Raw genomic sequence first — 71,218 nt, forward strand, 5'->3', positions numbered from 1 at the left:
CCAATTATGTCAGCTCTGTGTGTTTGGCAGTGCTCCGTGTTTGTGTCCAGGGAGGAAGAACGTTTACTTTGTGTGTGTCTATGAATGAAGTACAGTGATTAGTAGATTTAGGAAAAAAACAATGTAGCAAGCAAAAGAAAAACAAAATGGGGTGCAGAGGGAATTCAATCACAACAACAATAAAAACTACAGGAATAAACCCACTGAGGAAATGGGTGGGTTCTTTAGGGAGAAAACCATAATGTGGGGCTGAAGGCAGACAAGATGATCAGAGTTTGTACAGGGCTCTACACGTCCATGGAAAGACTCAGTATTGTACTGATGTCAATTTTCCCCAAAATAATCTCTCCCTTTTTCTTTTCTTTTCTTTTTAGGGCCGCACTTGTAGCATATGGAAGTTCCCAGGCTAGGGGCCTAATTGGAGCTACAGCTGCTGGCCTACGCCACAGCCACAGCAACATGGGATCCGAGCCGCATCTGTGACCTACGCCACAGCTCATGGCAACTCTGGATCTTTAACCCACTGACCGAAGCCAGGGATCAAACCCGTAACCTCATGGTTACTAGTCAGATTTGTTTCTGCTGTGCCACGACGGGAACCCTCCAAAACAATTTTTAAATTCACAGAACTTGACAAGCAGGTGGAGGAGTTGATGTACACTAATAGTTAGCTTAGATAATTGAAAAGGAAGCACAATGAACTGGAGCATTTTACTTACTAGATATCAAAAGATGGCATAAAGCAATAGCCGGTAAAATAGTCTGACACAGAGAGAAATACGCAGATTGGTAAAACAGAACAAGGGCCTCAGACCCACCTAGACACTGTAATTCATTATATGAGGGAGTCTGATTTCAGATCAGCAGAGAAAGAACAAATTCGTGTTGCAATTATCAGTGATACATGTTTGGAGAAATGTTAGATAATATCTCATTTCAATCATAAACATACATTCCAGCTGCATAAAGACCCATATAAAAACAAAACTACTAGAAAGGAATTCAGAATGTATTTAAACCTTAGTAGTAAGAAAAGCCTAAACATGATGTATAAATAAAAAGAACAAAGGAACAGATAAATTTGATTATGTCAAAATTGATAACTTCTGTCTAACAAAAGCTCCTACAAAATTTGAAGGCAATAGACCAGCTGGAAGAAAACATTTGCCACACACACACACACACACACACACACACACACACACACACACACGCTGGAAGAAAACATTTGCCACACACACACACACACACACACACACACACACACACACACACACGATTGATATCTAGGTTATATTAGGAAACTCATAAATCATTAAGATAGACAAACAACCTAATTTTTAAATGAGCAAAAATAAACAGATTATTCAGAAAATAAAAAACACAAATGCCTAATACACATATGAAAATCTCACTAGCAAACAAGTATGCATAAATTTTTTTAAACGATTCAATTTTTCATCCATCAGATTGGCAAACATTTAAAATAACTGCTTATGGTGTGGGGACTGCAGTCCCCGCACACCCTCTGGCTAGAAGTTTAAATGGTACAGAAATCATGGAGAACACTTTGGTAATGTCTAAAACCAAAAACGTGGAACTTGTGAGAGCCAAAATTCTACTTATCGATGCAGGGGAGGGCACACTCTCGGCATGTGGAAGTTCCTGGAAGCAGCAACTTGAGCCACTACAATGATAATGCCAGATCCTTAACCTGCTCAGCCACATGGGAACTCCCCCAATTCCACTTTTTAAACACTATTCTAAAGAAACATTACAGAGGAGGCATGTATAAGGCTTTTCTGCAGCCTGCTTATGAGGGAGGAAAGAAAAGGATGCAACAAACTATCTATGGATCTTAGGGAAGAAAAAAATGTGGCACATGCATGGGAGTGATTATAACACAGCTATTAAAAGGAACTGGTGAGAACTATTGTATCAATATGAGTATATCTTAGCAATCGAAGACAGTGAAAAAAAAAAACACAGCTTACAGTAAAATCTCTATAAGACGGGAGGAGTCATTCAAAGTATCTACATCGATACATTTCTATGGAAGGAGACACATAAAACTGTGGGGAGGGGAGGCGAGCTAGAACTTCAGAGGATGGCCAAAGGAAACTTTAGTTACATTCATATTGTTCTACTTTTAAAAGGAAAATGTATTCATGCTTTACTTGTTTAATTAAAGTATAATCTGAAAAGATTCTAATTTGTTTTCAGCCAATTATGCCAGCTCTGAGTGTTTGGCTGTGCTCACGTGCGTGAGCCCAGGGAGGAAGAACGTTTACTTTGCGTGTGTGTCCGCAAGTCAAGCTGATCAGTGAACAGGTTGAAACGAAGGATGGAAAAACAAAGGGCACGATATTTGGTGATAATCTATAGGAGAAAAGAATCTGAAAAAGAATGGATGTGTGTATATGTATAACTGAATCACTCTGTCGTACTGCAGAAATTATCACAACATTGTGAATCAACTATACTTCAATGAAACTTAAAAAACAAACCAAACAAAAGCCCCAAGGGTCAAATAAACAAATAAGGGGAGAGGAGATCCTATTCACAACTGGCAACAAAACCTGTAATAAAACGAGGAATAAATTTATCAAGAAATATGCAAGACTTTTAACGAGAGAAAACCACACACCTTCCCTGAAAGACGTGAAAGATGACCGCAACTGAGAGATACAGCAAAGAGCACTGGTTGGCAGATGCAAACATGATAAAGGGGCCAATTTTCCTCAGACTTATCCATAAACTCAATGTGACCCCAATTAAAATCCTAGCAGAATTTTTCTTGAAAGTTGACTGGCTATTTTAAAATTCATGTGGTGGGACAAATACGCAAGGATGACCAAGGCAATTTTACAAAAACAACAAAGAGGGTGGGATTTGTCCCGGCAGTTAGCAAAGCATATTATCCAGCTCAGGAGTAGACAAATAGATCAGTGGACCAGAAAGAGCTCTGACATAGACCCACATTGGAATTTAGTGTCAGGCAGAGGCAGCGATTTTAAATCAGTGGAGAAAGGACAGATTACCCAATAAATGGTACTGAAAATATTGGTTATCAATTTTGAAGTTTACTAAAATTAAGCATCCATAACACACTAAAAATTAGCTTCATATGCAGTAAAGGCTTAAATGTGAGAATAGTAAAATAACATAAAATACATATGCAAGAAAGAAAATCATGAAAGCTTCAGGAAAAATACAGGAAAAATGGTTGTGATCTTAACATAAGCAGGGCCTTCTTATGGCAAGATAATTCTAAATTTGACATAAAAATTAAGAGCTCTGTAATAAAAAGATAATACAGTTAAATGACAAGGGTCAGAATGGTAGATTACATGCAATGCATAGAGTAGACAGGGAATTCATATGAAAAATACGTAAATAAATCCTATAAGTCAAAAATAAAAAGACAACACAGAAGAGAGGGGGACAAAGGAGATGCATGGATGATTCCAATGGGAGGAAATATAAATGGCCAGGAGACCCAGGAGGAGACCACAATGTGACCGGGAAAACACAAACGAAATCAAGAAACCACTTTTTTCATTCATCAGATCCATAAACTTTAAAAGCTGGCAATGGTTTGGAAAAAGGAAGATTTACAGTTCCTTGTGAAAGGAGTTTAAATTGCACAGCAACTTCAGAAGCCAACTTGGACTGCGACTACTAAAACTGGAACGGTGGACACCACAGGGGCCAGAGTTCCACTCTCACTGCCAACCCTATAGAAACATTTCCAGAGCAGGTGCCAAGATGTCCCTGGCAGCATTCTTCATTACAAGGGGTTAAGGGGAGGAACCCCTCAGACTATGGATGTTAGAGAAGGGGAATCTTGGTACAGTCAGGTGAAGAAGTACTACCCTATACAGCTGCTAAAAAGCATGAACAAGAGCTGCTATATCACTAACATGAGTGTAACTCAAAAGCAAAGATTAAGTGAAAAAATACAGGATATAGTATAATACCTATGACATGGTGACATTTATTCAAAATACTTCCATCCATACTATCTATATATTTACTATGGAAGGCAATATATCAAATTCTTTTTTTTTTTTTTTTTTTTATGGCTGCACCTGTGGCATATGGAAATTCCTGGACGAGGGATTGAACCTGAGTCTCCAAAGTGACCTGAGCCACTGCAGTCAGATTGTTAACTTACTGCACCACAGCAGGAACTCTTAATACATCAAACTCTGAACAGTGGCCACCTCTGCGGAGGGTTGAGGAACCAGGACCTCAAGTGACCAAAGGAAACTTTAATTTCATACTGCTCTCCTTTTAAAAGGAAAATGTATTCGTGCTTTACTTGTTTAATTAAAGTATAATCTGAAAAGATTCTAATTTGTTTTCAGCCAATTATGCCAGCTCTGAGTGTTTGGCTGTGCTCACGTGCGTGAGCCCAGGGAGGAAGAACGTTTACTTTGCGTGTGTGTCCGCAAGTCAAGCTGATCAGTGAACAGGTTGAAACGAAGGATGGAAAAACAAGGGCCAAACATAAGGGGAGAGGAGATCCTATTCACAACTGGCAACAAAACCTGTAATAAAACGAGGAATAAATTTATCAAGAAATATGCAAGACTTTTAACGAGAGAAAACCACACACCTTCCCTGAAAGACGTGAAAGATGACCGCAACTGAGAGATACAGCAAAGAGCACTGGTTGGCAGATGCAAACATGATAAAGGGGCCAATTTTCCTCAGACTTATCCATAAACTCAATGTGACCCCAATTAAAATCCTAGCAGAATTTTTCTTGAAAGTTGACTGGCTATTTTAAAATTCATGTGGTGGGACAAATACGCAAGGATGACCAAGGCAATTTTACAAAAACAACAAAGAGGGTGGGATTTGTCCCGGCAGTTAGCAAAGCATATTATCCAGCTCAGGAGTAGACAAATAGATCAGTGGACCAGAAAGAGCTCTGACATAGACCCACATTGGAATTTAGTGTCAGGCAGAGGCAGCGATTTTAAATCAGTGGAGAAATGATATATTATTCCATAAGTGGTATTGGGACAATTACCTACCCATTTGTGGGAAACAGAGAGGGATTAAAGTTAGTTCCTAAGATTCAGGCATTTGGAATTTGTTCTTTGTATATAGTATAAAGGCTTAAATATGTATTTATACAGAAACTATAAATTTTAGAGAAGGAAATATAGAAAATACTTATGATCTTGATCTAGAAAAGACTTTTTTTTTTTTTTTTTTGCTATTTCTTGGGCCACTCCCTCGGCATATGGAGGTTCCCAGGCTAGGGGTTGAATCGGAGCTGCAGCCACCAGCCTACACCAGAGCCACAGCAACGCTGGATCCGAGCCGAGCTCATGGCAACGCCGGATCGTTAACCCACTGAGCAAGGGCAGGGACCGAACCCGCAACCTCAGGTTCCTCGTCGGATTCGTTAACCACTGCGCCACGACGGGAACTCCTAGAAAAGACTTTTTAAAATAAGACTATAAAAATAGCATAAAAGTGAGATTGACAAATTTGTATCAAAATTAAAATTTCTCTAAGACAAACCCCCCCAAATTAAATGACACAAATCACAGTGTAGAAAACATTAATATACATGACAAAGTATTTATAGTCAAATACATGAAGAAATCCTAAAAATCAATAACAAAAAGACAAAAAAATCACCTTAAAAAAAAAAAAAGAAAAGAAACAGGCAAAGGATATGCACAAGCAATCCAAAGGAGGACATAAAAATGGACAGTAAACACATGAAGACTTCAGTTGTGTAAGCAATTCAGAAAAATGTGAAATGAAGCAACATACTATTTTTCACTCATCAGACTGGTTAAGAATGGAAAACTTGGACGTGGTCTGGGGAAATGGATGCTCTCACACACTGCTGGCAGGTGATTCATCAGATGGGAATTTGGAGAACATTTTAGAAGTTTCTATTAGAATTAAAGCTAGGTATACCCTATGACCCACAAATTGGATATCTGTCCCAAAGAAATACTTGAACACATGCAAAAAGGGCAATTTTAGGAAGCTCTTACAGGTTTGTCTTAATGGAATGACACTGGAAACATTTTAATAGTCAATCAATAGGAAACATGCAAAAGCAGCTACAGCCGCCAGTCGCCAGCTGCAAGGAACACTGTGGCAGGGCACGTCGGCTACACCAGGAGTCCCGTAGGGCGTACTAAACTGAGAGCAACACCTCCAGCGGGTACACACCATGTCTGTGCAAACAAATACACAAAAAGAGAACAGAAGACGTGTTTCAATAGGCACTGGAAAACATTTTGGATAAACAGCAAAAGCCTAAGAGCAGCTACCTCTGCAGGGGGAGAGGGATCGAAGGTGGAGGAGGGGGAGTTCAGTAGAGACTTCTTTATCTGTAACAGCCTAATTTTATTTAAAGGAAAATACATCCATGTATTACTTGTATAATTAAATTTTAATTCAAAAATTCAAATTCATTTCCAGCCAATTAGTTTTACTTTATATGTGTGCTGTGTTCTCATCTGTGTGCCCAGGGACAAAGCACATTTACTCCGAGTGTGTGTCTGTGAATGAAGCATTGTGATTAGTAAACTGATTAAAATTTGGGAAGCAAAAAGAAACAAAGGAAAACCTTTCTCACTCACAAAAGGAACAAAACCGATAAGGTACTCAGGAACAAACCTAATAAGAAATATGAAAAACCTTTATGACAAAAGCGACCAACCTTTATTAAAAGGCATTAAAAATCAAACCAAACAAATAAGACTTCGATTAAACGGAGACAGATACCATGTCTCACAGATGGGAAGAACTGATATCCTAAGGATGTTATTTCTCTCTTCAATGAAATCCCACTCAAAATTCCCACAGGATTTTTTTCATGGAACTTTGACAAGCTGATTGTAAAATATATGTGAAAAAGTAAACATGCAATAGGACGAAGGCAATTTAAAAAAAAAAAAAGAATAAAGCCTCAGGAAGGGAGGGGTGCTTACCTTACTGGAAAGTAAGATAAAGCTTTTTGCTCATTAAAATCTGGTATTGGCCCAGAAGTAGACAAATAGACCAATAGACCTGAACAGAGTGAACGGGGAGAAAAGATGGTGTTGGGACAATACACGGTGCTTCGCAAACTGGTTATCCATTTGGAAAATGATCAAATTAGATCTCTGTGTCACATCATATATTTCAGATATATATGTTAAAGAAAACGGTTTTTAAAAATACCAAAGTCTTCGATGTAAATACAGAATGTACATATCACTCCTGTGGTGGGGAGGTTTCTTAAGAGCGCTACCTGCTGTAGTGCTGGCACTGCAGACGTTGTCACTGCAGTCTGATGTGACGCTTAAATATCCGGTCTGGTCTCCGGTCGGACCTCGGACCGCACCGCCAGCCTCCCGCACGTGCCATGGAGCTTCTCCACCTGCATCTCACACATCTCTCATCCTCTTCCTCGCAGATCAACTTGGTCCTGGGAAGGACTTTGATCCTGGATGGACTGAGGTCTGAATCCAGCTCCTGCCATTCGTGCTCTATATCAGCAAGGCACCTCTCTGTTTTCTGTTGCCTCCTCCATGACACGGGGTGATGCTCTGTGGCTTGGGACTGGAGGGGGTGGGGAGGTGAAGTTCACATGAGATAATGAATGTGAACACGCATAAATGGCACAGAGCTGAAAAGGACAAGGGGCCAACTCCTCTACTTTTTCTCCACCCACTCAAACCCCCGCCACCATGACTTGATGCCCCAATTCCTTCCTGCATCGTACTTGTGGAGAATTGTCAGATTCTTTCTGGTCAGAAAGTTTGAAATGCTGACTTTAGATTTTTCATTCTGAGGCAGGTAATATTGATTCGGCACCCAAAGAACTTGCTGCCTGTTGCTAGGTGCTGAGAAACACAAAAAATAGTAAGACTCGATCCTAGACATGAGACGGGATAAACACAGTGCTAATTAGAACCACGGTTGGTACACAGGTCAGATAAAAGGTCCCCAAAGAACATGGAGATCAAGTTACTCTCTAAAAGGTAAATAATTAAATTTTGCCCCATTCAGTCAAATATACCTTATTGCCCCAAACTAATTTATCCACCACCACTTGATCCCAAACCCTGTGGGAACTCATTCCACTAATTGTCTCCATCCTTAATCACTCCATTACTCAGGCTCCCTTCCCGCAGAACAGTCATAGGGCGGCATTGCTCTTTCCTTGAAGACTAAGATTTAATTTAAAGGCCCTAGACTTTGCTCCCTCTCTCCTTAATCACTTGCCACACAAGCTGCCTCTGTTAAGGTCCCCAGAGGGTCCCCCATGGGCCCTGGGGAGTGTCAGTCGGCAGGAACACCAGGCTGCCCAATTCCAGGGGCTATGGTGATTGCGCAGTTGCACACTGGAGGGGCTTATGCACCTGCCCTTGGCCCCCAACCTTTCTGCACATACCTACTGCTGACCACTTCATCGTCCTACTGAAAGACCTCTCTGGCCCTTTCTTTTTTGGCTCTCCCAGTATCCTATGAGGATTCTTCTTTCTTTTCACGGGCTTCAAAAGGTGGTGCCTGCCCTCTTCTTCCTCAGCCTCCCTCATACTCTCGGAATGCTCCACTCCAGAAACCTGATACCACTTCAATTCATATTTCCACTCAGGCTCCCTCAGGAGTTCTGAATGGGTCTCTAATTTCTCACAGGTCCATACATTCAACCATCTCCTCCCTATCTCCCAGCTTGGATGTCTCAGCCATCTCCCGCCAGACTTGGGGTCGGCCTCACAGAACCTAGTTTCTTTCTAGGGCTCCCCAGTTCTGAGAACAGCACTGCTGTGCCACCAATAAGGCAAGAAAGAACTGGGGGGGTCATCTTGACTACCCCCTCTTCCCCCTGCCCTTCCTCATTCCATTCAGCACCGAAATGGACCTTAATGTATCGTGTCCAAATCCTGGCTGCCATGACAGCAGGGGCTCCCTAGCTGGGCCCCCTAAGTCTACCCGTGCTTCCTCTAGTGATTTCTCCATATACAGCCAGAGTCTCAGATCACAGGAAATACCAGGGCAGTCTCATGCACACTTTCCTTGCTCTCAGCATGCACACAGGAGCCCAGCCCTGACTTCCAAAGCTCTGCCCAGCCAGCACAGGCTGCCTCTCTGGTCTCCCCTCCCCTCCCTCTGCACAGGCTGTCTCCCCCACTACCCCCGGCACAGAAGGCTTTGTTCCAATTTGTTTTGTCTAGTTAACTCTGTCCCCTTCTTAACCACTTGGTTCCAGTGTCACCTCCTGAGGGAAGCTTCCCGGAGCTGGCCTATGGCAGGTTCCCTATTGTACACCCTCTAGCACTTGGTACCTTTCGTTCAGGCTGCCTATCAGTGTTGGAAATTACACATTACGTGTGTGACTATCTGATTCATGTCTTTCTCCCCTACTGCCATACAAGCTCCATATGGAACAGGAAACCTGCCTATTTTAACTCATTCACCACAGAATCCACAGTGCTAGGCACACTGCCAGGCACAAAATAGGACCTAAACTAGAATATGAAGAATGAATAAACTTTTGTCACTAAACAACACTTACCACATTTGGGAGCTGATGTCTGCTTATGAACTTGCTCCTGTCTTTCCTACGCTCAGCCCTCCACCCCTGTCCTTCAGATGTCCAAGCCTTCCTTCCAGACTCCTCAAAGGACTCTTAGTGATGGATTCGCCTCCCCCTCACATCTCAACATTATTCAAGCTTATGCCCCATCACTCCTCCAAAATGCTCTTATTAAGGTCATCAAAAGCTTACTAATCATCAAATCAAAAAAAAAATCCTGTTTTTATCTTATCGGAATTCTCTGCTGCGTTTGACAGTGTTGATTACTTTCTCCTTGAAACTCTTCACCACCTTGGTTGCCATGGCAACCCACTCTTCTGGTTGTTTGTGGAAAGTCTCAGACCTTTCCTCCTTTGTCGCCTTCCCACACCTTGATTGTTCCTCAGATGTCACTGTGACTCACGATTCTGCCCTGGGCCCTGTCCTGTTCTCCCTTGGTGATCTCACTAACTCTTGGGGCTCCCATTACTTGCATGGCCATAGCCCTGCACCAGTACTTCCAGTCGACTCTCTCCCTGAGCCCCAGACCCTTGATCCCAGTGCCTGTTGGGCTGCACGTGGCAATAACCCGAAGCCTTGCCTGTATCCGAGACCACTGTCTTGCCCCTCAAACTGGCTCCCCATGTGGTGCTGCCCATCCCAGGGACCTCCCCAAAGGCTACCCAAGCAGCCTCTGTCTTCGCCCTCTCTCTTCTGCAAGAGGTCATCATTCACCATTTCTGGTTTTTCTCTCCTACAAGTTTTGGATCGACCTCTCTCCATTTCCACCAGTCTAGCACAGGCCTCTGCCTCTCTATTCTGGACCATGGCCTCCCAACAGGTCTCCCTGCCTCTGCCTGGTTAGTTCTTATAATGGTGGTCTGGGCTCCCTAGCATCCCTTCTTCCTCCCTAACACCCCACATTACTTTAGGGACGTTTCCTGTGTCCTATATCATGTGGCTGCAATGGAACATGGATGCGCTCTCAAAGAGAAGCCACAGAGGCCCCTCTGTCAGGTGCCACCACTCACTATCAGGTCCTGTCAGGGGGCCATCAGGCCATCTAACTGGCTGAGCTAGGGCCCCATGTCATGAGGCCCTAGCTCAGCCAGTCAGACCTGCTCCCTCTTGACTCTGACTTCTATCTAAATACAGAAGAAACAGAATTTCTCAACGTCTAGGAGACACCACCCGGTAGTGGTGGTAAGGACCCTGAATGCAGCATTCTGGACTGTGCTAGTCCCCCTTGACTTTCTTTCCCATCATTCTTCTCCTCTATCCTGCCTCTCTAGGTCTCAGTTTCCTAACCTGTGAAATGGGGCTAACAGTAGCTGTCTGCCTCACTCGGGGCAGCAGGGTGGGTCTGTGATGACCAGATGAGACAGCAGTCGTGACCTCACCATACAAACTCTAAAGAAGAGCTATGCCTGCTCTGGAGGGCAGAGTGCATTTCCTGAGACCCTAGGCAACCTCACATGCAGACAGCTTCAACTTTGACTTTTATTTCCTTGTTTGGTGATTTCTTGGGAATTGCCACAAAATCTACTTGGTATAAAAAGAAAAAAATTCTGAACCTTCATTTCAGACATTCAATTTCAAGCAGAAAATCATTATTCTGCCTCTACCTCGCTTGCTGCCTGTTGCTAGGTACCGAAAGGTACAAAAATGAATAAGACACAGCCCCAGACACGAGGCAGGATGAAACCACTGCTAATTAGGGCTGTAGTCAGTACTCAGAGGGCAGAGAAACAACTTCCAGAAAAACACGGAGATCAGGTTACTTGGTAAAATGTACATGATTTAATTTGCCCCTTTCCATGAACACAACTAATCCCTTCACCTATACACTTAATCCCACCACTCTGGGGCCCCTTCCGCTACCTGTCCCTGCTCTTCTGTCCTCACATAGCCCTCCTCTCTCCAAATGTCAATGTGTAAGAAACAGCACCTTCTAGAAACTTCTGTCCCCCCCAGGTCCCCCTTTTCCCTCCTGCTTTCTCAACCACATCCTCATCCACCCAGTTGGGCTCTGTCCCCCTGCCAGTTGCTATGGCAGGGGTCCTCCAGGAGGCTCTGTGCACCTCCCCTGACTTCTGTGCACCTGGCTCATTAATGGCCACTGACTTCTGGAAACTCTCCTCCTGGGATTCTAGGACCCCTGCTTTCCCAGTCCTCTCCTCTGGCTCCTCCTGCCGTCTCCTCAGTAGGACCCCCTTCCTGCAGCCACCGCTAGCGTGTCGGTCACGGCTCAGTGTCTGACCCTGCTTCATGAGGCATGTGTACCCTCCTCTAGTTCTCCATCTCTCCCCCTTGGGAGACGCCCACAGTTCCTCTGTCAGCTCCAAACTGACATGTATACTTGTGCTTGACAACAGCTCCAGTCAAGGTCATCAATGGCCATTTTTCCTTCTGACCACATATGCCCTTTGGTCTTGCCTCTGATTTATACAGACAAGACCACTTTAGGGGACGCCCTTTCAACCTCTTTTCTATCGTGTCTATACTCATTTCCTCTCAGCCCAGCTCAGAAATTCTCCCTGACCCAAATCATAATGCTAACAGCTTCTCCCCCACATTCCAACTCCCCAGGACAGGTGCCACATTGTCTGCTTTTCTTTCCCCTTTCATTGTGCTCTGCCCACTTTGTGAGGGCTTCTGTCCCATCTCTCACAGTAAGTGCTCCGGTGAGGACCTAGGAAGTCCCTAATTGCTCCATCCAGTGGGCGCTCAATCCCTAACTGGCTTTTCTCTTCTGTCTGCTGATTATTCTCTCTTGAAAATGCTCCACATTTTCATGCCAACACAGGCTCCAGGTGCTCATTCCATCTCTTTTGCCTTGGTGGGCTCTTCCTTCTCTCTGCCCACCCTTAAATGGGGGAGAGGTTCTCTGTCCTAGACCCCCTTTCCCTTCTCAGCTGCCACATTTTCCTAGGGACAGCTCACCAAAGCCTTTAGCTACAATCGCCCTCAGTCACAATCCAAATCTTGTTCAAATCTCTGCTGGAATCCAAGCTCTCTCCTAGCTCTTCACAGGCCATTTCCACCTGGCTGCCTACCTTTCATTTAACTTGTCCAAGACTGAGCTCCACGATCCTCTTCTAGCCCCCAAGCCTGCTCTCCCTCCAGGGTATTCTCCTATCTACCCCGTCACCGAGACAAACACGGAGGCTTCCTTGACTCTGACCCCAGTAACCACTCAGTCAGCGGCTTCTCCTAATTTCACACTCTCTCCATCCTCCTGGCCCCCACCCTAATTCAGGCCTTGCCCTCTCCACCTGGACCAAGGCAATCATCTCCTCACTGGCCCTTGCACCTCCGAACATCTGCAATTAATTGGAGTCACCACCTTGCAACAAAATTCTCACCATGTACCTGCCTTCTCAAAATGCTTCCGTGACTCCCTGTTGAGAAGAAAAAGACCAAATTCTTCAATTAGACAGTCATGGCACTGGGAGATCTGGGCCTACTCTCCATGCCCTGCCTCTTACTTCATACTTTGGCAAACTGTCTCTGGGTTCATCTGTGATGCTTCTCACTTCTGTCTCTGCCCTCTCCCTGAATAACTCCTGCTCATCCGGGCACCTCTTCTGGAACCTCCATGGATACTCCCATAAAGCTTCACACTTGTACCACACACCCCAGCTGCTCCATGCTTTATCTGTGTCCCTAACATCTCTGGCCTTCTTCTTACTACCTATCACTTTAGAATCAGTGTCTTTCTACCCCTTTGACTGTATGCCCAAGAGCAGACAATATATCTCATTTATCTTCACATTTTAACACCTAGCACCACGCCTGACACAAAGGAGACATTCCATAAATGTATAAATATATAGGCCATTTGCCCTTTCTTAAAACTTTCATCTCTCTCCTTCTCTTCGACTATCATGCTGCCTTCCAAAAGTTTACACCAATTCACATGCCCCTGAGCACTGAACGGTAGTGCCTATTCCACTGCAGCCTCTTTAACACTGAGTATTCTTTAACTTATCTTTTCTTTCCTAATTTGTGGTGAACAGTAGAGTTTCTTTGTTTTTTTATTAATGATGTTCTGTTATTAGTGAAATTGAATATTTCTTTCAAAAAAATTTTAGTCAATTCTATTTTTTCTTCTGTAAACTGTTTAGGTGAACTGTATACCTATCTGTTACATTTTTACTTTTAAAATTATGTGTGTGATCTTTTACACATTATGATCTGCCAACTGTTTACCTACTCTGCTTTTTGGTTCTGTTTGTGATATTATTTGACTTTGGAAATACTTCGTTTGGATGTAGTCAGATTGGTTGGCCTTTGTCTTCCTGATGCTATTTTGTCGCTTTTTAGCTTAGAGCGGCCTCCCCCTTTCAGGCACTTGTTAAATATTCGCCCTGGTTTTTAATGGATTTTATGTCTCCTTTCTTTCTTTCTTTCTCTTTTCAGGGTTGCACATGCAGCATATGGGAGTTCCCAGAGCTGAACTGGATCTGCAGCTGCAGGCCTACACTACAGCCACGGCACAACCAGACACGCCTTTTCCTTTGTAGCTCTGGCTGATTATGGCATTAGGACCACAACATCTGCAGAGAACATGCTACCTGGACAGGGAACCAAAAGGCTATGGCAAGGAATGATTCCAGGCACAGTGACAATGAAACACAGGGAAGCAAAAAGCCTTTCTGGAAGCCCTGCCAGCACAGTGTGCAGAAAGATGGTCCACCTACTTTGTCAATGTGAATGGCTGATTCTAGCTGGCACCCAACAAAAACAGTCCTGGAAGCTTCTGATTCTACAAGGAAACACTGCTTGGGGACCACAAGGGAGAGCCCAACCCCTCACCTACCTCAACCTACCTGTATAAATTGCCAGGACGTTTCACCATCAGCAGAAAAATCTCTCGGCCAGTTCCTGCCATGTTCATCTTCCAGGGGGCCACAACCATCATCACGACTCTTTCAAGCTCCAAGACGTGGACTTGACCCAGATCCCGGAGTCATCATGCCCCCTGTCCCGTTACTGCTGTAGGTACCAGGACATCTGAGGGCGATGCTAGAGCTAGAAATGAACTCAAGGATTATCTAATCCAACTGCCTCATTTTACGAATGGGGAAACTGAGGGCCAGTAAGGGGCGGTGTCTCATAGCCACCTGTTGCCACGGTTAGGATGCTTGCCTGAAGTGCCTCTTAGGAGGTTCTTCTCATATATCTTTTCTGACATATTAGTGTCTGTGATATCTGTGTGTAAAATATTGGTCTGGAGGCTGGAAAATATTGTCATTTCAGAGTTGTCAAGAGGAGACTTGAGAGGCAAACTGAATTCCTTTACTTCTAGGCAAGACTGGGCCACATAATTCCTTAGGGAGTCTTGAGATTGACTGATTGAGCCACCCATCCTTACATCCACCCCCCTGGTCAGCCAACCAGTAGCTTCTATGCCAGGCCTGATCGGGCAGGAACTGTGCCTGGTCAAGGGACAAAGATCAAGCCCCCACGCTCAAGGACTGTGCAGGTCCTCGATGGCCAATCTAAGGAGTTAGGGCCACAGGGAACCACTGAAGGGCTGAGTTTGTCTTTCTCCTCCAGAGACCCTTCCAAGACCGCTTTGACTCTTAAGCTAAGAGTCTTAACATTTCTGCACCCAAGAGATGTAATGTCTATTCTTTCATACAAAAAAATCCTTTAATTAAATGCTTGCTTCACACACTCTGTTTCAACCAACATCTCTGAGACTGAAGTAACAAGGATAAAGTTCACTGATATTTCACAGAAGATGGCTTTGAAAATGTTAAAGACTGCTTGGTCCAGCCCCTCCTTGGTATATAGATGGGGAAAGGGGCCCGGAGAAGAGTGAGCAGAGAGCAAGGTCACATGGGAAGTGGGTGGAGATCAGCCCTAGAGGGCGGTCACTACCAGTGTGTGGTGGGGATTGGCAGTTTAGCTTTGGAAGAAGTGGTGAGGTGTCCAAGGGTAGACTCTCCACAAACTGCCAGGAAAAGAGGTGAGAGGCCAGAACCACCCAGAGGCTTAGTCTTTGGAGAAGGTTCATGTTCACCCGAGTCTGACCAAGCACTCTCAAACCCATGCCCACACTGGCTCTACACGAGGCGGTGGCTTGAACAGGCAGTGCCTTCTCTCTGATGGTGAAAGATCCATGGATGGTTCTGGGCAAGCTGGTGGCCAAGCAGGGAAGCAAAGCCAGGACCCTGGCCCCTCAGGAAAGAGCTACATCTTAGTGTTCCTCTCCTTTTTAGGGGATTGTCATTTCAGGGCTTGTAAGAAATAATTAAGGGAATTCATGCTGAGGTGCTGACATATGGCCTCCCAAATGATGCTCCCTAACTCAGTGCAGCCCTGAAAACATAGCCCTGTAATTACCTGCCTGCAGGACTGCCTCGCTGCCTTCCCTCCTGCCCCGCGGAGCTACACAAGGAGGGCATGGTCTTACCCTGCATCAGGTTCTTGGGGCTTGGCACAGGGCCCGGCCAAGGCTCCTCACAGGAATGAGTGGGAGAGCTGGATGATCAGATGGCCCCTAAGAGGCCTGAGCCCATTAAGGTGGGCACAGAAGAGAAGACGAACATTTGAGAAAACTTGGCCTTAAGCCAGGCTCCAGTGGGTGTTATGATTTCCATTTTACCGGTGAGGAAACTGAGGCTCGGGGAGGTGTGATCAAAGGTGGGAGCACAGAGCTAAGGCTCCCTGAAACCTTGCCTCTCAAGGTTTGTGGATCCTAAACTGTTCCTGAAGTCCACTCCCACCACCGAGTCCTGACACCTCAAAGGGAGACCCTTCTTCAGCTGCTGCTCCTCCTCCCCTTGAGCCGCTCGAGTATCAAAGTTTCCCTCAGGAAATGCAATGCCCTCCTGGAAGCCTGGCAGACCCAACTCTGCCCCCCTCCCAGCTTTCAGTCAGGATCCCTTCCCTCGTGTGTGGAGGAGGGCACTTCTTAGTTCTGGGTGAGGTCCAGACCCTTTCACCCAGTATTGGGGAGTGAGGGCATTGGGGATGAGGGGTGAGCTCCACACTAGATGCCAGGAGACTGGGTTCCCGCTGGGGCAGCCAAATGAACACAAGGAGTGACCCTTCCCCGCCCTGACTTCCTACAGCTATTCCAGGGGAGTTGGCTGGCCGTGTCTCCCCTTTCTCTGTCCTCCCTCCCCAGCCTTTCTCCTGCCTTCTCCTCCTCAGCCACCACGGCTCCTTGGATTTACGCTTCTCCATGCTGATGACCTAGGCAGGGCGATGACCTTCTCGACAGCCATGCTCTTTCTCTGCTCACATGCTCCTGTTCCGAACTGAAAATATCCCACCTTAAATTAAGCGCTCTTTGGATTGTGTCACTCCTTAGTCCCATCAGGCTCTTGTTTGCAATGGTTCCAGTCAGCTGGAAACTGAAGATTTCTCACTCTGGACTGAGTTTGGGGGCCTGCCACCAAGATGTCAACCTTAGATTCCCTCACTATCACCAGATACTAGTGGTCCTTTATTTCTTCCAGCCCAGTCTCTTTAGCTGTAAGCAGAGAGATGCTTGAGTAGATGGTGAGAAATAACATCCCATTTACTATTTCACTGCTCACACAGTTATACTTGTCCTCAGGTCTCAGCCTGAACATCAATCCTCCCTGGCCCACACCAGCTCCCCTCCTAGACTCCTTTAGGGCATGTGCCACAGCCCAGAGTCCTGTGTATCTGTGGGATTATCTGCCCAATCTCATCCCTTTTCCCATGAGCTTGGATGTCAGAGACTGTCCACCCTGTCCATCGTGTCGCCCCAATCCTGAGCAGGATTCTGACAAGTACCTTTGATTTAAATGACAATGCAGGCCCCCTAGGGAGGTGAGGGGTAGCCCAGTCACAGCGGAAGAGGAAATCTGCACTAGCGCTAGCACTCAATAGAGGGCGGAGTGCAGTGATCTAGGCAAGTGGATCTTCAGGGAGAAGGAAGAAATCTGGGAAGGCTTCCTGACAGAGGCCTATCTGGGGTACAATGACTAAAGCATAAAGCATGTGCAGGCTGTCCTGCCAGGGAACTGCCACCTCCCCAGTGCTCAGTCACCTTCCTCAAGTGCATCAAGGAGGACCTGAAGATCCTAGGAGAAAGGAGTCCCAGTATAGTAAGGATAGGAAGACTACGTTTGCTCCAAGGACCACGTTTTACCTGTAAGGAAACTGAGGCCCAGAGCAGGCTGCAGACCCAGGCCTCACGGGATCTTGTGGTTACCAGGTACCATGTGAGCAACCACATCACACTAGGAGCCACAGCGACTGGCAGAATTACAGGATGTGGTTTGCTAAGGCTTAGTGTCCCGCTCTTTTCCAGAAGAGGTACCTACTTCTCATTTTCCTGAAAGGTGATTTAGGAAGAGGGGGCAGAGTGCAGCCAGTGCTGCCCTGGGGAGGAGAAAAGTAGTGTTGGGCAGGCAGAATGCTGATCTGGCAGTCACCTTGGGAGGGGGTGGGCTGTGGGCTCCCTGCTGGAAAGGGTCACAAATCTTTCAGAGGGAGGCCTGTTTGTGACTCCTTAGCGAGCTTGAACTACAACAGAAAGCTGCTTTCTGGGGGAGAACAAAATAAGCAATAATCTTGGCTTCATTTATCATCCAGGTGCCTCCACAGGAGAGCGTGGCCACAAAAACCTTTTTTGTTTGTTTGTTTTGTTTTTGGAATTTGAGGTTGTCTATTTTCTTAAGTCTTCCCACTAGGCTAGAATCATGTGTGCCTGGAGAGTCAGGCCTGTGTCTTGCCCCTGAAATCCCCAGCAGGCCCAGTGCAGGGGCTCAGTGTTTGCCGAGCAAACCACTGTTTCCATGTGTAAGGACTCCTCAGTTTGTCAAGACTTTGCTGAACCACAAAATATATCCTGAAACCCAGAAAAAAAGAAAAAAAATGCAGGATAAAAACAAGAAAGCACCAGACAGGAAACATATCCAGCAGATGTAATCAATAGAGGTTTGGTTCTCTGAAAATACCTTTAAAATGAACAGATCTTTAGCAAGTTTTGACCAAGGAAAGGGAAAGCATTGAGAGGCAAGGGTAGGAGTGAAAAAAGGGATAAACTGACAACGCGGAGACTGAAAGGGCGAGAGAAAACGACATAAAACCGAGAGCAATAAATTAGCAACCGAGCTAAAACAGATAAGCTTCTATGAAGTGACCAAAGCCCTTATAGACTGTTATCTCAATAAACCCTCACAACAGCCCTGGGCCTTGAACAAGGCAAGGTTCCTGTTACATTTTCTAGAAGAGGTGGAGAGGTGGACACCCAGCACAGGGTCCTGACAAGCCACCGGCTTTGTCTCAAAGGTCACTGCCACAGGAAGCACGTGCACATCGACGGCACAGAACCGCGCACCACTCTCGCACTTCCAGCCATCGCCCGGAGCCCCCTGTGCGGACGGCCAGCATTATTTATTTTTCCACTTGAAATGCCATAAGGGGTTTCACTTTATTTTTACTTCAAAAGCAGCACCATAAAAATCCTTGATGATTAGAGCTCCAGCTGTCTTAAGTTGTTTGTCAAGGGATCGGTTTCTCAAATCTCCTATGGAGGGAAACAGTTTCAGGCGAGAAGCCATGGGAGCTGAGAAACGCAAATGTCTCATCTCTGAAAACTTTCAGACTCCCTCCTGTTCACCGCCTGGCCTGCCCCCTGCTCCCCCCCCCCCACCCCCAATCCCACCATCTGCTCTCCAGAGAGCAGATCAAATTTTTGGACTAAGGTACTCTGGCGCCAAGGACTCAGTCCCTCCATGCTGCCCCCTGCCCCCCACCAACTCAGAAATCCAACACCACGACCCAAATGGACTGCAGCCACATAAAACCACAGAGTAAAGTTTATAAAGCTTTATTAAACATTTCAAACAGCTGTGCAACGAACACACCAGAAATAAAAGCTCCAGAATAGCAATCCAAATGTTCCACGAGTGTGGCCTCACGGGCCCATTCCCTAGATGGACTGCCTCCAGGTCTGTCCTCTGCCTGGCCCACCTCCCTCCCCCTTCAGGCAAGAGAAAGACGGATGGTTTAGACTGTAAGGACAGTCATGCTGATCCCCAGGGGGCAGGGGCCAGGAGACAGTCTCGTTTGCCAACTCTTTTACTGAAGCGCAGAAAAAGAAAAAAAGCAAGTGACAGTCACAAAGTCTTCCTGTGCATTCTTCACAACGTACAGTCTATACGCGCAGGACTGGAGAAGCTCCTGGCACGAGGACGATGGCCACTGCTCCCCTCTGTTTCGTCTGAACCACCTCGGAGTCCAGCGTGCTGGTCACTCTGCAATCCCCATGCTAAATAAAAACTGGAGCGGCACCTACTATAGCTAGCTATTGCCACACCTCAAAATCAGAACACGCTCGATAAAGCTTCTTTAAAAGGGATATCACACACGTACTTGTACACGTACGTTTACACACACACACGCACGCACGGCACACCACACCAAAAAATATCCAAACACCTATCAAGGGGATCATGGCTGTTATGAAACACACAAGTACTCTCCCATTCACTCGGCTGGGGACTGCTAGATCTACGTAAACACACCACACATCAATCCTGCAGAGCATGCATGGGAGAGAGAACGCACCCCCCCACCTCCCTGACTGCTGAGAAAGGCAGGAGGAGGGCAAAGGAAGCGAAGCTGGGCTGCTGAGCAGGAGCCCAGACCCCCAGGTGAAAGAGCAACATGCATCTGTTACTTCTTTCTTCAAAATGAAGTGGGGCAGGGGAATACTGAAGATCTGTGGACAGCAGTCAAGACACATTTCTGTCCAGTCTGCTGGCCGGGAAAAAGGATGAAAAAGCGAGGCTCTCGGGCGTCAGCAATCTCTTTAAATTCGAGATAAGTGCAAAAAAACGAGCCCTGTCTTGGACAGGTGCTCCCCCAAAAAGGAAAGGGGTAGAAGAAAACTAACAGGAAGCCAAGAGAGGGACGGAGTCAGAAACATTCTGAGAAGGAAGGACCCCCTGACAAGAAAGGGTCACAGAGGTGACAATGAGAATAGCATCTTATCTGCCCGGGTCATGCTGGGGCGGCTGACCAGGATGGGTGCAGACTCCTCGAAGGAATGAGGCGAGGGGGGTGGCCATCCTGCCAGCCAAGGGCCAAGATGGGGACAGAACACACACAACCACAAGACCACCCACGACTACAGGACTCTACAACGAAAGCACTGGTCAGTGCCATTATTCACATTATAAGGATAAAACATCACAGGCCAAAAAGGCGCCGTCAGGAATGTGGCACCCGCAGGGCTGCGGGATTTGAAACTCCAATGCTTTATGACCTAGGTCAGTGCCTCCCCTCCCGTCTTCTGCTTCCTTGGAAAGCTAACTGGGCTGGCTGTTAGGTGCCCACAACGCCGGGGTCATGTGCCGATTCTGGAAGCGGGGAATCGGAGCAGTGGTACAGGAAACAGTTTCCCCAGCAGCTATAGCAGATGAGGAACAGGGCTGCCAGGAAAACCAAGGCACAAATTGTGCAAGGCTTCCGTTCCAGGAGGAAGCTGAGCAGGTAGAAGCCCATGAACATGGAGTGGCTGAACCACAGGGCGGGGTTGAGGGGCTTGGGGATGAGGAGGACGGGCAGCAGCCACTGGAGGCAATACATGATCTCTGCCGGACAGGGCCTTCGCCAAGGCCACCGGGCACCGCTGCAGGAACCGACCTAATGGGAGCTGGTGGGCGCAGGCGGCTGCCCACCACTTTCTTCAACCCTCGCGCTCCAGGAGCTGAGCTGCTGTGCTTTCTGGCTGTCAGCCCGGGATCACCAAGGCAGCAGGGATCCTGAAGAGAAAAGTCAACACAACAGACAAACAGACACAAAACAGACAGACAGACAAAAAAAAAAAAAAAAAAAAAAAAAAAAACAGGAACAAAATGTATACTTATTTGGGAAAATGGATCATGATTAACAGCAAATGTGAATGCTCTTTCCTCCCAGCCCACCCATGGAAGTCCACTCCTGTCCAAGTCACCCTTTTGGGAAGTTCCTGGGTGTCTCTCCTTCTTGTGGGCTCTAGGGCAGGTCCGGCACAGTGGACTGGCTTTGCCTGGGCCCTGCCCAGCAGAGATCATGTATCGCCTCCTGGGGCTGCGGCCCGTCCTCAAGGGGCCCAGACCTCACAACACCGCCCTGTGGTTGCCACCGGACGGCCATGGGTTCCGTGCTGTGCCCCGCGGAATAAGAAAAGGATTCTGCATCTAGTATCTCTCACAGCAGGTGCTCAGTGGAGAGCTAAAGTAGTTAGCGGCGCACTGCTGGCGGAAGATTGCCGACAACGGCAACAGATCCTTGCAAGCTCCGGAAAGCCGCTGCGGCATCACCACCAAATACTGTGTTTTAAAATGGCAGCTTGGGACGAACTTGGCTTTTTCAAATAGTCCAGGGTCATTTTGCCCAAATTAGCCAACTTCTTCGAAAGTCAACGGAGAGGGGGAAAAAAAAAATCACCCTACTACTTCATCCAAACTGACCTCTCCTGGTTCACTCACGCTCTCCATCTGCTGCCGGCAGTGTACAGAACTTGACCTTTATGAGCTTTTAATCAAAATTAATTTTCTACCCACATAGGGCAAATGCCAGTTGGCCCCTGTGCCAGGCAGTTTGCTGGAGAGAAGTGCTCTTGAGCAGCGGTGCGCCACGGCCGCGCTCGCAGACTGCGTTCCAGTCTTCTCGCCGCGCGCCTGAAATCGGAGCGGCGGCAGCCACGATCCCTCTGGTGGCGGTAGCAAAATCCCGCTCCAAGCACCAGACGCCCAGCACAACGGGCACAAAGAACCTCGCTGGCTGAAGAAGACCTACCAGGGCCTGGGAGGGTAGTGGAGCAGAGACTGAAATGACCCGCCTAACAGAAAACTATCTGAGAACGCATTCCGACCACTTATTTGGAGACCTTATCCCTTTCCTTCGGCGCATACAAAGGCACCAATCCCTCCCACAGGGTAGACACTCGGTGACTATTACTCTTGTGCCTAGGGCTCAGCGCCCTGCTCCGCTCCCTATATTCGCCAGCGGTGTAGATCTAGCAACCGTAAGAAGCGGGATGTGAGGAACGAATCAGAGAAAGGTTCGCGCTCAGGGACGCTCGCAAAACAGAGGATGTGGGTTTAATTAACACATCGAATGTTAGAAAAAGAGTGCTGAGCAGGGGTTCTGTGAAGCCAAGTTTCTGGAAGGGGCACCTGTTTTTGCTCCGCGGGACAGATGATCTTTCTCTAAATTAGGTCCCCCTGATTTTTCCATCCGTGCCCAAGGTGTGATCTGGCGCGGCATAGGACACAGCTTGAATTTGCAGGCCTGGACTTGGAGAGAGGGGTTCCGCTACAAAGAGGCGCGCACCCCTACTCTCACTCTATGCGCTAACTCAAGAGTTGCATTTTCCCTCCATTCTACATTAAAATTCAAAAGCGGGCACAGCGGAACCTTCTGGAAAGGGGCTAAGATGAACTCAGGAGGCGGGGGTCGGTATGGAAAGAGCAGATGGATTATTTTTTTCCCTCTCCTGACGAATGAGGAGCACCCCCGGCCACCCCTCCTCATGGACCCCCCCAAGTGCGCATGCGCAGTTGGGCGGCAGGCGGATACTTAAGGCGCAGCTACCGCGGCTGCGGCAGTGCGCCCAACAGCGGACTCCGAGAGACCAGCGGACCTCGGATCCGGCAGCACTCGCTCTCAACCACCAACCCACCACCCTTGGAACCATGGCGGCAGTGGCGGCAGCCTCGGCTGAACTGCTCATCATCGGCTGGTACATTTTCCGCGTGCTGCTGCAGGTAAGTGTGCCTGGGTTCTGGGTGGGAGAGGGTTCCGATGCGCGCCCCTTGAATCGGCAAGCCCGCGTCGCAACTGCCGCATTCCCAACCCGTCCGGTCCTAATTGCCGCGATCCCTGTCTGCCCAAATGCCGCGGCCGGCACCGCACGCCCCGCCCGCCCCCTGCGCCCTCCTCCTTGCGTAGACCCTTCCCAGTGCGCCCGCCCGGGAACAAAGAGTTGGGGCGCGGCGGGCGCCAACCGCGGACGATCGCCGAAGCTCTTAGCGACCAACGGGGTAAGAAAATCCCGCTACACTCAGACTGGACCCCAGGAGGGAGGCGGGGCACTTCTGTTTTGCGAAAAGAGACTTTACGGCTCACATAGCCAAAATTTTCCGCCTTAAAAAAATTGCGCATTGCGGGGAAATTTTCCTTTAAAAAAATTTAGCACTTGCGGGGGTGGGATAAAAAAGAAGTTAGAAAAAGGCACTTCTCAGGAAAAAAAAAAAAAAGCACTTCGCAAAAAACGAACACAACAAATTAAGAGAAAAATTTGCGGGAAAAAAATGAATTAGAAAATGCGCATTGCAGGAAAAATCAGACAAAAGCACTTGGCAGGAAAAATGCATTAGATAAAAAGCGCATTGCAGAAAAAATTAGACAAAGGAACTACCAAAAAATTATGAATCGATAAAGCTCTGAAGAAAACAGAGGAAAAGGTTCTTTGCAGGAAAATAGAAGAGAAAAAAATGCGCTTTCAAAAAAGGACAGTTCGCTTTACTAAAAAAAAAAATCACATATAGGCAAAGCGCTTTGTGTAAAAAAAAAAAAAAAAAGAGAAAAAAAAATCAGAAGAAAGCGCTTTGCCCATAAAATCACCTACCCTAAAAGCACCCCTTGCAGGAAGAATTCCCTGCTAAAGGAATCCTTTGCCAAGGAATCGCATATTTCCTTCAAGGTGTTCCTGGAATGCTGCATTTACTGGGTAGGATTCGCTTTTCGAAATCCTCCAGGGACACAGCCCATTGCGAGAAGTGAGGTATACCTAAGTTGTGGGTCCAATCAGCTTGCGGCCATGCAGCCTTCAGCACAGTTGGAAAAGCTCCAGCTGCCCTGACTCGTGGACAGACAAGCGCGCCGCACCCGCCTCTCCTCATTGGACAGGCGGGCGGGGCAGGGGTGGGGCGGGGGCGGGCATGGCAGCGCTGCAGACACGCAGCGGGTGCCCGCCTCTAAGGGCAGGTCTTGGGTCTCTATCTCGTCACAGGTGTTCAGGTACTCCCTGCAGAAGCTGGCCTACACCGTGTCGAGAACCGGGCGGCACGTGCTGGGAGAGCGCCGCCAGCGGGCCCCCAACTGAGGCTCCAGCCCCCAACCCTGGGCGGCCGTGTCACCAGGTGCTCCTGTGCAATTCCACCAGCATGGGAGCCAGTGCCGCACAGGAACGGGGCGTCCCCTGTGCCCTCTCGCCAGAGGAGCACTTGCCAAGGTCAGTGAGGGGCTGGTAGGCCCCCAGAGAAGCAGCACCGACAATGACGACAATACCAGATTCCTTCCCCACCCCTTTGCACCCATCCTGCTGCCGGTGGCATAGAGGGAGGAGGGGGGAATGGAGGGAGCAGACCCCTGAGATCTGGGCACAGGCAACACATTCTGATCTGGACCAAGTCGGGACAGCGCCAATCAAGCCCGGCAGCCACGGCCATGCCAGCAGGCCACACCACAGACATCCAGACACCCACACCAGCCAGCAGAATGGACAGTTCAACATCACCAGCTGAAGCCCTGAATCTTGGTGCAGCAGACAAGTGACAACTGCGTGCCTGTGTGGCGGGACTAGAGGGCGAGGGAGGAGGGTTAAGAAGCAGAGAGGGGCCCTCTCACTGTCCCTTGCCTACGGCGCATACATTCCAGCCTTGCTGCCTTTGCTCCTTCAATTCCCCTTTCCCCCCACTCCCACCCAAAAGAAATGCATCACTCAATTTGGACCTACTGAACAAGAAGACAAATCCCATCTTTACCAAAACACCTTCTCCAAGCCCCCAGCCCCTCACTGATCTTGCATCCCCCAGGTCTCACGCAATTGTGGTCAATATTGTGGTAATCGCTAACTGTAATGATTGTATAAGTGTGCATTAGTTGTGTCTCCCCGGCTAGATTGTAAGCTCCTGGAGGACAGGGACCGCCTCTACAAAAAATAAAAAAAGTACCTCCCCGTCTTGCAATGTCCCAGGACCCTGCGGGGCGGTGGAGGCGCACCAAAAAGTTTGTCTCCTGTGACTTCTTTTGCGGCTTCAATACATCCTTCTAAGACTGGGCTGATGCACCCAGTGTGGAGGGGGCACATTACCTGGGGGAATGAGGAGAGGCAATGAAATGGGAATAAACTGAGACCCTCGCATCCCCAATTTCATCTCAACACCGTCCTGAGATAAAGGACCACATCCTCTCCCATCACTCAAAGAAAAATGGACATCTTCATTTGTGGCCTCGGAATAAGGGACCCCTTTCCCTCCCCAAAGGGGTGGGTGCCTTTACTTGTCCTGGGATAAGGGGCCTGGGCAAGCAATTAGTGGGAAAGATGGGAGGAGGGAAAAGGGGGGAGGAGTCCTCAAAGGGGATACAGGGACTAAAAGAGTCATCAGGAATTCAGAACACATCCAGGATCCCCAGAGAAAGAGCACCGGGTAGGGTAGGCCCTACTTTGGACAAAAAGTATGGGATAAAAGTTGTGGTGTGACGCTCCCCCCACATCCCTCCAAGCCCCATAACATCTACCAGGACCACTTCAAGGGCATCCTGCCTGGTCTGCTACTGTCCAGGGTCTCCTCCCCTACCCTGGGGAGCCTCTCTGCCATTCACTCTCCCCTTGGATTCTCTGCTTCTCCCAGCACTAGCCTCCATATTCTTACGGGTGCTTACCAGGTCCCTGGCCCTGGGCTCTCCCCTGCCATCAAGCTAGGGTGGGTGGGTGAGCTGGCTGCAGCTCCAGACTTGTCTCTCCCTTCTCCCACTCCTCAGTGAGTCAGGGCTCCTTTTACGTGGGGTCAGCTGACTGCCTCACCAAATGGCCCAGCCGCCTGTTCAGCCTTGTCTCTGGCTTTATGTGTCCCTGTCACTACACACCTGCTCCTGGGTCAACATCCAGGGAGTGAGTTGGAGGGCCATAAATCTTTCTGCCACTTCCTCAAATCCCTTAGTCACAGTTGTCACAATCACTTGTAGAGCACAAAGTGCCTCACCCCCTCGAGCCAGACATTTCTGGCCCCTAGCATTTCTCAGTCCAACCACTGGGACCTTTAGAGGCACCTGTAACTTCAGTTCCACATCAGAGAATTACTGGGGTAGAGGGTGTAGACCTCAGAACCCAGTCAGGTCACTCCTAACCCTCAGCCTCAGCACCCTTCTGGAAAAGAACTGCTAAGATCCCAGTGAACTCCAACATACTAGAAACATTCTGCCATCAAAGTCACAATCAGGATGCAACAGGATCGGAGTGGAGATGTGTAATCAGAGCCTCACCTTCCTCCAGCTGGGTGGTTCTAGCTCCAGCCATAGCCTGAAGGTGGGGCAAGTCTCCTCTTGCCCCAGGGTGACTCAGCAGGAGGCAATGCACACACACCCCCCTTCTGAAAGCCTGTATCTTGGCAAGCCTCAAGTTTCTGTGGTTTTCCACACTAAACCCAGAGAACCAGGAACATAGTTCCACATGTGTTCTCAATGAAGTGTGCCCCTCCCCGCTTTCAAGGGGTGTGCCTATAGCCCCCCTGCCCCAGATGTTCTAATCTCAGTCTAGATACAATGTAGCTGGGTTCAGGGAGACAGGCCTTAGCAGCATGGAAGTGTCTGGCTGCTCTCAACACAGTAGGAACCCCCTTTTCAAAGGCAAGCAGCAGCCCTAGGGCTTTCCAGATGATCTTGGCAAAGCCCAACTGCAGGGCTTCCTCCATTCATCAGCAGGGCTCTGAGTGCAGCATGGTGAGATGACAGATCTCCAGGCAAGGGCTGCCCTGGTGGGCTGCACTGGCATAGGTGGCTTGAATGTGCAATGTCCACTCCCCTCTTTAAGTCGCCCGTCCAAACCCTCATGTTACAGCAGGAAACACAGTCCACCAGAGAAGATGGAAGGAATGTGTTCATTTTCTATTCCTGTGCAATGCTTAGAAGCCTGGTCTAAACGCATCTTGTTTATAAATTTTTTTCCAGAAACGATACCATGAAAACATTTTATTCCGAGAGAGAGCAATGGGAAGAATTGGAAGTGACTATTATACTGCAAAGCCCCCCCCCCCAATCCAGAGCACCCCCTCTTTCCTTAAAATGTTTCCACCACCCCCTCAAGACTTTGCCCCCATGAGGCCAAGGATAGAGCAGATGAATTATGAGGGGACTGGAGTGCTTCATGCGACTCTAGCACAGGGGAGTCTCTTGGGACTAATGCCCCCAAAGGATGTTAGTTTCTTAGCTTAATCAGTTGAGGTTAAACCCCAAAGGGATTTGGGTACCATGACTGTGTGGAATGCTACATGACACTGTTACCTCTACCTGTGGAATATTTGGATTGTGACTGAAGGACAAGCTTCTTGAGCTTCGGCAGCAGGACAGCAACAGCTTATTACACGTGGGTTGGATGAGGGAGCAGGTTTGTTGTGAGCCATTTGCTAGACATCTACTTTCAAACTTGTATCTACTCAGGAGCCAGCACCCTAAAGTGAGATTCTGAATTTGCAGTTAGTTTACCCCTAAGGATTTAAACATGCACACACACACAAAACATTAGTCTAACAGCAGTCTTTTTTTCCCTGGTGACCTCTGATTTCCTCTCTATGCCCCAGAGACTTGTCACCATCTTCCCTGGTTATGATCTTGCTCACCCCCACCCCTGCTGCCCTCTCTCCCTCCCACAGGGCCCATTCCCCAGCAGGACCCAGATTCCTGAGCATTCCCAGAACAGGAAGTCAGAGAGCCAGGCAACACATGGTCCTTCGTATATCACACAGTGACAGGCTCGAAATGGAATGCATATGCTTCAAAGATAAGAGAACAACAACAACAAAAGACAGCCAAACCCAGACTTCCAGATTCCTCTTTGAAACAACATATTATAGATAAAAAGTTAAACTGGTTTTGGCAGCAATTCTAACAAGACCAAAGTCAGATATGGAATTGACCTGGTCACTGGAAACCGCCCAGGGCACCACAATCTTTCAACAGATTTGCTTGATATTAATTAGTCTTTGATTTAAAACAAACAAATAAATAAACAAGATCTAACATTTGGCCTTAGCACTTAAGCTGGAACTTTTTCTTTTTTTTTTTTTTTTTTGGTCCTGGCTTTGGTGTTGCCGTCCAGAAGGCTGAGGGGATGGTTGTACCATGTCAGGCAGGGCAAACAGAAGCTGTCCCCAACACACCAGTTCCCTGAAAGGGGTAAAACACGAACCAAACCTATAAACAGAAAGACCATTTCTTTCCTAGGACAGACCTCAGTCTGACCCAACATTTAATGTTGAAAAGGGACACGGAGGCCTGGAAGGAAATTAAAGGCGGTCTGGAAGAGGGAAGAAAAAAAAAATCAACTGTCTCCCATCCCCCATTCTTCTTTTCAGGCCATTACTGTGCCAGGCATTCCATTCCTTCAGCTGCCCTTGAGGGCCACTCCCCATACGTACTGGAGGAAAGGGAACAGGTCGGCAGACCTGATAGAAAATTAGAAGGAGTAAGAAGCACCCGCGACCCAAAGCTGAGAGTCAAGCTATCACCCCGGGCACCAAGGCGGTGGCGTGGGAGCGGGAGACCCCTTTCTCTCCTCTCCACGTCCCTTCTGATTAAAAAAAATGCAATTAAAGTGGCAGGGACAGAGTGACAGGACTCTCAGAAGCTGAGCCCCCTGCCATGTGCCCCGGGGTCTAAGAAAAGGTGGCCGCACCCCTAGCCCCGCGCTCCCTAGCTCTGCCTGCTCCCTCCCGAGAGCAAACAGGCGAGCGCTGACCTTGGAGGCCAGAATCTGAACCTAGGAGTCCGGTGACACGCCCTCGGGCCGGGAAGGGACCCCCCAAGGCCCAGGCTGGGGACGAAACAGGGCAATCACGTGACACCGGACAGGGGCGGCCCAAGGTGCACGGAAGGAAAACCCCTGAAAGGGACCGGACGACGCCTAAGGTGACCCCGAAGGGACAACATGGCGGCGCGGCCGCATTGAGGGCCTCTCATCCCGCCCCCAGGAGGCCAATGCCACAGTACCTGCAAGCCCTGCCATGGCGCCGCCGCCACCGCTGTCGCCCTCGCCGCCGCAGCCTGCCTCCACCTCAGCTCGCCACCGACGCCGCAAGAAGCCGGGGAGACGCCCCCTTGGTCTTCTAGACGAGCCGGCCGAGGACCCCTCCCGGGACCGAGCTGCCTACAGCATACGCCTGATCATACGACCTAAATTGGGGTCACTCTCGCCCACTATCCCCCCAATATTTGCCACATATAGCCTTTTGAAGACGTCCTACCAACGTGTGCAGAACTCCAGGGGCTCTGAACTCTTCAAGTCTAAAGTAGTTTTGATCAGGCGTATGCCGGGCAGCCCCGAATCTCGGCTCCTTTGGTCCCCTTATGCATATGCAGCAGATTGTGATCTTTAACACGCTGAGAGAGAAGGGGGCGTACCCTCGTCTCCGTAGGTGAGCGTTTGTTCACTGCGACCCTCGTGGATGACCCGAGTACTCTGGGAAAAACCTTCTCGTGGCTCAAAGTCCGCCTCCTCCCCGGTCCCTTCACCAAGGCCAAAAGGTCAGGAACGGAACTATTCCGGCTCAGAATTTAGGATTTGTCTTGGGTCAGGATCTGACTCTTCCCCACTTCGGGCGAGCCACTTGCCCACTGCGACTCATCTTCCCCAAATCTGATGAAATGCCTGCTTCACAGGGTGGTTGTAGGGATTAAATGAGTCTGTGTATCCATTTATTAGCTAATGAAGCACATTCTTCGAGGTCTTGCTATGCGTAAGTGCAGTGCTAAAAAGGCAAGAGAATAGAATGGAGAGTGACACAGGCGCTGTTCTAACTCAAGGCTCTGCCAGTCCACTGGGGGAGAGTGACGGAAGGGCTTCTACAATCATCGAAAGAGCACTCTCTGTTAATAATTTTAATCAAATCAACATATAATTATGCACGATGGGAAGTGCTGTGGGTGGAAAATGAAGAATGTTATGAAAAGTTAGTGGAATACTAATGTGGGGTGAAGAGTGAGGGTGGTCTCTCCATGGGAAGCTGGTATTTAGGCGGACACCAAGGACAGTTAGGAGCTGCACAGGGCAAGAGTGAGAGGGGAAATGTTCTAGGCAGAAAGAACCCCTTGTCCTAGATGTGGGGGTGGAAAGGAGTGGGTGAGGGTGAGAAATGAGCAAGTAGGGCAGGTTGTGCTACCTAATGAATTTGGATTTTCTCTTGAGGGTAATGAGAAGCCATTTTCATCGGAGGGCTGATAACCAGATTGCGGTTTCTGAAAGGCTACCCTGACTGCATGACTTAGAAAGCACTTTCCAGTGGGTGTAGGGGGACCACTTAGAAGGCTGGTTTCAGGTTTCCAGGTGCACCTGGCAGGGTGGTGGCTTGGGGAGGTGGAGAAGTAAAGAATGTAAGATGGGCAGGTGGGTGCTGAGGCATTGGCAGCTTAGATCTTTGCCTTGAGTATGATGGAATGAAAGAGACCTTGACTAAGGTGGGAAGAGGCTGAAGAAGGTTTAGATTGAGGGGGTAGATTGAGAGTTTGGCCTTGAGAAGGTAAATTTGAAAAACCTGGGCTGGAGTTCCTGTGTGTGGCGCAGGGGAAACAAATCTGACTAGGAACCATGAGGTTGCAGGTTCAATCCCTGGCCTTGCTCAGTGGGTTAAAGATCCAGCATTGCCATGATCGCAGTGGCTCGGATCCTGTGTGGCTGTGGCTGTAGCGTAGGCTGGCAGCTGTAGCTCTGATTGGACCCCTAGTCTGGGAATCTCCCTATGCCTCCGGTGTGGCAAGAAGCCTGGGCTGTGTCTAGGCCATTTTGTATGAGACTGGTGCTCAGAAGAGGGGTCTGGGCTGTAGATGCTTAGGTAACATCAGCACCCAGCGCACATGTCATGGTGCTGGATGAGAGTCCAAGGAGAGGGATCTCATCTGCTACTTAAAAATGGTAGCAGAGGAGGAGGAGCCAAGAGGAGCCAAGAGACAAGGCTGAGAAGCAGTGACCCGTGCTGTAGAAAGAGGACCAGTTAGGCGTGGGATCCCAGAGGGAAAGGTTCAGGAAGGTGGAGCTGACTGCTGTGGAGGACAGAAATGGTACTATTGGGTGTGGTTACAATGGGGGGCTTATGAACTCTGTCCTTGGTGATTCAAGTTCCAAAAACAAACATCTAAATCAATTGGCTTAAAATAAAAAGTACCCTGCCACTCCGTGGCAGATTAATTGAGTGGCTTGGCAATGTTATCAAGGACATTCCATCTCTGAGGTTCATTCCATCTCTGCTTTGCTGTCCTCATTGTTGCTTTCATGCTCACGGTCATGAGATGGCCGCCCCAGTTCCTGGGGTCCCATCCACATCAAGGAGGGGACCATTCCTCCTGTAGCTGAGATTCAGGCAAACTGGATGTGGCCTTTATCTTGCTGCTTCTCGGCTCAGGGATCAATGCACTCATGCCAGGCACACCCAGCATGCAGTATGAGGAAAAGAAGAGCCACATAGTGGAAACTCATTTAGAAAAGAGAAAGCCTAAGGCAAGGATGTGGAGCAACTGAAATTCTTGCACACTGCTGGAGAGAGAGGAGATTGGTACAACCACTTCAGAAAACTGGCCATTTCTACTAAATGTAAACAGACACCTATGCCATGACCTAGAATTTCCACTCCTAGTTTCTCATTCCAAGAGAAATGAGTGCCTATGTCTATAAATAGACTTGTGCAAGAATTTTTGTAGCAGATTTAGTCACAGCTCATAGTGGATATAGCCGAGTGTTCATCACCAGAAAAGATGAACAAATCATGGCATGTTCAGCCAAGGGAATCCTATGCTTTACATATAAAAGTACAAAATGCTGGAGTTCCTGTCGTGGCTCGGTGGTTAACGAATCTGACTGGGAACCATGAGGTTGAGGGTTCGATCCCTGGCCACGCTCAGTGGGTTAAGGATCGATCCGGCGTTGCCATGAGCTGTGGGGTAGGTCACAGCCGAGGCTCGGATCCTGAATTGCTGTGGCTATGGTATAGGCTGGCAGTTTACAGCTCCAATTAGACCCCTAGCCGGGGAACTTCTATATGCCGTGGGTGCGGCCCTAAAAAGACAAAAAAAAAACCCCAAAAAGTACAAAATGCTGACACACATGATGCCATAGATTATACTCACATATAGTATGTGGAGGTTAAGACTCCAGACACAAAACAGTGTGTATTGTATGATTCATTCATATACATTCAAGGGCATGCAAAACTAATCTGTGGTTCTAGAAATCAAAATATTATTTGCTTGGTTAGGAGGGGGAAGAGAGATGGGAGAGGAGAAAGAGGGACTTTTCTGGGGTGCTGGGAAAGGTCGATATCTTAGGTTGGTGATAACATGGGCAAAAATTCATCAAGCTGTACCTTAAGATTAGGGGACTTTATGAACTTTGTGTACATTATACTCTGAGAAAAAGAAAATATATTAAGAGACAGGAGCAGGTTCTGCCTATCCACAGCATGTGATGTGTGCTGAGCAAGAATCAGAGGTTTTGGGAGGCTTCACCTTCCAGTAACCTTCATGCCAGGTCTGGGCATTGCCAAGACCCCAGTGGCCAACCCTCTCTCCCCCTCAGGGCCCCAGAAAACAGGAGAAGGTGAGGCAGGGCCTCTGAATCACATGGGGCCGGCTCCCTTCCCATGTACCCACGAGACTGCTTCACACATACACACCCCAGCTCAGTCGCAGGTGGTGGAAATCACACACACACACACACCCAGCTCAGTCCCATGTGGTGGAAATGACACACACACACACACACACCCAGCTCAGTCCCAGGTGGTGGAAATGACACCAAAGCTGGTTTGTGGCTCGAGGGCCCTGGAAAGTCTTTCTGCCCTAAAATTTTTCTCGGCAGACCTTAACTTCCTGCCTGGGCCTCTCCAGCTTGCCCCCTCCCCCAGGCAGCCGAACTCCCCTGTGGTTCCTGCCCTGTGTGCCCCGTGTGTTTTATCTAGCCCTTCAGAATCCCCCTCCAGGACTTTTCTGTCCCCACCACCAAATCCTTGTTCCAGGCCACAGTCCTCTGACTCTTGGACTCTGTATCAGCCTCCTCAACTGGTCTCCCTGCCCATCCCCGCCCCCTCAGCCCTTCTCACCCAGAACCCTTGTCCTCCAACAACCGGCAGGATCATCTTTCTAATATGACCCTGACTCTTCCTCTGGAGGGAGTGCCCCCTCTTCCATCTTCACCTGTCCATAGCCTATCCAGGGTCAGAGACCCAGATCAAACACCACCTCCTCCGTGAAGCCCTTATGTTCATTCAGCAAACATTTATCAAGCACCTGAAATGTGCCAGGCACTGTGCTAGGCGTGGAGGACAGAGAAGTGAGTAAGACAGATGGGAACTGTCTACAGATGCGCGATGAAGCCATGCCAGTGCGTGTGCACTTCCTGTGTGAGATAACGCTCACGAGGCTGCGAGCTCCTTGAGGGCAGGGCTCATTTTGAGGTCATTCTAGGCTGTAGAGCCCAGTGTGGGGCCTGACAGGGAGAAGGAGGCAGTAGCTGTGGAATGAATGAATGAATGCGTGTGTGAATGAGTGAATCAAAAGCCAAACCAGTCTCTTCTGTTTCTCATTTTCCTCCAAGCTTCCAATTTAACTGATAACAAGGACCATGGAATTCAGTTGGAACTGGATGGAAAATCTGGAGCTAAATGATCAAGCATCAGCAAAAGGTTGTTATTTATAGAACAGTGTTTTGTGAAACTGCAGTACCTGCTTTCCTGTATCACCTCTCCATCGGACAATTATGTTTTTTTGAAAATGAACATTATTTTGTTTTACCAAGACAAACTCAGGAAACCTAACTGTTGATAGAACTACAGTTCTTTATTTGTTTATTTGTTTTGGCTGCACCTGCAGCATATGGAAGTTCCTGGGCCAGGGATTGAATTCATGTTAGAGTTGCACCCTAAGCCACAGCTGTGGCAACGCCAGATCCTTAACCCTCTGCGCTGGGCCAGGGATCAAACCCGTGTTGCCGCAGACACAACACAAGACCCTTAACTCACTGTGCCACAGCGCAACTCCAATAGTTATTTGTTAGATCACCAAAGAAGCTACGTAATGGCAAAAGACTTAAAATGTAATAAACAAGCAAATGAATATAATAAAACAGAAGCAGATTCACAGAGAACAAACTAGTGGTTACCAGTAGAGAGAGGGAAGAGAGGAGGGGCAAGACAGGAATGGGGATTAAGAGATACACATTACTGTGTGTAAAACAAATAAGCAACAAGGATATATTGTACAGCACAGGGAAATGCAGCCATAATTTTATAATGACTTTAAATGGAATATAATCAATAAAAATTGCTACCCTTAAGGAGAGATCACAAGCGGGTTCAAATCCTGGACTTGCTTCCATGACCTAAAGAGGTCCCTGCCTACCTCGTCTTTGCTTTCTCCCAGGTCCTTTTTTGTTCAGGACGTCTTAGGACCTCTGTGTTTGGGAAGCTGTGCTGCTGTTTTAGCCAAGACTGTGGCGACATCTAGTGTTGGTATGGGGAAATGCCTGGCTTTCTTATTTAAAGCGTCCTCAACCTATTAATGATATAAACAATGATGGTGTATTAAGTTCTTCCTGTGCTAGATACTGAGTGTTACCTGAGCTGTCTTAGTTAATTTTCAATGTAATTCTATAAGGAATAGATTGTTCTTATCCTTATTTTACATAAGAGGAAAGGAAGATTCAGGAAATTGGAGTCCGTTGCCTAAGGCTACACAGCTATAGGTAACAGAGCTGGGTTTGAATCCAGGCCATGTGGACCTGAAGTCTGCAGTTTTAATCTCTGTGTGTCAGGCCCTTGCATGAATACTGGAACAACATGAAAGATCATATTCCTGCCTGATACAGAACTATAATCTATAGCTATAATAACTACAGCTATAGCTATAACTATAATCTGTGGTTTATTGTAGTTATTATTATAGTTTATTTATAATAAATAAATCCATTTATTTTGGGGAGAATAAATGAGGCTTAGATTTCCATGCTTGAATAAGCTATAAAACTTAATATTCCCTTTGAGAATATTAGGACCTATGGAGCTTTCCCTTCCTAAGTGGCCAAGTCAATCCCAGAAGATTATGGGATCTTGCCAGGGACTAGCTATGAAGCCTAGGTTCCAGAACCCCAGTGGTCGTTTATTCATTCAACCCTACGGCAAACACTTATTGAGTACCTCGTATAAGCGAGGCGTTATGGTAGGCTCTAGGGATACAGTGGTGAACAAGCAAGAGAGAGTCCCTGACTTCATTGAGCTCATAGGCTGATGGCAGAGGAGCCAGACATGGGACATGAGATCGCAAACATGTCACTGTATGATGGAGAAGAATCATAAACAGGGGGACCTTAGTTTGAGGGTGACCAAGGAAGGCTTCCTGAAGGTGGTAACATCTAACCTGAACCCTGAGGATGAGGAAGGAGTTTTCTGGATCACGAATATGGGTGAAAGCATTATAGGCAAAGAGAACAGAATTTGAGACAGCCTAGAGGCAGATCAGTGTTGCTCAAGAGAACACAAGCAAGTCAGTGTGGCTGGATCTCCGAGGATGAGAGGGCAGTGCCCTGGTCATGGTCATATCACACAGGGTCTTATAGGCCAATGAGAGGAGTTTGGACTGATCCTAAGACAATGGAGAGCCATTGGAAGGCTTTAAGCAGAATATTTGTGTCTTCAAAAGATCACTCTGGGTGAAGAAAATGGATTGCAGAGCAAGAAAGGAAGTGGGGAAGTGGTGGGGAGGTTGAGGCAGACATCTGGGTGGTGGTGGTGGCTTCGTGGAGGCTGGAGGTGATACAGGGAGGTGGGCTAGGTTGTTTCTTTGGAGGCAGGACTGTCAGCTCTGGCTGACTGTTTAAATGTGAGGGGATAAGGAAGGGGATTGAGGATTCTTAGGGTTTGGGCTTGGATGGATTTACTGAAGTGGGTAAGACTGAGGGACTAGCAGACTTGGGGAGACTGCTCTGGGGTAGGTCTGACCTCAAGATAGTCTCCCCAAGTCTGCTAGTTGAGTTCAGACCTACCCCAAAGTGTAGAGATTCTTTTTTGTTTTGTTTTGTTTGGCTCAGGTTATGCTTCACGATTGCCCCAGAAACAGAGATGGGAAGAGAAAAAGGGTGTCAGAAGTGTTGCTAAGACTGCTGGGCTGCATCCCTAGCATGTATGGGATAGTGCCAGTGACTCCTCCTGAAGAATCAAGGAGAGGAAGAAAAGGAAATCAGAATGCTTTTCAATACTTAGTTGCACAAAAAGATACTCTTTGATTTTTCCTTGGAGAATCCAGATGGGCCCACATATCCATTAGCACAGGAACTTCTTTCTGGCCAATGAGTCTATTGAGGTAAGAATTTATCTGAGAGACTCATGTTGATATGACTCTGAGAAAAAGGTGCAGAGTGTGGCCAAAAAATTCTCATCTAGGAGTTCCCGTTGTGGCGCAGTGGAAGCAAATCTGACTAGGAACCATGAGGTTGCGGGTTCAATCCCTGGTCTTGCTCAGTGGGTTAAGGATCTGATGTTGCTGTGGCTGTGGTGTAGGTCGGCAGCTACAGCTCTGATTGGACCCCTAGCCTGGGAAACTCCATATGCTGCGGTGTGGCCCCCAAAAGACAAAAAGACAAAAAAAAAATTCTCATCTAAAATATGAAGTGAGTGAGTATTCCTTTGGTGGAAAGCAGTGGAATTTCAGCTACTTTAAGTAAAAAGGCAATATATCATCAGAGTCTTGGGGCTCACAGAATTGAGAGACAACTGAAGAAGCAGGCTTGGAAAGCTCTCTTCCTGCTCCAGGGCCTTTGCACATGCCAGCCCTTCTTCTGTGGTCTGTGCATGCGGGTCAGAAGAATTTCTGGACTCATAGCAAGGTGGAAAGAAAGAAGAGTTTATTGAGAATAGAATGCTGCTAGCACAGCCAGCCAACTTCCTGATAATCAGAACGGAGAACTAGCCCGTGGCTAGTCTCTGTTTTTATAACCCAGGGAGAAAGGAGAGGTCTTGCGATACACCTGCTGACCTGCGAATTGGTTGGAGAAAGAGGGGTCTTGTGGGTTGGTTGAAGGCATATATTGCCCCTATAGGGGAGGGGTGAAGAGTGGGCCACATACCTCTCCTAGTAGGGGGCAGGAAGGAGTAGGGCATGTTGCTCAAGATCGGGGAGGGGGCATTACAATGAGATGGATGGGGCAATAAGCGTCTGGTAATTCTTAGCCAGAGGCTTTGAGTTCCAGCTCCTTGAAGGAGGCCTTGAAGTCCCACACCTTCTACCATTCTACTGGAATACCTCACTTCCCCTTCATCTGGCTGACTCAAACTCATTCTTTTTTTTTTTTTTTTTTTTCCTCTTTTTAGGGCTGCACCTGCAGCATATGGAAGTTCAGGCTGGGGTTGACTTGAAGCTGCCACTGCTGGCCTACGCCACAGCCACAGCAGCACGGAATCCGAGCTGTGTCTGCCACCTACACCACAGCTCACAGCAATGCTGATCCTTAACCCACTGAGCGAGGCCAGGGATCCAACCTGTTTCCTCATGGATACTAGTCGGGTTCATTACCTCTGAGCCAGGACAGGAACTTCTCAAACTCATTCTTAAGGTCTTGGTTTTATTGCTCTTTCTTACAGCAGAATGCTGACTAGTAAGTATAGAAGGGATGGTGGGGTTAGGAAAATCACTCTTTTGCAACCGTAATAGCAATCTCTGTGAATACAAATAAGAATCCTCGGTGGATGCCCGACAATTGGGTAAAAGTTTGATGAAGCTATTCATAGTTTCAAAGTGTCACCTTCCAGGAGTTCCCTGGTGGCTCAGTGGGTTAAGAACCCAGTGCTGTCACTGCTGTGGCTCAGGTTGCTGCTGTGGCATGGGTTCTATACTTGGCCTGGGAACTTCTGCATGCCATGGGTGCAGCTCAAGGAAAAAAAAAAAAAAAAACCAAAAACAAACAAAAACCCTCTGGTCTTCCAAATGGATTATTTTAATTACAAAGGAAAAAATGACACCAATAGTGGAGAAATCTGACAGACCCCACCTTAGCCCAATGGTCTACGTTAACATCACAGTGATGAATAAACTGACACGGGTGCCCCTTGATGAGAAGCATCAAGAAGGGTATCATTTATGTGGTCTTCCTGCCAAAAGGACAGAACCTGAACCTAATCACGAGAAAACAATAGACACACTAAAACTTGGGACAGTCTGCAATATAACTGGCCTGATTCTCTGAAAATGTCAATGTCAAGAAAGAAAAAATAGGAGTTCCCATCGTGGCGCAGTGGTTAATGAATCCGACTAGGAACCATGAGGTTGCGGGTTCGGTCCCTGCCCTTGCTCAGTGGGTTAACGATCTGGCGTTGCCGTGAGCTGTGGTGTAGGTTGCAGACGCGGCTCGGATCCCACGTTGCTGTGGCTCTGGCATAGGCTGGTGGCTACAGCTCCGATTCAACCCCTAGCCTGGGAACCTCCATATGCTGCGGGAGCGGCCGAAGAAATAGCAACAACAACAACAACAAAAGACAAAAGACAAAAAAAAATAAAAAATAAAAAAAAATAACTTAAAGGAGAATACAGAGATGTAACAACTGATTGCCATATGGAATTCTCTATTGAATTCTGCCCTGGAAAAAAATTGTTATAAAGGATCTTTTTGGGGAAGTTGGTAAAATTTGAATGTGGACTATGAAGTGGATGATGCTATATTCTTCTGTGTTAAATTTTCTAATTTTCATAGTTATATTATGATTATGTAAGAAGATATCATTGTTCTTGGGAGATATTTAGGTTAAAAGAAGCATGATGTCTGCAACTTTCAAATGATTCAAATATATATATATATATATAGAGAGAGACAGAGACAGAGACAGAGAGAGAAACAGAGACAGGGACAGACAAAGAGAATGTTATTTTATTTTGCTTTTTTTTTTTTTTTCTAGGGCCGTTCCCGCGGCATATGGAGGTTCCCAGGCTAGGGGTCTAATGGGAAGAAGATATAGCTGCCAGCCTACGCCACAGCCACAGCGATGCCGGATCTGAGCCGCATCTGCAACCTACACCACAGCTCACGGCAACGCCGGATCCTCAACCCACTGAGTGAGGCCAGGATCGAACCTGCAACCTCGTGGTTCCTAGTCGGATTCGTTTCCACTGTGCCACGACAGGAACTACAAGAAAGAGAATTTTAAATGTGGCAAAATGTTAACAACGTGTGATTCCGTATCACGGGTATATGATTGTCCTGGGATTCTTGTGACTTTTTCTGTAAGTTTGAAGTTACTTCAGAATAAAGGTTAAAAATTTTAAAAACATACATTTAAGAGTCATGGCAGAGTTCCTGTCGTGGCTCAGTGGTTAACGAATCCGACTAGGAACCATGAGGTTGCGGGTTCGATCCCTGGCCTCGCTCAGTGGTTTAAGGATCCGGTGTTGCCGTGAGCTGTGGTGTAGGTCGCAGATGCGGCTCAGATCCGGCATCGCTGTGGTGTGACAGGCTGGCAGCTATATCTTCTTCCCATTAGACCCCTAGCCTGGGAACCTCCATATGCCGCGGGAACGGCCCTAGATAAGGCAAGAAAAAAAAAAAAAAAGAGAGACCTTGGGGAGTTTCTGCTGTGGCCCAGTGGGGTCCACCAGTGTCTCTGCAGCTCCAGGATGCAGGTTCGATCCCCAGCTCAGCGCAGTGGGTTAAAAGCTCCCATTTAATTCCTGGCCCAGGAACTCTCCATTAAGCCACAGGGCGGCCAACAGAGAGAGAGAGGGAGAGACAGAGAGAGAGTGAGCTGCAGTGAGAGGGCTATCAGGCTTCATCGCTCCTCTGCTTATAACTCTCTGGCCTCTACCCATTGCTCTCAGAGAGTTTCAATTTTAATTCCTCACTGTGACCTTCCTGGCTATATTTTAGCTCGGGTTCCCCTCAAAAAAGACTTGAGACAAGAATATTTGGGTGCAATAACTCTGTATGGGACAAGGTCACAGGAAGCCCGTGTGGGGGTTGGGAAGTGAGATGAGAGCGCCAACAGGGGGTGCTGTGATGAGTGTGTTACCGCTCCCTACGAGGGGCTCAATTCTACAAGGAGGAATATGTGGAGATAAAGATATCTGAACCAGCAGGGCTCCCTGGACCCACAAGGAATCCAGAGCCCAGACGAGGGTGAAGCCAGTGAGGTATTAGGAGGCCCAGGCTAAGGAGAAACCGTGAGGTATCACTTCACATCCCCTCTAATGCAAAGGATGGACATGGTGAGGATGTGGAGAAATTTGGGGTCCCCATACACTTGTGGTTGGCATCTGAAATGGCGCAGCTGCTGCTGAACACAGTCTGGCAGTTCCTTGAATGGTTCAACATAGAGTTACCCTAAGACCCAGTAATTCCACTCCCAGGTGTAATAAACCCTAGAGGAATGAACACAAACTATACATGAATATTCATAGCAGCATTTTTCATAACAGCCAAAAAGTGGAAACAACCCAGATGCCCATGAACTGTAAAAAAGAATGAAGTACTGACACACAACGGCATGGACGGACCTTGAAAACATTGCACTAAGTGAAAGAAACCAGTCACAAAAGGTCACATATTGTGTGACTGCGTTTCTATGAAATGTCCACAAGGGGCAAATCCATAGAGACAGAAAGTAGTTGAGTGGCTGCTTAGAACTGGGGGAGGGGTGGGATGGGAGGTGAGATAAGAAGTGACTTAACTGGTGCAGGGTTCCTTTGGGGAGGGAGAGGGAAATAGTGGTGGAGGTTGTCCAATTCTGTGAATATACTGAAAAGCACTGAACTGTACACTTGAAGAGGGTGAACTTTATGGTATGTGAATTATATCTCGATAAAGCTGTTATAAACACACTTAAGGTCCTCACCCTCGGGTGCTAACTACACCTGCACAACCCTGACATTGAGTGACTTGCATTTTGTGCCCCAGGCACCTCCCTTCTACGTCCCCACCCCGGCCCTGGTGGAAGATGGGTATTTCTCCTCATTAATGGAGAGTCACCCCCCGGGGTTTAACTCTTCTGGCTCATCCTCTGCATCCAGCCAAGCTCAGGGCTGTGGGTAGGTGACTCAGGCAGAGAGACCCCGAAGCCACCAGGCTGTGTGGGTGCCAATGGCCGAGGCACCATCCATGGCTCCTACGCATGTTGTCATCTGGCCCCCACCAACCCTGTAACCGCACCCCCAGCTCTCCTTGCCACCCTGCTCTAGCCGCCACCTTGACCTCCATTCTCACTGAGCAGCACAGCACTTTCCCACCTCAGGGCCATTGCACACCTGTTTTCTCTGCATTGAACCCGATCCCCAGGCTTTAGTCTTACTGGCTCCTCCCATCCTTCAGGATTCAGCTCAAATGTCACCTTACCGTGGCCTTCTCTTCCTGTCCTATCCAAATGGATTCCTCATCATTGTCTCTCAAATGACCAGGGTCTTTCTTTCTTTCTGTCTTTTTAATTTTTCTTTTCTTTCTTTCTTTTTTTTTCTTTTTAGGGCAGCACCCATGGAATATGGAAATTCCCAGGCTAGGAATCAGAGCAGCAGCTGCCGGCCTACACCACAGCCACAGCAGCATGGGATCTGAGCCTTGTCTGTGACCTACACCACAGCTCTCAGGAATGCCAGATCTGTAACCCACTGAGTGGAGCCAGGGATCGAATTTGCATCCTCATGGATCCTAGTTGGGTTCATTACTGCTGAGCCACAACGGGAACTCCCAGAGTGCTTTCTTAATAGCACTTACCACAATTTGGAAATTATATACTCATTTGTTTGTCTGTGCATTTATTTATTTGTATTGTCTGTGTATTTAGTCTGTCTTTCTCAGCAGGCTGTGAGATTCAGGAGAGAGAGATTGGGTTGTCTTATTCGTAGCTGTATCTACCATATCCTCCGTGTGGCCTGGCATATGGCGGTTATGACACAAATGTTTGTTAGATGCTTTATGAATAAGACACACCCCAGGCCTTTCTCCAGATAAACACCCTAGCCAAATAGGAAGGGAGGCAGCTGGACAGGCATCTATGGTGCTAGATGGTTCATACTATAACAGGTAGGTGAGCAGAGGGGTGTGGGAAGCCAGATGAGGGAGAAATTAATTCTTCTGGGAACTCAGAGAGGGAAGACAATCTAGACAGCGATGTTATTTGAAATGGGTTTTGAAGGAAGAATAGAGGAGCATCAGGTACATAAGAATGTGGGAAGAAAGTGTCAGGTAGAGGGAAGAGTGAAGCTGCTCTAGCTATATGTGTGTGTGTGTGTGTGTGTGTGTGTGTGTGTGTGTGTCTGTCTGTCTGTCTGTCTGTCTGTCTAGGGTGGGAGATGGGGAGGGAGAGGAAGTGGAAGTGATAAGATGGAGGGATCCTCAGATGTTGAGGGGAGGAGTTTGGATGCTGTGCCAGATGTGTGGGAACCACTGAAAGGATTTCAGCAGGTGTGGGGTGTGGCCAACACTGGGATATACTGCTATTTTTGTCTTTTTAAATTTTTACAGGGTTGCACCCATGGCATATGGAAGTTCCCATGCTAGCGGTTGAATCGGAGCTGCAGCTGCTGGCCTACAACACAGCTCATGGCAACACTGGAGCCTTAACCCACCATGCAAGGCCAGGGATCAAAACTGCATCCTTATAGATACTAGTTGGGTTCATTACCTCAGAGTCACAATGGGAACTCTAGCACTGGGGTTTAAAATGTCAGTCTGATGAGATTAGGGGGACAGGAGGCAGAGAGGGCTGATGAAAGAGGACTGATATTCCAGATGAGAGATGCTAAAGCTTAAACAGAATGTTGGGGGAAGCAGCTGGGGGCTGGCAGTGGTACCCAGACCCAGGCTCCCTGTTGATGGGCAGAGGCCACCTGGGATGCCCACTCTGACACCGAGCTCCCTTTCCAAGAGGGTACCAGGGGAGGAAACAGGCTGGATAATTTGAGGCAGGATGTCAAACTCATGATTTCTCAAGGATTTTTAGTAGTTTTGTTTCAAAGGTAAATGTACATTAATCAAATAGGCAAGTCAACTTGAAGACAAATTTAAGTAACAAATGCAGGTGGATCTGGGATGGATGACTGACAGATGCTGCTGAGGGTGGGGGAAGCACAGCAAGGATGGAGCGAGGGAGGCTATGGCAAGGCTGAAACTTTGAAAGCTTGATCTGATGGCTCATGGGCCACCTGGGCTGAGCGGGGAGAGGTGAGCAGGAGGGCACGAGGCCAGGGCCTAGAGGGCCAGGAGGAGGGGGAAATCTACAGGCTTGGGGGTCTAATTGGATGTGGGAATAAAGAGAACAAGGAGTGGAGGAAAGCTCTGGTTTTTCGCTTGAAAGGACCAGGCTGCTTCTAACCGGAGATGCCGGAGTTGGCTGTGGTAGCGTAGTTTTACCTTACAAGATTCGGCTTCTCATATCCTGAGGTGACACAAAATTCACAGGACTTTCTTTTCTTTTTTCTTTCTTTTTTTTTTTTTTTTTTTTTTTTTTTTTGCCATTTCTTGGGCCGTTCCTGCGGCATATGGAGGTTCCCTAAATCGGAGCTGTAGCTGCCAGCCTACACCAGAGCCACAGCAATGCGGGATCCGAGCCACGTCTGCAACCTACACCACAGCTCACGGCAACACCGGATCCTTAACCCACTGAGCAATGGCAGGGATCGAACCTGCAACCTCATGGTTCCTAGTCAGATTCGTTAACCACTGCGCCACGACGGCAACTCCCGCAGGGCTTTCTAAAGCTCCGTCCCCATGTCCCCGCTCAGAGGCTGTCGCTGATTGGTTGGTGCCCTGCTCGCATCCCTCCCTCAGCACATCTTGGAGGTGGCCCGCAGAGAGAGTACCACACTCGCCAACATCTTTCTGTGTCTCTCTGCCTGAGGACAACCTCTGGCCAGAATGGGCTCAGCCTGCACACCAGGCAGCCAAGGAGCTCACACCCCAGGACTGGCCCTCAAGTGAGTGCTCCACACCGCGTCCTGGAGGCCCCCAGCCCCATCCAGCCCCAGGTGCACAGAACAGGAACCCCCTCTTTAACGATCCTGTATTGACATTTTCTTTTCCTTTTTTCTTTCTTTTTATTTTTTTTTCTTTCCTTCCTTCCTTCCTTCTTCTTCTTCTTTTTGTTTTGCTTTTTGGGCCACACCTGTGGCATATGGAGGTTCCCAGGCTAGGGGTCAAATCGGAGCTGCAGCTGCCAGCCTACACCACAGCCACAGCAATACCAGATCCAAGCCGTGTCTGTGACCTACACCACAGCTCATGGCAACGCCAGATCCTTAATCCTCATGGATGCTAGTCCAGTTCGTTACCGCTAAGCCACAACAGGAACTCCCTGTATTGACTTTTTTCCCTTCCCAGGACTGCTTCCTGCTCTCAAACAGTGCTTCCTGGGACCACCTCCCAAAGAAAGCACCTGTATCCTAGACTTTGCCCCTGGGTAGGCTTTCATAGGAACCCAAAGGGAGACAGAGAAGCACGAAATGCCATGGTCACCCCTACGTCCCCCTCCTGCCCTGGAGCTTCAGGTTTTATTGGCCCAGAATGAAACCTGCAGCTGGAGCTAGAGTGGGCCCTAACAGTCCACCATTTAGAACAGTCTGTGGGCACAACCAGAAAACCAAGACTGGGGTGAGGGGGGAGCAAGCCCCCCTTTTAAGTTGTATTTAAGCCAGCAATTGGCAGCTCCTGAATATGCAGTTGCATAAGCTTTATTTCAGTCATCTGGGGCATGGAGGGAGCAACCTTCCTGCCTCAGGGCCTTTGCACTTGCCAGTCCTGTTCCTGTGATGTTTCCCCTAAGATGCACCCAAGTTCAGATGGACTTTTTTGGGTTTCAGCTCAAATATCAATTCCTCAGAGAAGTATCTCTGACCAAATGATCCTAAATATACCCCTTTTCCCTTCATCCTGTTGTCTTTATAGCTCTTGGCATTGCATCTTTTTTTTTTTTTAAATCAACTTTATTGAGGTATAACATATATAAGACACTCATTTAAAATGTGCAGTTTGGAGTTCCCGTCGTGGCTCAGCAAAAACGAATCTGACTAGGAACCATGAGATTGCGGGTTCCATCCCTGGCCTCACTCAGTGGGTTAAGGATCTAGCATTGCTGTGAGCTGTGGTATAGGTCTCAGATGTGACTCAGATCTGGTGTTGCTGTGGCTCTGGCGTAAGCCGGCAGCTATAGCTCTGATTCGACCTCTAGCCTGGGAAACTCCATATGCTGCCGGTGAGGCCCTAAAAAGCAAAAAAAAAAAAAAAAAAAAAAAAAAAAGTGTGCCATTTGATGACTTTTGACATATATATATACCTATGTCCATAACCAGAGCTGGAATCAACATTCCTTTCCATCACCCCAAAAAGTTCTCTTAGATGGGCCCAGGCACCCACTGGTCCACTTTCTGTCACTGTAGCTTAGCTTTTCTTTTTCTAGAATTTCACATACATGGAATAATTTGGCACATACTCTCTCGCGTTTGATTTCTTTTACTCAGTGCAATGTTTTTGAGATTCGCACATGGTATTGTGTCTGTGGGTGGTTCATGTAGTTCCATGGCTGAGCTGTATCCCATCATATGGTTGGTTTACTCACTTTCCTGGTGATGGACACCTGGCTGTGTCCAGTTTTCAACTATCAGAACTGAAGCTGCTATGAACATTCACGTGTAAGTCTTGTGTGGACACTTGGCCCAATGTTTTCATTCCTCTTGGATACACTGAACAGTAGAACTGCTGGATAATCAACTGGCATCACGTTACCTATTTGGTTGCTTTTTGTTTGTGGTCCATCTTCCCCACTAAGTGCCATTAAGGCAGGACTTTGCTCACCACTGAATGTGAATAGCGCCCAGCAAGCAGGGGGCATGTCCACAGTGAATGAACAGGAAGCCTGCCTGGCTGATTCCTAAGGCAAGGATCCAAGCCAGGGCTCTGCTGGGTTTCCAGCTGCAGGTTCTGCCAGTGGTTCCTGGGGAAACTTGATAACTTTCTGAGCCCCACAGAGGAACACAGCCCACCGGAGTGGAAAAATCACTACGTATCAGCTCCAGGGGTCTCAAACCCCACATCTAGGACTCCCTGAGGGTCTCCTGTAAGGGGGAGATGCAGTGGGGGGAATCTTACCTCCTCTCCTCTCCTGTAGCATTCAGCCTAGCCCCCTGCATGTGGCCACTTTTGCCACTGCTGGGTGACTGGGTGCCTTCCCTTGTGCGGTGTAGGGTGTTTATGCAGGGCCGCCCCTCCCCTCCCCCACACACCACAAGGGGCGTCCCGGACACACAGGCGGGTGGCCACCGCGGCCCACGTGTCCAAGCTACGTCCACATCTTCTGCCGCCCACCACCCCCTTGCTTTTCTGGGCTCCTGGGTCCATGGGAAGGGCCCCAACAGTACTGTGCCCCGTGTCTTAGGTGCGCATGGAATGCATCTGTGTCTCTGTGTATCTGTGACCCTCTGGCCTGCGGTGGTTCCAGGACAGATGGCGCCGCGGACCCGAAAGGTCACGCGGCCCTCCATCTGCGGACAGCATCCGCGGCGGCGGGGGCCAGGGCTAGGGCTGCCCTCCTGCCTCTCTCCAGCAGGGGGCGCCAGCGCTCCGCGGAAAAGCAACGCCGCATCTACTCTTGGCTGCTGCGGGGCAGGGGGAGGACTGGGACCTTGAGAAACCCGTGAGACTCCTGAAGCCTCAGAATGCCTTCCGTGGTCCAGAAGGGGACTCTCAGGCGCAGTAAGGGGGAAGGTGGCTACTCAGATGTCCTAAATCCCAGTCCCCAATCCCACCACACCAAACCCTCTCCAGATTTAGCGTGGGAAGTGGGGTTGGGGGGGGGGGTCTCTGGGAGACAGGGTGGGAGTACTGTCTTCTAACCCAACTGCTCAGACTTGCTCCAGGATGGGGTGGGTGTTGGGGAGAGGGTCTCACATTTCAATCCCCTCCAAGACCTTCATTTTCTACTGGGAAGTCTGTGAGCCCAGGGGTGAGGTCTGGAGCGCAAGGTTGGGGAGACTTGCCCCTCTGGTCGTTGCCCAGCATGAGAGAGGGTCTGAAGGCTTGTTCACTCATCTGCGAAATGGGTAGATAGGGAGCCAGCCCCTCCAGCTCTCTCCTGTCCTTTCTGCTCCATCCTTGTTCAGGCTGGAAGCTTAAGAGGTGGCTGGACCAGTGTCCTGGGGACTCCATCTGTCTGGACAACCAGACCACGCTGCTCATGGGTGGACCCCCCCCCACACACACACACCTGCTCACTTGGAGAAGGGGATTGTCATCCGACCCAAGAGTGTGCATTTTTATTCCCTAAAGCAGCCTGACTCAGCATGATGAATTGGGCCAGTCAAATATCTGTTCTTCCAGAGATTTATACGGAGCCCCAACTGGGGAGCAGGCTTTGTGCTGGGTCCTGGGGATAGAACAGTAAACAGGAAAATGAGGCCCTGCCCCTGGGGACCTCACCATCCTGAGCTGGGAGATGGACTGTCAAACAAGTAAACAACAAACAGATAATTACAAATCGGGATCAAAGCTGTGAAGGAATCCAAGAAAGGGCAGAGACAAAGAAAAACCGAGGAGGGGGCGGCTGCTCGTAGCTGGAGCTGTCAGGGGTGGGCTTCTAATGAGGCAGCATTTAAACCATGAGCTGAAAGATGAGATGGAGCCAGTCATGCAAAGGCAAGACAAGTGGAAAGGGCAAAATAGGGCAAAGAAAATGATCAGATTCACATTTTTAAAAGATCCTTCTGGCTGCTGGGTGGAGAATGGGCTGGAAGACCAGAGTGGAAACTATTGCAGCAATTCAGGGGAGAAATGCTGTTGCCTCAGGTCAGGGCAGTAGCCCTGGAGGTGGTGGATTCTGGATATATTTTTTCAATTTTAATTTTATTTTTTTAAGGCCGTACCTGTGGCATATGGAAATTCCCAGGCTAGGGGTTGAACTGGAGCTGCAGCTAAGGCCTGCGGCACAGCACAGCCATGCCAGTGCCAGATCTGAGCCGTATCTGTGACCTACACCACAGCTTACAGCAACTCCAGATTCTTAACCCATCAAGCGAGGCCAAAGATGGAATCCCCTTACGAGACTATGCTGGGTTCTTAACCCGCTGAGCCAAAGTGGGAACTCCTGAATATATTTTAAAGTAGGGCTGATGGGTCTTCTGTTAGATGAGAGGCAGGGGACAGGGAAGAATCCAAGTTGTCCTAAAAAATTAGGTGGTTGGAAGCACCCTTTGCTGAGATGGAAAGGGTGTGATGACAGCAGGTGGCAAGGGTCACAGAATTTAAGAACTGCTGGCAGAAACTTAGGGATCCCAGAACAGAGTTCGGCCCTTGCCTTTGAGGGTGGGTGGTGGTTCTGAACTCAAAGATTAAGGCTCCTAAACTTGGCCTGGCCTCAGCACCACCCTGGCGAGGTGGGAAATATGATTCCCGGGCCCCAATCCACTGACTCAGAAGCTTCCAGATGGTGCTGGTCTGCGTCTAAGGGTTGGCCCCCTCTCCCCCCTTTCCCTCCCCTCCCCCCCAGAGCTCGGGGGGGTTTCTGTTCCCACTGGGACCCTGGTGACCTCTGTCCTTCTCTTCCAGGTGGCCCTACCCAGGGGAGGAAGAGGGAGTGGCAGGAGAGTCAGGACAGAGCCCCAAGAGAGGCAAGTGGGCAGAGGCTGCTGGAAATTGGGATGCTGAGACTTGCCAGGGGAAAATAAGCCATCTCTTAATTTTGAACTCATTTCTAAATAATCCCAGCTACCAGGGAAGACATTCTTGTGCTTCCTGGGAGTGAGTGGGGGGGGAAGCACCGAGAGGAACTGGCAAGCCAAGGCTCCTGACCTTGCTCCATGCACTTGCAGGGGTGGTACGCGGGGAGGCTGGAGGCCTGAGGCTTGCGTGGGTCCCCAGGCTCACTCCCAGCCAAGCCTGCCGGTGAGAGTAGCCCAGGCTTGCTGGCTTGGGAGGCACATGGAACATTCTCTCTCCCTGACCCTCTTCATCTGGGGTCATCCCTTAGGTCTCAGTACAAGTGTCACTTCTCCAGGGAAGTTGCTCCTTTCCCTTCCCCCCATAACTAGGTCACCTCCTCAGTTGTGAGCACCTACTTGGCCATCTCTTTCGTGCTCACATACGTGATCTGCTTTTAGCCTGAAAGGCAGGCCTGCAATCTCCTTTTATTTTATTTTAAAAAAATTTTTTTTGCTTTTTGGGGCCGCACCCATGGCATATGGAGGTTCCCAGGCTAAGGGTCGAATCAGAGCTACAGCTGCCAGCCTATGCCAGAGCCCCAGCAACACCAGATCCAAGCCGCAATCCTTAACTCACTGAGCAAGGCCAGGGATTGAACCCGCAACCTCATGGTTCCTAGTTGGATTCATTTCTGCTGTACCACAATGGAAACTCTGCAATCTCCTTTTAGAGTTGAAGGCACTTAAGTTGAGAGGGTTTAAGCAGCTTGCCCAAGGTCACACAGCTAGCATACAGTCTTGAACATCTGCGGCTACAGCACATCCAGGAAATATTGCCCCCCAATCCTTTTTCTTTTTTTCTTTTTCTTTTGAGGGCCACACCCAAAGCATATGAGGTTCCCAGGCTAGGGGTCAAATTGGAGTTGCAGCCACGGGCTTACACCACAGCCACAGCAATGCAGGATGTGAGTCATGTCTGTGACCTACACCACAGCTCATGGCAAGGCCAGATCCTTAACCCACGGAGCGAGGCCAGGGATTGAACCTGCATCCTCATGGATACTAGTCGGGTTTGTTTCCATTGAGCCACCGTGGGAACTCCCCCCAATCCTTTTTTTATAGCGGAACACCACTGAAGAATGGGGAGCTGTGGATACCCAAAAGGATCAGATGAACCATCCAAGGACCAAATAAATATCCATACTGGGCCCAGGCACAAGGTAGGGATCTGGCTTAGACCCCAGGTCCTCCGGGCAGCAGGACCCCAGAGGCCAACCCTCGGCTGAACGGGTGCCCCCCTTTCCCAAAGTCAGCTGTTTCTCTTCCCTGGAAATGCCTCTAAAATGTCAGTTGTGGGCCACCCTCCCTCCCTCCCCCTCTGCGAGTCATGTAGCAGCTCAAATATATTATACATATTAAAAGAATATATTCTCTGGCAGCCCTGAAGGGGATAATGAAACCTATATATATATATCTATATATTTATACACAATGGATTGGCTGGAAATGCTCTGAATATCCCTCCAGCTGTGGCAACCCTTTGAAATATGACACTCCAACAACACCTCCCCCACTGGCGGCTGGCGGGAGACATTAAAGATTTAAAAAAAGGGGGAAGGAAGGAGAAGAAAAAGGAGGCAGCTGCTTTTGCCTTTGGCTGCGCAGCGGCAAACTGTGTTTAAATATTAAAACCACCCATCACCCGGCCCAGCTGTCCGCCCCCTTCAGTGGCCGGGGTCCACACCAAGGTCTCCTGTGGCTCCTGTGTTTGGGGGTTGCCATGCAGAAGATCTAACCTCCCCCCAGCCCCAGCGGTGAGGGGGAGGTGCTGGGAGAGCAGGGGAGGGGAGGAGGGGCTGTGCTTCAGATCTCAGATTCTGGGCTTGTCTAGCCTGAACCGGGAGGAGACCCTGATGGAGGGATAGCGGGGAGTCGGCAGGAGATGTAGGTTTGGATCCTGACTCCGCCTCTTAGGTGCTGCATGACCTTGACCTTGGGAAGTCTTTCCCATCTCTGTTTTTTGTTATTGTTGTTTTGGGTTTTATTTGTGTGTGTGTGTGTGTGTGTGTGTGTTTAGGGCCACACCCGTGGCTTATGGATGTTCCCAGGCTGGGGGTCCAATGGGAGCTACAGCTGCCGGCCTACAGCACAGCCACAGCAACACCAGATCCAAGCCACATCTGTGACCTACACCTCAGCTCACGGCCACGCCAGATCTTTAACCCACTGAGCGAGGCCAGGGATTGAACCCTCAACCTCATGGCTCCTAGTCAGAGTCGTTTCCAATTCTGGGCAGCAATTTTCTCATCTATGTTGGAAGAGATTTGGGTGGCTGTACAGCGGAAATTAACACAACATTGTGTGGAAAGTAACATAACGTCTTTTCTATCAGAGGAAATCTTGGTGACTCCGTTTTGCTCCGGTTTGGGCTGAAGCACCTTCCTGCGACCCCCGCCCCTTCCCTCTTCTCCCAGTAACAATTTGTTTCAAATTAGCCAACCGAGGAGAATGTGTGCCCTGACCTGACCCATGGGAAGGGGACAGGTACCTCACCTGCGTTAGGGATAAATAGGGAGGGTCTGCTGCTTTGCGCGCTTTTTGAGGACCCACGCCCTTCCGCTGGAGAGCCTTGTCGAGATCTCCCCGTGTTCCTGTGTCTCATTTTCCAACACTGACGATCCGAGCCATCTCCCCAACAATTGTAACTCAACTATACTTGAATTTAAAAAAAGGGAGTTCCCGTCATGGCGCAGTGGTTAACGAATCCGACTAGGAACCATGAGGTTGCGGGTTCGGTCCCTGCCCTTGCTCAGTGGGTTAATGATCCGGTGTTGCTGTGAGCTGTGGTGTAGGTTGCAGACACGGCTCGGATCCCTTGTTGCTGTGGCTCTGGTGTAGGCTGGCAGCTACAGCTCCGATTAGACCCCTAGCCTGGGAACCTCCCATATGCTGCGGGAGCAGCCCAAGAAATGGCAAAAAGACAAAAAAAAATAATAAAAATTAAAAAAATAAAATAAAAATAAAAATAAATTATAGGGAGTTCCCGTCGTGGCACAGTGGTTAACGAATCCGACTAGGAACCATTAGGTTGCGGGTTCGATCCCTGCCCTTGCTCAGTGGGTTAAGAATCCGGCGTTGCCGTGAGCTGTGGTGTAGGTTGCAGACGCGGCTCGGATCCCACGTTGCTGTGGCTCTGGCGGAGGCCGTGGGCTACAGCTCCGATTCGACCCCTAGCTGGGAACCTCCATATGCTGTGGGAGCGGCCCAAGAAATGGCAAAAAGACAAATAAATGAATAAATAAATAAATTAATTAAAATAAAATAATACTAGAATATTAATAACACCAAAAATGCTTGTAATACATTGTAGAGTTTAAAAAGCAGCTTACCAGTTATATATATTATAATCCTATTTTTTCAAGGAATTGCAATTTACTTTCATTTAGTATGTTTTCTATAATGTACTTGTATTTCTTTTCTAGTAAGAAATAGACAAAGAAATAAACTGTTTTTCTATTAAGGCCCCCCCAAATAAATGAAAAGAAAAAAAAAAGAGATTGGATTGGATCATGAGACATTAGGGGTTCATGAATATTTAGAAATTACATGGAAAGTTGGGGGTTATCAGGCTCATTAGAGTGGCTGGCCCTTCAAGTGCCCAGACATCGCTCTGTCTCCACACTGGCACTTTGGGGCTCCCCAGCCAGGCAGGGCCTGGTTCCCTCCATGTCCCAGCTGCTGCAGGGGCAGCGCTTTGAGATGTTCCTTAACCATCAGAGCTACATCTTGGTCCAACAGTATAATTAAAGGTGATCGGAAGTGACAAGGGCTGTATTGCAAGGTGGTGAGCTCCCTGCCACGGGAGGAATTCAAACATATGCCGAACAAACTCTTTTGGGGGACAATGTAAGGGAGATTTCAGCATTTGACAGGGCCTTCCACCCCCACATGTCTATGATTTTAATTTCTTCTTCTTTTTTTTTTTTTTTTTTTTTTTTTTTTTTTTTTTTTTTTTTGTCTTTTTGCTATTTCTTGGGCTGCTCCCGCGGCATATGAAGGTTCCCAGGCTAGGGGTCTAATCGGAGCTGTAGCCACCGGCCTACGCCAGAGCCACAGCAACTCGGGATCCGAGCCGTGTCTGCAACCTACACCACAGCTCACGGCAACGCCGGATCGTTAACCCACTGAGCAAGGGCAGGGACCGAACCCGCAACCTCATGGTTCCTAGTCGGATTCGTTAACCACTGTGCCACGACGGGAACTCCTGATTTTAATTTCTTTGATTGAAGGCTAGCTGGAGCTGCTGCTATGACTGGGGAGGAAGCGAGCTGGAGAGCGCAGTTGGGGGGTTTCTGTTTATACCACGAGACTGTAAAATGACAGATTCGTGGCTTTGCCTCCCCGGCACCTCTCCTGGTGGTTGTGGGCATCTTGCTGCCTTGAGTGAAATTCCAGAGTCTAAAGACATGTATTTTATTACCCTACAGCCCCTAAACTCTCACAAATACCTGACCTATGGTTCAACTGAAAAGGCAGGGATTCATTCCATCTCTGGACCCACCGAGGAGTGGATGGCTCCAGCGTGGAGTCTCCTGAAGGATTCATAGGGAGGCAGGGGCAGTTCAACTGTCCTGGGTGCGAATATTTGCTCACCTGCTAACTCTGGAACCAAATCCCCAAAGAAGACGTAACTCCCCTAGTTGGGATGCTCCGAGTCTGAGATCAGGAGGTCCACGTGTTCAGGATTCTAGAATCTAAAGTTTTTCTAACTTGGCGTCTCTGTGAGTCAACATTTCTAGGTCTCTCTTGAGTCAAAAAATCTTTAAAAAGAGGTCAATGTGGGTCTTTCTATGAGGAATATATATTGAAAGATGGAGGTGCTACGAGGTGGACATGAAATCTTTTTTTGTTTCCCGAGGTGAACCTTCTAACTCACAGAAAAGAAACCTGTGAAAAGACCACATGCAGAAAGCAAAGTAACTCAGCTTTTTTTAACTTAGAAAAATATAGGAGTTCCCGTTGTGGCTCAGTGGGTTAAGAACCTAACCAGCATCCATGAGGATGTGGGTTTGATCCCTGGCCTCGCTCAGTGGGTTAAAGATCTGGCATTGCTGCAAGCTGTGGTATAGGTCACAGATGCAGCTATGGCGTGGCGTAGGCCAGCAGCTGCAGCTCTGAGTCTACCCCTAGCCTGGGAACCTCCATATGCCCTGAGTGAGGCCCTAAAAAAAAAAAAAAAAAAGACAAAATTCCTAAAGATTTACCAACTGCTTCTTACGACCTAGCAAAAGTTGGCTGTAGCGCATCTAGAGATGGGGTGTCAGTCCAGGCCTCTGCAGTTGTATCCAGAAAGGTTGGGGGAAGGATGTGGCTACACAGGCAGTTGTTCAAATGGATGCGGGCTGTACTGATTCTGGTAAAAGTGGAGTCTGATGGGAGGGCTTCCTGCTGATAGGGCAGGGAATCAGAGGTTTCCTCCTCTGGGTCAGAGAAGTTGGTGGTTGCAGAGGTGGGGACTCCTAGCTGCTAGGACTAAGAGGGCAGCTGGGAGGTGGGGAAAAAAGAAGGGCAGAAACCACCCTTTCAATCCAGGGCCAGCCCCCCGCTAAAGTGGGACATGCATTTATTTCTTCACTCAATTATTCAACATAGGTTTATGCAGAACAGGTATCATTGTGCCCATTTTACAGATGAGGAAATTAAGACCTCAAGAGACAATGGTATTTGTTTCCAGGTGCCAAGAAATAAAATGATAGTAGGTAAAATGGTTCAAGCCTTTACTCTGAGCCAGGCCCATGTTGAACAGCTCATTTTGAGGGTTTTTTTTGGTCTTTTTAGGGCCGTACCCACGGCATATGGAAGTTCCCAGGTGAGGGGCCACAGCCACAACAATGTCAGATACGAGCCGAGTCTGCGACCTACACCACAGCTCACTGCAACGCCGTGTCTTTAACTCACTGAGCAAAGCCAGGGATCGAACCCGAGTCCTCATGGATACTAGTTGGATTCGTTACCACTGAACCACAACGGGAACTCCTGACAGCTCAACTTGTTGCAGATTAAGAGATTTATTAAGAAAGTGTGTCCAGGAGTTCCCCTTGTGGCTCAGCAGGTTAAGAACTTGACACTGTTCATGAAAATGTAGGTTTAATCCCTGGCCTGGCGCAGCAGGTTAAGGATCCGGTGTCGCCACTGGGAGCTGTGACTAGCTCGCACGTCTGGAAGAACAGGTGCGAGCAGTGGGGACAGCAAGAAATGAGTGGGGAGGGGGAAGCAGGGGCAGGACAGGAAGGGCCTGGACTGGAAGCACAGGCAGTGAAGTCTGAACCAGAGCTAAGAGGGGAGGAGCAGGAGGTGGGGCTGCCAGGGAGGAAGGGGTTTGGGGGGCTCCCTGAACATGACCGTGACCTGGCCAGAGAATGGTCCCACGACTTCTCCGTACCAAGCTCCTGGAAAGTGGGTCCTGGCCTGCAAAGAGCTCTTACTGCAGGCAGGGAGGTAATACTCGAGCAGAAGTAATGACAAGTTGGGTAAAAGCCATCAGAACAGCCATCAGAAAGGGACAGAAGGAGGGGAGGGAGTGTGGGGGAGGGAAGTGTCCCTTCTGGGAGGAGGGGTCAGGAGAGGCTTCCTGTGGGGAGAGGGGGTCATGAATAGGATGTGGGCCTAATGGGAAGGACAGAGATAAGAGCCAGTAAAGTGAGGGGAAGGCCCAGCCTAGGTAAGGGCAGAGTGTTGACGGGGCGTGCTAGAGCAGGGGCACGTGGTCCGTGTGACTGCAGCTCTGACATGCGGACCCCACGGTATAACCCTCTTCAGAATCAGAGTTATCGTGTCATGTCCAATCCAAGACTATATTTGTTTAAAGTTTGATAACACAGGAGTTCCCATGGTGGCTCAGTGGCTTAAGAACCCAACATGGTGTCCGTGAGGATGCGGGTTCTATCCCTAGCCTTGCTCAGTGGGTTATGGATCTGGGGTTGCCGTGGCTGTGGTGTAGGCTGGTAGCTGCAACTCCAATTCGACCCCCTAGCCCAGGAACTTCCATATGCCACAGGTATGGCCTAAAAAGAAAAAAAAAAGTGTGTCCAGGTAGGGAGGCTGGGAAGGGAGCAGTCTGGTCCCAGGGGAGCTCTGGAGTGAGATGAGTGCCTCAGAATTTGTCTTACCTGGAAGCCAGTGAGCTGGGCTTTCATAGCCCTATACCTGTTAGTCATTGGCTGTGAACCCCTCAAGGGGTCCATAGACCCAGGCCCTTCCGTCCAAGTTCAGGCCTTTGGATAAAGTTTGTGAAGCCATAGGAGGTGAGGTATGGACACGTGGAGCAGGTCCAAGGGGTCTGGGGCATCCATAGTGTCCACTCCACTGGTATTAGCTCATTCATTCCTTACAGCAACCCTAGGTGGTATTATTATCATACCCATTTTGCAGATAGGAAAAATGAGGCACGACTCGCCGGCATCACATAGCTCATGAATGGCAGAGCTGGGCAGAGGCCTGTCCCCAGCTTCCTTTCTCCTCTTCTGGGAGGGGAAGATGGCAGCAGCTGGGGGATGAGAATGGTGGCCAGAGGTGGGAGAAGCTGCCAGCAGCAGAGGGGAGAAAGAGAGAGAGAGAGAGAGACTATAAAGGAAGTACGGGGGTAGGGTTGCTGAGATGGGGCTCACACAGGGTCCCCTCTCCTTCCCACGAACATCCTACATCAGTTCTCGGAGCCTCAGTCTTTTTCCCTGTAACTTGGGGTGACTAGAGGCACCTGTTCCGTCATGGTGCCGTTGACGGGATTAAATAAGAAAGTGCCTGTCAAGCGTTCGGTCGGAGTGGCCCACTGTGGGGTCTGACAACCACAGCTGTTCTCTCAGCCTGGCCATGAGGCACCAGCTGGGGCACCAGATGTGAGCTCTGTCTCTGGCCTGGGGACAAGAGGCTGTGCCAGGGCTGAGTGTAAGTGTGTGCAGACGGGGCAGCTTCCCTGTCGTGGCACCAGTGAGGGGCCACTTCCCTCTCACTAGTACGTTTCATTCCCCACTTCAGTCCAGGGGTTGTTTATTTATCCTGATTGTACAAGCGGGGACACTGCGGCTCAGAGCCGGCAAGTCACTTCTCTGTGTCACTTACTCGGCGGGATTTGATTTCGGGTCTCCTAATTCCCAGTCCTCTGTGTGTGTCTTTGCATATTTCTCTGACTCTAGGTGTGCATATATGAATACTTGACCATTATTCATTCATTTCTTTGTCTACTTACTCTTTCCTTCATTGCATGATTGCATATGAAGTGCCTCCTGGCGCCATGCCCCAGGTCAGGCACTGGGGTGTATGTGAAGGAGACCAAGATTGACAGGGTCTCAGGGAGCATCCAGCCTAATGGGGACGAGAGTGAAACATCCCACACTCACATACCTCATCATTGCGACTCTGCCCAGTGCTTCCAAGGAGAGCATAGAACAGGGAGAGCTGAGCTGGCCTGGGGCTCAGGGAGGGCCTTTCAGAGACCTGGCATTTGAGCCGAGTAGGAGTCGTCAGCAGGCAAAGAGGAGGGGGATGCATTCAAGCCCAGGAGCAGCCTGTGCCAAGGCCCTGGGGCCTGGAGATGTGTGGCCCTCTGGAGGCTCTATAAGGAGGCTGGCACGGCTGAAGAGAGTGGGTGGGGTGAGCTGAGGGGGGCAGTGGGCCTGCCAGGGTTTGGTCTTTGCTTTAACAGCAGATGTGTGTTTGCAAATGTGTGTGTGTGCGTGTGTGTCTGCCCAAACCGGGCAGGCGGGAGTGGCAGAGAGTCTAGAGGCCTGGGCAGAGGCCTGATGGGGCAGCCTTGGGGTCCTGTCCAGCGCCCACTCTGGGTAGTTCGTTCCCTGACTGCGGAGGGGGGCTGGGGACCATAGAGTCCATCACCCTGAGGCTGGAGGAGGCGTTCACTCAGGATCTGGGGAGGGGCCTGGCTGGAGGGGACAAGGATGGTGAGCAGAGCTGGCTGGGCCCAGAGGAGGCTGGGTACACACCTAGGGGAGAGCCACCTCCCCAGGCCTCTGTTTCTTTATCTGTGAAATGGGCCTTGATGACCAGCCCCCAAAAGATGAAGGTGGCTGGACGCTCCAACAACTGCTGGTTCAAACCCCACTTTACACCTGAGGGCCAGAGAGGGCAGTGATTTGATATCCATTGTCCAGCAAGTCAGTGACTGCCCAGAGGTCAGCCCTCAAGGCTCCCTGGGTCAGGGTCCCCTCAGGAATCCTGGAACACCAGCCCTGGGGCTCCCAACTCCAGGTGTCACCCAACAGAATACTTCAGCCTAAAGGGACAGGACAGAGAAATGATGCCCCTTGTATCTTGGCTGGTCCTCAGGTCACCTTCAGAGCTTGAAATGACATAGGAATCCTACCACTGTTGCTCACAGCCTGTCCAGTCTTTAGGATTTCAGGACCCAAGGAACACTTTTTCTACCTGCCCCCTGTCTTTCCACTATTATCAATTCATTTATTTGGCTGTGTGTATATTTCAAATGTTCCTTTCAATAAATGTAGGTCTTTTTAGGATGTGTTTTACTTTGCGCCCAGGGGATTGGGCGGGACTCTCTGTGGAACCCGTTCAAGGTGTGGCAGGGGCATGTTCTGAGGTCAAGCCAGGTCCTGGTACTGGCCCTGAGGGGCTCCAGGCTGGGAGAAAAGGAGGCACTGCGATGAATTGGGTAGTGAGACAGAGAGGGGCGGGTATGTAAAGTGAGGCCCCAAGGCTAGGGCCAGAGCAAACAGCCTGTTAACAAACATCTTCGTTGATGTTAAACACCCTAGTTAATAGCCAATATCTTCCTGAAAGATTAACACCCTACTTTTTTTTTTTTTTTTTTTTTGCCTCTTCTAGGGCCGCTCCCGCAGCCTATGGAGGTTCCCAGGCTAGGGGTCCAATCGGAGCTGTAGCCACTGGCCTACGTCAGAGCCACAGCAACGCGAGATCCAAGCTGTGTCTGCGACCTATACCACAGCTCATGGCAACACTGGATTCTTAACCCACTGAGCAAGGGCAGGGACCGAACCTGCAACCTCATGGTTCCTAGTCGGATTCGTTAACCACTGAGCCACGACGGGAACTCCAATTAACACCCTACTTAACTGCACTTCATTTATTTATTTTTGGAAGCCACAGCTAGTCCCACTCAAGCCCCTGATCCTAATCTTACTTGACAACCGAGATAGAAAGTAACACTTTCTGAAAAGACCTACATTTATTGAAAGGAACATTTGAAATATCCACACAGCCAAATCACTGACTTGATAACAGTGGAAAGTCAGGTGGGCAGGAAGAAAAACTGTTCCTTGGTCCTCATCCTAAAGACTGGACAGGCTGTGAGCAATGATGGTGGGAACCTGTGTCATTTCAGGCTTTGAAGGCAGCCCGTGGTGTATGGAAGTTCCCAGGCTAGGGGTCAAGTCGGAGCTGCAGCTGCTGGCCTATACCACAGTCACGGCAACCCTGGCTCTGAGTCGCATCTGCAACCTACCCCACAGCTTGCAGCAATGCCTGATCTTTAACCCACGGAGGGAGGCCAGGGATGAAACTTGAATCCTCATAGATACTAGTTGGGTTCTTAACCATTGAGTCACAGCGGGAACTCACAAACACTATTTAGTAGAAATCTTTCTTGTTGTTGAACATCCTAGCTAACCGTCAACACTAGTTAACAGCAGACATCTTTATAAACAGTTAACACCTTAGTAAACTGCAAACGTGCTACTTATCACAAACCTTGGTTGACAGTGAACATGCTGGCCCACAATGAACACATCCTAGTTAACAGTCAACACCTTCATTGATGGTTAACACTTGACAACAAGCACCTTCATCGACAGCTGATTCTTTGGCAGGAACTCAGTTCCAACTGAAAACCAGGATGAGGCGCTCAGGGAGGGGGGCTGGCAGGGAGGAGGCTGGGGTCCTCCCTGCCCCCCCCATCCCAAGGCCCGGCCAGCCAGGCCCAGCCCTGCCTCCCTGCAGCAGCGCCCCACCTGCCCACCCCACACCCCCCACTGGCAGCAGCCAAGCTCCGCTCCGGAATCCAGGTTTACAAAGGGAAAGATGAAACAGCCCTGGAACGTGAAATGCATTATTCAGCTCCAGCCTAAACGCCCTTGGCTTCCCTCGAGGGGAGCTCAGGTTCTTCCTGTGTCAGAGATGGAAGTCCAGGCGCTGAGGGTGGGGAGCTTGAAGTCATTTGCAGTCTCTGTCTTTCCTCTCACCCTCCCTCCCAGCTGGCTCTTTGTCTCTCTGCCTCCCACTCTTTCCGTCCCCCCCACCCCCATCCCGTATCAGTCTGTCCACCTGTCTGAGTCTGGCTCTCCAACTGTCTCTCATTTCTGGCTCCTCCTCTTTGCCCATCGTCGTCTCTCAAACTCTCTTCCTCCAACTCTGTTTTTCTCCCTCTCTATCTCTCTGTCTCTACTCCTCTCTCCCTCTCCCTTTGTCTCTGCCTCTCTGCCTTCCTCCTCATTCTCCAGATCTCAGCCCAAGCACCACCTCCTCCAGGAAGCCCTCCCTGAACCCCCCCACTCCCCCTGCATCTCCAGGCCCAGGGTATATCTGTGAACATCACACACTTCTAGAACGGTGTTCCTTCCCTTCAGAGCCCTTTCCTCTATTTCTAATGAATATTACAAATCTGGGTGATTATTTAGTGTCCATCTCCCCACTAGAGTGTAAGTTTCATGCCTGCTTTTGCCTTACTCACAGCTGTATCCTCAGTGCCTGGCATACAGGAGGTGCTTAATAGATGTTTTGGTGTATTGCCTTTCCCTCTGCTCCTCCTCCTCTCTCTGCTGTGTCCTGGCTGCCCACTCAACCCAGCCAGAGGCTCTTCCTCTTGTCTTTCATTTATCCGCACATCCCTTGGTCCCCACAGCTCCCGGTGGCCCAGGGTGGACCTTGGCTCTCAGCCTGCTGATCTGGGGCTTTCACCGACCCAGGATCTTATGGGACCCCAAAAATTCTAAGCCTGACCCAGCCAGCAGGTGCTCATGGTACTTTTGTTAGAGGAACAAGTGACACAAAGAGAAAGGGATTTGGCATTCCAATCGGCACCACGAGACCCTGGGCAAATCACGACAATCCTCCGAAGTTGATGGGGCTGGGGCTGGGGTTGGGGAGGGGGTGACAAAGGCATTTGATGGGACCATGCCCTGTAAACAATAAAGTGCCCTGTTGGTGTCTGTGACCCTCGGATGTTAACACATTTTCTTCTGATATCCAAGCACTGAGGAGATGAAAGAGGATTTGCTCCCCCCTCTGCCTTGGGAACCCAGACTGGGGCACTTGGGATGCTGCGGCTCTTCCGTGAGGGGAAGGAAGTCGAAGTGTAAAACTCGGTCCTTGCATGTGTGGATTTTTGAGCACCTACTAGGTGCCAGGCACTGGTCAAGACTCGGGCCGTGTGCGCGAGCAAAGCAGAACCCTGCTCCTCATTTCCCATGCGGTCATTCATCATATAGCTGAACACACCTACTGTGTGCTGGGCACTGCGCAGGCGCTGGGAGAAGCTGTGAACAATCCCAGCAGGGCCACTCCCTTCTCCCACTGTCCCATCTCTGTTCTGGGCTGGGCACCCTTCCACACTCACAATGACCTTCATTCTGCCCATTCCAGCTGTGAGGAGGGCCTCCTCCTCCATTAGTCTGATGAAGAATCTGAGCGTCAGGCCACCTGCCCAAGGTCCTATGTGCTAGAAAGAAAGGACTCGGATCGAGACTTAGATCTGTCTGACTCTAGAGACTTAATTTTCTGGGGACTTTGGGTTCGACCTGTCTTTTCTTTCCAAGCCGTCTTTTCTTTCCCCGTCTGTACGCTGAGGAGGTGGACAGGGTGACCCTGGCCGTCATCCAGCTGTGTGGGTCCGCGGAAGGGGAGCCAGGCCTGCGGAGGGTGGGGAGGGGTGCCCAGCCAGCTGGGCTGCCACCGCCGCTGCCGGACTTTTCCAGCCCCAGAATTGGGAGGTGGTTCTTATGATTGGCTCCAAATGACTTTTGCATCCATTTATTTGCTGCATTTTGATTTTGCATTCAATTTCCGGGCCATTCACAGTGACTGCGCTACCTGGGGGATGTGAAATTGAGGCTGCCAGGAGCGCAGTTTGGACTCGCCTGACAGCCACCGCTCCTTGGAGGGAGGACGCTTGACCGACTCCACAGTGGAAGGACTCCCCAAACCCTGTCCCCGCCCCCAAATCCAGAATCTGGCTGATAGCCTCCTGCTTGGGAACTGGATTCCCCCACCCCAGTACACGTATCTGAGATGAGAATCTTGCCAGTGCCTTTAGGAAAATTAACCTCTGGTTTTCACAAAGGATTTGAAATCCTACTCCAATGTGCAGGGGCATTTGAGAAGGGAGACTGGATTTGAACCCCAACTTGACCCCTCCAACTTCTCTTCCCCAGTTGCCATCAATGGAGTCTTTCTAACATTCAGTCTGACGTCGCCAACCTCCCGCTCAAGCCCCCTCCATGGCTCCCCATTGCCCTCAGGCTTGGGTACAAGTTCCTGGCCTTTCGAGTCCTGTCCATACCAGCTTCCTCTCTCACACTTCCTGCCACAGACCCTAAGCTCCAGCATTTGCCAGCAGCTCATGTTTCCCAGGATCTGCACCTGTGCATAGGCTGTTTCCTCTGCCCGGATCACTGCCTCCACCTCGACCTCTAGGCAACCCCCTAGCACTCCACAAATTGTGAGAACATCAGCTAACCTTCGTACATGTAGTGCTGTTTATGCCTTACTCACTGGGCATTCACAATACCTCAAGAAGGACTGCTATTACTCGCTCTCCAGAATTCAGTGGAGAGGCTCAGAGAAGCCAAGCAAGTTGCCCAAGGTCACACAGCAGGCAGTCCAACGCCGGAACTCCTAAGCTCAGAGGCTCAGAACTCAGATCAGAGACTGTCTCTTTAGAACACACCTCAACTACGTGCACATACACACACGCACGCGCACACACACACACCACTCTCCGCCCATCCCCTTCCCAGCAGAGGTACCCCTTTCCTTGCCTCTGACACATGTGTGTCCAGGAAGATTTTGATTATTGCACTTCTACACTGAAGTGGTGCTTTTGCTTTTACTTCTTTGCATGTCTGGCTCTCTCACCATGCCAGGGCTTACAAGGGCAGTGGCTGCGGGTTCCAGTGCCTGTGGGGTCCCAGTGCCTAGGCACCAAGGGAACACAGAAACTTGGATTATCGTCATCGCATACCCTGCAGAGATGATGGAAGGAGCAAATGAGGTAAGAGCTGTAAACAGACCTCGGGTGGCTTCTGGGGGAAGGGGTTCGGGGCGGGGGTGGGGTTATTTCCCAGAGAGGAGACAGGAACCACCCTAGGCTGCTCAGCAATGTCTACACTGTCTTCTCTCCATGAAGACAAGGCAGGGACATTGTGTCCTGAATGATCTCTTAAAATGCACCCCGTTAGCTGGTTCAGTAGCACTCCAACCCGCCCTCCACCTGCAGCCTTGGGGAGTTTGGGGGAGAAGGAGGGTGCCGCTGGGGTAGGGGCTCGGAGGGAGGCCGTACATCACAGCAGCAGCTGAGCCAGAGACAGGAGTGATTTTTCTTCATGGTTTGCAGACAAATGAGGTGGACAGAAAATAGATGGCAACCTTCGGCAGCGAGAGGCCTGGGGCCAAGGGAGGCAACTTTGATTGTCCGGGCAGTGGGGGCATTCCCAGCCTCCCGCCCCAGGCTGCTGGCCTCTGCAGAGGATGGGATAGGAGGGATCCCGGAGGGGTGGGAGGGTGGGTGTGAGACCACCTGGGTCTGTGCTGCTGGCTGTGCGACCACGGCAAATCAGTCCCTCTCTGGGCCTCAGCCCCCCACCCCCCCCACCCCGGGCCGGCACAGTAAATGGACCAGGGGCTCCTTAAGGGAAGGCACTGCAGCTTTGACTGACCGGGGTCTCGGAGCCCTGCCTAGTGAGGGCTTGGCGGAATCTTGGGCCAAGGAGATCAGGGGCTTCCTCCCGAGGCTCTTTATTCCTTGGCTGTCCTGAAGGGGCCTGGAGTGCCATGGAAATGGGCACAATCCTGGCAGAGGCCTCAGGAGCCCCAAAGCTAGACTTCCTCCTTATTGCCACATTGCCCTTGAACCGTGAGGTTTAGGAAGCTGGGGGTCTTAGAACCTGGAATGGTGATTATGCTAGAAACTCAGATTCCTCAGTGCTGAGTGCAGTGGGTACAATTCCACATGCACTTCAGGTGCACAGGGAATGTCATTTCCTTTGCTTTTCTGTGGTGCATTGTCATTTCCATTTGGGGGCCCTGTTCTGCCATGGTGGGGGAAACCCAGGGTGATGGGGTCCCCTTTTCATGGGGCTGGAAGACATTTTGGGGACTGACACGGGTCATGAGGAAGTATGGCTGATGCTCCCTTGTTGTCTGCCATCAACACATGCTGCCCTGGAGTTCCCGTTGTGGCCCAGTGGGTTAAGAACCTGATTAATATCCATGAGGATGTGGGCTTGATCCCTGGCCTCACTCAGTGAGTTGAGGATCTGGCACTGCTGCAAGCTGCAACATAGATTGAAGATGTGCTCAGATCTGGTGTTTCCGTGGCTGTGGCTGTGGTGTAGGCTGACAGCTGCAGCTCTGATTCAACCCCTAGCTTGGGAAGTTCCACATGCTACAGGTGTGGCACTAAAAAGATAAAAAAAGAAAGAAAAAAAAGGAAGAAAGAGACAAAGAAGGCAGGAAGGCAAGAAAGAAAGAAAGAGAGAAAGAAAGAAAGAAAGAAAGAAAGAAAGAAAGAAAGAAAGAAAGAAAGAAAGAAAGAAAGAAAGAAAGAAACGAAAGAAACGAAAGAAAAAGAAAGACAGCCAAACATGCCACCCTTGGTTGCTGGTCACCATAGGGTCCTGCTGTGTAGGGGCCCCTCTGAGTCTTGGGAGTCTACCTGATGCTCCTGCCAGGCCTATGTACCCAGACTTTTCTTCTCTGGGTATCAGCTTGAAATGGGGCACAGGTCACCCCTGCTTTCAGGTCCTCCAGACCTGGCTGCAGGTTCCGTCATCACTCTCAGCCCTGGAACCGGGGTAGGACTCCTTTCTCAGGGGCTTGCAGCTTTCAAGCCTCCTTCTGATCCCTTTCCTGAAGCCCAGCTATGGGGACCGTGTGGGATCTCAAGGGTGACCAACAGCCCGGTCACTCCCCAGTCATCAGTCTCTCTCCCACCTCTGGCGTCAATGCCCCAGGCCCTCCTCTTCCCCTCAGCGCAGCAGCTTTGCAAACTCAAGGCCAGGAGGGCACCAACTGGAAGTAAGAAAATGAATTCATATTTCAAAAGGATCATTTGACTACACAGAAATATTAGAATGATATAATTTGGGGATCTTGGAATCTCAAAATCATAAAAGCCAACATTACTTAATCCCCACGGGTAGGAAGATGGATAAATAAATGTCTGGCAAATGAGTAAATTGAATATATCAGCTATAGATAATGAACTTCAGCCGCATGTATTGACATGGGCAAATCTCAGAGCGACAATGGTGAGTGGAGAAAAGCACTTTGCAGAAGGCAATGATTGAATACTATTTATGTAAATATCGAAACCTCACCAACAGTACGGATCCTTTCATAAACAGTTAAAAAATCACATGGATGGATTCCCTGGGAATGTTTCCTTTGGGCTGGGGAGAAGGACAAAGGGATGAATTAGGGAGTGGCTTATACAGAGGTCGTCAACTGTAGCCGTAACATTTTACGTCTTTTAAGAAACAATAACTAGTAAAATATGTATTTATAAAAACACATATGTATGTGCTTGTGTATGTAAGTGGTTTATAAAGGTTTTTTTTTTTTTCTTTTTTATCGCCTCACCTGTGGCATATGGAAGTTCCCCAGGCTAGGGGTCGAATTGGAGTTGCAGCTGAGTCCTACACCACAGCCGTAGCATCACGGGATCTGAGCCACATCTGCCACCAACGCTCAGCTTGCGGCAACGCCAGATCCTTAACCCACTGAGCAAGGTCAGGAATTGAACCTGCATCCTCAGGGACACTATGCTGAGCTCTTAACTTGCCGAGCCACAGCAGGAACACCTATAAAGATATTTTTGTTTGTGGGTGTGTTTGTTTTTTGTCTTTTGAGGGCTGCACCCAGGACATATGGAAGTTCCCAGGCTAGAGGATCGAGCCTGCATCCTCATGGATACTAGTTGGGTACATTACCATGGAGCCGCAAAGGGAACTCCTATAAAGCTTCTTTAAGAGTTGCATGCTCTATGCATCCTTCTTTCACTTACTATTATATTGCTAAGATTCATATTTATTGTTGCTTGTTGCTATTGTTCATTCATTTGGACTATTGGATAGCATTCCATGTGTGAGGATATGAGAGGATGCAGACCCCAGGACCTCACAGATACTGCTGGCAGAGTTCAGATTGAAACAACAACTTCGGAAAGACAGTTTGGCAGTTTCTCATGAAGCTGACTCTTCAGCAATTCTCCTCCTAGATATATACCCAAGAGAAACTCTTGCACACACACACACACAATAGGAAACGTGACAAGAATGCACAGCATCATTCTGCCCACAATAGCAAAAAACCTGGAAACAAACCCAAGTGCTCATCACCCTGAGAGTGGGTGGATACATTCATTTGCTGACAAAATAAATTTGAAAAAATAAAAGGTAAGGACTGGAGGCAAGCCAGGTGCTGTTCTGATGTAAGTAAAAACTGCATAGTGAATAAATACACTGGTCTTCATCATATTATTCTTCAGATGTTTGAAATAATTTGTAATAAAAAGAAATTTATTTTAAAAATCATGAATCGTAGTATCTTGGACTTAGCAGACCTGTAATCTTCGGTGTCAGCGGGGATTGGAGATGATCTAGCATGTCTATGACACCTGGGGTCTCACCCCGCCAGCTCCCAGCCTCTGTCTGTGTGCTCCCTGACGTGGAGGGGCCCGGAGCTGAAGATGAGATGAACGCTGGGGTGGATCAGGTCAGGAAACAAACATAACCCTCATCTGTAGAAATTGCTCGCAGGGAAGAGAAGTGACCTGGAGTGACATAAGACGAGTTTGATAACACATCAGGAGGACCAAGGAAGGGCCCCCTGTGGCTGTTAAAGGTGTGCCCTACAGATGGGTTGCTGGGGGAGTTCCCGTCATGGCACAGCAGAAATGAATCCAACCAGGAACCATGAGGTTTCGGGTTCGATCCCTGGTCTCGCTCAGTGGCTTAAGGATCTGGCATTGCCGTAAGCTGTGGTGAAGGTCGCAGACATGGCTCAGATCTGGCATTGCTGGGACTGTGGTGTAGGCCAGCAGCTGTAGCTCCCATTGGACCCCTAGCCTGGGAACCTCCATAGGCTGCGGGTGTGGCCCTAAAAAGAAAAAAAAAAAATGGGATGCTGGGAAACCAGGATGGGGTCAGCACACCTGGAAAGGGATGTTCTAGAGCAGAATGTGGTGTATGGGTCCGGCCTGACAGAGTGGAGGCCAGGGGGGCCCAGGGTATCAGGTCTGGGAAACAATACCTCCCTCACACCTCCCCTCTAGATCCTGTCCTTCTCATCAAGTTCCCTTATGGCTTACCACCTAGTCCCCTGGCCCCTCTTTAACTTCAACAGTGTGTTCCAGGATTCATGTGTGCCCGAACATGTGGACCACATGCCTACATATGTATGTGCCTGAGCTTGTGTATAGAAGAGGTGCCCAGGGGTAATTTGCTGTGGACATGAGTATCTCCCCCGGACCAAGTCCAGGCCACATCATCACTGTTGCCAGGTGACTCTCAGCCTCTTCCTGGCTTCGCTGCCTCCCGTCTCATCCTCTCCATGCTCTGCATTGCAACCAGGGATGGAGAAGAACTTTCAAAGCACAGAGCTATCACTCCCTGGCACTAATGGACAAATACATGTCACAGATAGATTAATATACTTATATATGTGGGTTCCCGCATCAATGTTTGTGTACATGTGTATGCTTTTTTTTGCCTTTATATATATTTTATGTTTTGATTAATATCTAGCAGTGGTAAAAGCTTCATACAAAAATACATAGGAAAAGTCAGTGTTCTTGTGGCTGACTTCTGGAATGATGGAGGAAGGACTTCCAAAAATCTAATCCTACGTAAAAGCAATGAGAACACTGGAAAATACTCTCAAATATACTTTTTTTTTTTGAATGTTGGAAATTAACCAAAGACATACAACAATGTGAGGAGTGTTTATTAGAAAAAATGGCTGAATCTTGATAAGAACAGTGGGTTTTATGCTGTTTTAATTTGCTTTACTCCCATCCCCTCTCTCAGCTCCATGGTAGCCTTGAAACCAATAGCCTACAAGCACAGCAACTGTGTAAACCAGCACTCTAGCAGCCACTAGAGAGGACAGAGCAGGTTTGGAGCTCCCCAAAAGTTCCATTCCCAGAGAATTATCACTATTTGACCTGCTTGCTCAAAGGCTTCATTTTCAGGACTTGTCTTTATTTGTCCTGAATTAGAGCTCTCCCTGTGCAAAAGGTCTATCTCCAAGGGCTTTTGTGACAACAATTAGAGGCAATTGTTTAATATCACAGTTGCATGAGGCAGCATTACCTCAGTTGGAGCTAAGAAAAGACTAACCAAAAATCTTAAAAGAAAATTAGGAGAATGAGTGAGGGACTTGAAAATTTCTAACAGGAGTTCCCATCGTGGTTCAGCAGGAATGAATCTGACTAGTATCCATGAGGATGCAGGTTTGATCCCTGGCCTCATTCAGTGGGGTAAGGATCCAGCATTGCAGTAAACTGTGGTGTAGGTCACAGATGCTGCTCGGATCTAGCATTGCTGTGGCTGTGGCATAGGCCAATGGCTATGGCTCCATTAGAGCCCTAGCCTGGGAACCTCCATATGCTGCAGGTGTGGCCCTAAAAAAAAAAAAAAAAAAAGCTAAAAAAAAAATTGCTAACACATTCTTGGGAATCTAGAAGGCCATGTGCATGGGTATGCCTTGGAAAGACATAGAATGGCCATAATTTTCACCTGAGCCTCTGTGTAAGAAGGAAGTGAAAGCCAAGACAGCTTTAAATTCTCCAACACACAAAAGACTGTGAGACTTATTGGTTCATGGCACTGAAGAAAACCTTAAATGCCCAATCATTACTTGACCACTAGGTTAACTGAGCAGAGACTTCCGTGGCCACGTATAACAAAGAATACAGACTTTACAGAATTAATCCAAGAGAGTCACTAAGGAAATACGCCAGCAGCAAGAAATAATAGCAAATAGCAGCAACAACAACAAACCATGGAGAGGGGGGAGAGGGGGAAGTGGTTTCTAGAGTTCTCTGTCCAGCAAAACTTCCTTCAAAAGGAAGGGAGACGTTAAAATGAAAGAAATTTGTAGAAAATTAAAGAATGTGTCACCAGCCAACTGGTTTAATAGGAATTTTTTAAGGGATTCCTTTAGGTGGAAATGAAAGGACATTAGGCAGTAACTCAAGTCTTCACAAAGAAGTGAAGGGTCTAGAAATAAAGGGCAAAACTGAGAGTATAGGCAAATATATGCCAGTATAAATGTAATTTTGTTTGTAACTTTTTTCTTCTCCTGCTTGATTTAAAAGACATTTGCATAAAGCAATAATTATAAAACTATGTTGATGAGTTTATAATGCATAAAGATATAATTTGTGTGACAACAATAGTACAAAGAAGGAGGCAGGGAATGGAATTATATTGGAGCAAAGGTTTTGTATATTATGGAAACTAAGTTGGTATTGACCCAAACTAGATTATTTAAGGTTAAGATGTTAATTGCAATCACCAGGGAAACCACTAAGAAAATAACTCAAAAATGTAATAAAAGAAACCACAAGAGAATCAAAATGATATGCTAGATATTATCTAAGATGAAAGAAGGCAGTATTGGAAGAATAGAGGAACAAAGAGACACAAGACACACAGAAAACAAATTAAAATGGCATAGATTCCTCAGTAAAAAACTGAAAAACATATAACATGCAAATTGAAACCAAAGAAGAGCTGGAGAGGCTATCCTAATACTGGAAGAAATAAATTTTAAGACAAGTATTGTTACTAGGGACAAAGAAGGACAATTAAAAATGATAAAAGGGTCAATTTGTCAGCCACACATAATTAATTATAAACACATGTGCACCTAGCAATAAAGCCCCCAAATACATGAAATAAAAACCGATAGAATTCAGGACAGAAATAGTTCAGCAATAACAGATGGGGACTTCAGTATTCTACTTTCAATAATGGACAGAACAACTATGCAGAAGATCAACAAGGAAATAAAAGACTTGAACAATACAGTAAACTAACCTGACCTAAGAGATATCTATAGACTACCCCCCTCAACAACAGCAATCTTCTCAAGTGCACCTGGAACATTCTTCTGGATAGACAATATATTAGGTCACAGGTCTCAATATATTTTAAAGGATTATCATACAAAGTATGCTTTCTGAACACAGAGACTTAAGTTAAAAATTAATAAAGGAAGAAGTTTAGGAGACCACAAACATATAGAAATTGAACAATACACTACTAAATAATCAATTGGTCAAAGACGAAATTACAAAGAAAATTAGCAAATATTTTGAGACGAATGTAAATGAAAACATATAACAAAACTTATGTGATGCAGCTAAAGCAGTGTGGAGAGGGAAATTTATAGCTGTAAACATCACTGTCAAGGGAAAAAAAGAAAGCCCTCAATTCAATAACCTAAATTTCTACCACAAGCAACTAGAAAAAGAAAGACAAACTATACCCAAAGCAAGCAGAAAGAAGTAAATAATAAAAACTAGGAAGGAAATAGGTGAGATATCACTTTAGATATGCATCATGATAATGAGGATGATGAAGATAATAATAATAATGATAAAACAACAACAAAAGGCCAATAACAGGTGTTGGCAATGATTTGGAGAAATCAGAACTTTCATACACTGTTTGGGTAGGGAGTAGCCTCTTTGGAAACAGTTTGGGAGTTTCTCAAAAGGTTAAACATAGTTACTATATATGGTCCAGCAATTCTACTCTTAGGTGGGTATCTAAAACAAAC

General features: G+C 48.5%; 2 protein-coding genes and 1 non-coding gene across 7 annotated transcripts; 1 reads left to right on the plus strand and 2 right to left on the minus strand.

The window, feature by feature from the left end:
- Positions 1-692: 692 nt before the first annotated feature.
- LOC100155728 (BLCAP apoptosis inducing factor) lies at positions 693-29,607 on the minus strand. Of its 2 annotated transcripts, XR_014832306.1 has the most exons (5): positions 29,522-29,607; positions 14,380-14,581; positions 7,277-7,587; positions 1,214-6,215; positions 693-1,150 (listed from the first exon to the last, which is right to left on the minus strand). It is a non-coding gene; the product is annotated as a BLCAP apoptosis inducing factor (transcript). The 2 variants fall into 2 exon arrangements; XR_014832307.1 differs by lacking the exon at positions 14,380-14,581.
- On the minus strand, positions 20,682-21,168 carry BLCAP (BLCAP apoptosis inducing factor). Its single transcript, XM_085003875.1, has one exon. It carries the CDS (start codon positions 21,131-21,133, stop codon positions 20,870-20,872), a length of 264 nt encoding a protein of 87 aa, XP_084860001.1. The 5' UTR covers positions 21,134-21,168; the 3' UTR covers positions 20,682-20,869.
- Positions 23,138-25,543, plus strand: NNAT (neuronatin). Of its 4 annotated transcripts, none has more exon segments than NM_001122990.2 (3): positions 23,138-23,298; positions 24,237-24,317; positions 24,546-25,543. In NM_001122990.2, coding segments are annotated over 3 exon segments (246 nt in total). In that variant the 5' UTR covers positions 23,138-23,226; the 3' UTR covers positions 24,639-25,543.
- Positions 29,608-71,218: the final 41,611 nt, after the last annotated feature.

Source organism: Sus scrofa, chromosome 17, assembly GCF_054392235.1.
Source record: "Sus scrofa isolate SSC_HxYL_T2T_F1_AM1 chromosome 17, Sscrofa_HxYL_maternal_Yorkshire_Landrace_v2.0, whole genome shotgun sequence".
NCBI lineage: Eukaryota > Metazoa > Chordata > Mammalia > Artiodactyla > Suidae > Sus > Sus scrofa.

Excerpts from the sequence above, each read along its gene's own strand:
- NNAT (XM_085002873.1), top strand. The coding sequence starts at position 23,227 with ATGGCGGCAGTGGCGGCAGCCTCGGCTGAACTGCTCATCATCGGCTGG. Across the intron at positions 23,298-23,476 it reads ATTTTCCGCGTGCTGCTGCA|GCGTAGACCCTTCCCAGTGC; the intron begins GGTAAGTGTGCC and ends GCCCTCCTCCTT. Across the intron at positions 23,575-24,545 it reads AGCTCTTAGCGACCAACGGG|GTGTTCAGGTACTCCCTGCA; the intron begins GTAAGAAAATCC and ends ATCTCGTCACAG.
- BLCAP (XM_085003875.1), bottom strand. The coding sequence starts at position 21,133 with ATGTATTGCCTCCAGTGGCTGCTGCCCGTCCTCCTCATCCCCAAGCCC.